The sequence below is a fragment of the Marmota monax genome, unplaced genomic scaffold (assembly GCF_021218885.2).
Source record: "Marmota monax isolate L192 unplaced genomic scaffold, Marmota_monax_Labrador192_F-V1.1 WCK01_AAM20220418_F8-fsc00001, whole genome shotgun sequence".
In the NCBI taxonomy this organism is placed as follows: Eukaryota; Metazoa; Chordata; class Mammalia; order Rodentia; family Sciuridae; genus Marmota; species Marmota monax.
In genome coordinates, this window is record NW_026693777.1 from 3,701,948 (window position 1) to 3,774,036 (window position 72,089).

General features: G+C 37.1%; 1 pseudogene; it reads left to right on the forward strand.

Annotated features, from left to right (window-relative positions):
* The first annotated feature begins 24,502 nt into the window (after positions 1–24,502).
* On the forward strand, positions 24,503–34,853 carry LOC124104477 (general transcription factor IIH subunit 3-like; annotated as a pseudogene).
* The last annotated feature ends 37,236 nt before the right edge of the window (positions 34,854–72,089 follow it).

The following is a 72,089-nucleotide window of genomic DNA, read 5'->3' on the forward strand; positions in this document are numbered from 1 at the left end:
ATGTTTTCTGAGTATGTATGATGAGGCTAATGTTTCACAAGAATAATTCAACCAATATTTGGAAACTTTATGACATTCTATGTGAACATTTATGAGAGTCTATTTGGGACCACTCTGCACAGAGTATGCAAAGAGGTCAAAAACAGAAGTAATGCTTGTGAAGTAGCTACTCCACATCATACACTTCTTACATGTGGACTCATCTGATTCTCACAACAGTCTCCATTCCTTTGTGATCAAACTAAGTATAAGTGACATGTACAATCTATTGATTATGATCCCAGGCAAAAGAAAATCTATCCATCTGCCACATCATCACACTGCTTCTAACAACTAATGGCTGTGTGGTCATAATCATTACCACAGTCAGCTTGTGTAGTACAGAGAGAAGCAGCCATTCCCTCCTGTGCTATCACTATTAGGAATATGGTTTGTTGAATCAGAAAACTATCCAGACCTTAAATGCTTGTCCTCTTTAGAGAATTGATGGGATATACTCTCATTTCTTGCTAACATCACTGTGATGTTAGGAAATACTTTTTATGATCATATTGGGAAGCTGTGGCAGATGCTGTTCATTGGTTGGTGCCCCAATCATGATTTCTAATCCATTATTCCTAACCATCTTTTTTGAGTGGGAAGAGAAAACCCTTGCAGCCAAGATACATGCCAAAATTGGCTAACAGATCTCTGGGAAAACTATTTTCCTGATACAAATGCTGTACATTTCCTTCCTCCTTTTTCTTACCTTAAATATGGATGTAATGGCTAAAGTCAAATTAACTATCTTTAAACCCTGAGGGAAAGGCAAAGAAAACTGCACTCATGGGTCCTGATGCTATTGAGAAACTGAACCTATGATAGGAATAATAAACACTTCTTTCTTTAATCCATCATAGTTTGCCATTTGTTATTGAAATCTGAATGCATTATTAACTGGTACAGGAAAATATTTTACAGCAAAAAGTTTGCTTTCTTTATATAAGATGGTATTTTAGCAATAGCTATCTATCTGAAATCATTCCAGATCACTACTGTTTAACAGGCTTTCTGTGATGATGGAAACACTCTAAACTGCACTGTCCAATATGGTAGCCACACATTGAGCACTGAGCCCTGAAATATGATGAGTCTGACTGAGAAGCAGGACTGCTATGTTATTATTCAACTTTAAATTTAAATAGCCACATGAAACTAATGACTACCATATTGGATAGCACAATGTTTCTCAGTCATGACACACATTATCAACTGTTTGAGAAACTGAAAATGCACAAACCTACTTAAGTCAACTGAACTTATCTTTTATTCAGCCTTAACTTAGAAAAAAAATATGTACAGAATTAATTTAATAATTCCAGTAACTGCAAATATTTTGATAGCTTTTAGACTCTCTAGGTCAGAGAAATATCTTTAGCTAAAAGGATGCTTGTGGTTTGGAATAAAATATGATTGAAATATATGTCTTTTGGATAAGGGGGAAAAGTGAATTCTAGGGAATACCATCTCCTTTTACTGTAAGGACCCCTGAAAAGCATTGACAAGACATAGTAACTATTCTTGAGGTATATCAATGTTAAGTTCATCTCTTTTCATCTAAGCCATTGTCTCTATAAACACAGCTGTGGGCAAATCTTACTTTAATGTCAGTACAAGTGAATCTTTGGAGTGTCCCCACTCCATTTCACAAGCAATTCACCATTCTGTATTTCATACCCTTCCCGGATTATATATATCATGCACTTTGGTGGTCTATTTCCACACTCCCTAGAGAGCATTTTAAGAGAGATTTTTCTACAATAGTATATTATGGACTGAATTGTATGCCCTGAAATTCTTATGTACTTTAGAATGTGTTGGTATTTGGAGATAGGATCACTTAAATGGTAATTAGGGAAAGTGAGATCTCACAAGCAACCTCTAATCCATATGAATGGTGTCCTTGTAAGAAGGCACAGGACACGGCTGAGGAGTGACTGTGTGATGACACAGCCATCTGCTTGCCAAAGGAGGATGCCTCAGAAGGAACTAAACCTGCCAACACTTTGATCTTGCTCTTCTGTCTTCCAGAACTGTTGTTTAAGACATGTGGGAGGAAAGCAGCCTAGCAAACATACATAGTATCTGCCAACTTGTGCTTGAATCCTAAAAAGAAGGTCTGTTTGGAGAAAACTCAGATGGGGTTAGATAAGAAAGGAGGGTTGTAGCAACATCACAGAGGAGATGTGCTTGGTAACTGAAGTTCTCAGGCCTATACAATTCACCTATATGAAACTACCTCCTCAGTTGGTGAGTCCTGTATGGGAACAGAAGAAATAAGTATGGAAGGGATTTTGGAGGGAATTAATCACTTAGAAAAACTTAGAATTTAGGTAGTTGAGCTGCAATTTTTTCATACAATGTTAAGTCTGAAAGAGATGACTAAGTTCAACACTCTCTTTGTAAAGATGATCAAGCCAAGGTCCTGACAGAACAATAGCTTGTCCTGTCAATCAATGGCAGAACTAGATTGATTCTGCCATCCTGGTCTCTGGCTCAGTGTTCTTTCTTTGATTCCATCCTATTTTGAGGGAAGAGCATATTCAGGTTTTTTTTTCCTTTTTTTTAATTAGAAATACATTGAAAATGCTTTTAAATCATAAATTGTATTCAGAAAAGTTAGCCCTGTGTCATTTTAAAGCCATTGATTTGTGAACTGTTGGAGACTTGCTCTCTCCATCTGTAGACGGATGACAATAATGGCTGCCCTTTCTATGGAGAAGGACTGTTTAACAATCAAAAAATTCATGAAAATGTGCCTTGAATATCACAGTGCTTTATCATTTTAAGGTAACTGTATTACAGTTTATTGTAGCTGAAGGTGAAAGTACATTTTTTTATTGCCTGTGATGGCTTTATTCATGAACCAAGTCCATTCTATCGAGATAGATGTAACAAATAACTTATTTTAAATCCAAGCTGAGCACCAGAACTAGTCATCTCAAGGGAAAATATCCGTGAACTTTTGAAGAGGTTTAGATGGAATAGTTTCTTGCATCTGTGTTTATGTTGCTAGTGTAAAGTTACTGCCTCTGGCAAAGAAATCAGAAAATCTGTAGCTCATTTCTCCCTTGATTACAAAATGAGAGATAAATGTTCATATACATCTGTTTTTGGGGGATTCAAATAAACATATATTGTAAATTCAAGCCAAACCTTGAGAAGCCACTTATAAACAAAGTCTGAGAAGTCACTTCCTGGACCCAGTGAAACCTCAGCAAACTTCATCTTTCTCCCTGGGGAATCAGTCATAGGGATAAAATGATCTTATGTTTCCCCTCAGCTTCTTTATGAAGGCTTTATGAGCACTGAGCTCTTTTTTTTCTAGTTCTGTCTTTGGTTCTTCACTAGAGAATGTGTTCAAGAATTTAAGCAGAATGTGTACTGGGCGATTGCCAGAGAAGGTGCCTAGCTGGATCATGCTCTGCAGAGCAACCATCTGCAGTATTCTTGATATTCTACTACTAAATTCACTCATATGTATTCGTTTATACCACCTTCTTATTAAAATCAATGATAATGAAACCTTTTTGCCAACAGTTGAAATCAAGATAGAAGTTATAGCATTTTATCAGCTTCTGCTTCCATTTTATTTTTGCATTTTATTTAGCGATACAAATTGAACATCCCTAATCTGAACATCTGAAATTCAAAATGCTCCAAAATCTAAAACTTTTTGAATGTTAATGTTAAAGAGGAGAATTAATAATGTTAAAGTGGAGAATTACACACCATGAAACTGTTTCATGCACAAAATTATTTAAAATATTGCATAAAATGACATTAGGATTATATATATGTGGCATGAAACATAAATTTTATGTTTATATTTGGGTCCTATCCCCAAGATATCTCATTATGTATATGCAAATATTCCAAAATCAGAAAAAAATAAATCTGAAATCTGAAATATTTTTGGTTCCAAGAATTTTGGATAAGGGTACTACATCTGTAAAATATCTTCCAAAATCACAATTCACACATATAAATGATATAGCTTATATGAAATAAAGTTGCAATGTTGTGATACACATTAACTAAAATGCTTAGACAGTAAAGTGTATTTCTTGTGAGTGTAGGGCATTTTTCTGTCTTGTGGGATGCTAAGTTCAGAGTGCAGGGCTTAACCAAAAAACAAAACAAACAAAAAAAAAAAAAATCATAGTTTTTTTTTAACTTAAGTAAATATTTATTTACTTATTCCACTAATCCTTTGATTAAAAGAATATTAATTGGAAATTATCTTTCAAAATTGCTTTCTATTAATATCTAAAAACATTTTTTGTTTATTCTTATGATTGAATTAGGAAGCACCAACAATTAACTCTGTCAGTTAAGTTCTTTTTTCTCAATTTAAAACCCACCCTTCTATAATCTGCTTTCCAGTGCTGAGCTAGGACTTTGCAAACTGCATTTCTGTATTGCAGGTCCAATGCACTGCAGGTGCTCCTAATACAGGGTACTAGTCAGAGAATGCAAGGAAGAAACTTGCATATAATTTCTGTGAGCATTATCCTACCCATACTTCTTCACCCCATTAATAGAGTGACTTTCTATAGCAGCAACTGAATCAGTTTGAAGTTTTGCCAACACTTGTAGGACCAGCTTCATATGTCTTCCTCTCTCAGAGACAGATAGTAGCACTATCCAGAAAAACCCCATCTTTGGAATTCCAGACCCCAAACCCAAGAGAACTTCCTCTGATCTCAGAGACTTCAAAATCACCAACCAACACATTTTCCACAGAGGTCTGAATTTCAGCTCTGCAAGATCTCCCCCTCTACGTTTCTAGGCTTTAATAATTATAAACTTTTTCCTTGCTCATTTAATCCTAAAGGTGTTCCTGCTTCTCAAACTTTATCATGCCTCAGAATGGTCTGATGGCTGTGGATCACAGATCCTTGGGATCCACTCCCAGGGACTCTGATTCAATATGTCTATGAGGGGTTGATTTTTGCACTCTACAAGTTCCCAAACAGTGCAGAGGCAATGGTCTTGGATTTGACTTGGACCTTATCTTCTGACTTTAAAGTAGTTGTAAGTGCCTATCCAAAGGAAAGAGAATACAAAAAGTGTAGGTGACATATAGTACCATTGCAGTTAATGGAAGTTTTATTGTGATGAGGTTCCTTGTTGGCCCAAAAGGCTATTGAAAATCACCATTATGACAATAGAGATTCTTTGAAGGACACTGGTGAGGGATGAGTTCTTCTGAATTCACCAACTGACTTGTGTAAAGAAAGAGGAAGAGAACCTTGGGAGTTTATGCTCTTTCCAACTTATATCAGAAAACTAAAAAGCTTCCATTTCAGTCTAAAAGAATCTCATTTCTCGGAGCCATGAGACCAATACTGCTATAAAGCAAACATTAAGTATAATTTTGTGATTAGAAGAATTCACAGTAACTCAAAGACTCTTTTGAGAGTTATGATTCAGGAACCTGAAGGAGGCATAGAGACATCTGGTTAGACTGAGCTGAAACTCAGAATTTTGAATACCCAAGTCACTCTGAAACTCCTCTGCCAGTGAAAGAAGCTCTCTGGGGAGAGTGGCCTTCCCTTAAGTGGGTATGACCTCATCTAGATTAGTTGTTCAGGCAGGATGCCCATCATCCTCAAGCCTATCCCCTCCAGGAGAATACCCACTATCCCAACTACCCCTTATTGCCACTAGACCCATAAATAGAATCAGCCCTCTGCATACAATCGGGAGGAATCATTTTCACTTAGTCTGTTTATCTAAGAAAGAAGATGATTGAATTTTGAAGAATTAGCATGGATTGTCCTAAGTTTTATCAGGTAGTAACTCCAGTGTAGTTGCTGTTCCAAAACTGGTATTTATACTGAAGCAAATACAGACCAGTGGTACCTGGTATGCAGCTGTTGACCTAATGAATGCTTTTGTCACTTACCAATTTGTAAGGATCACGGGGAGGAAACGTTTATTTTTACTTTTAAGAGTCATGGTTAACTTCTCAGAACTACATCAACTCTCAGTCTACTGATACAATGTGATTTATAGGGATCTGATCATCTCAAAAGAGATAATGGGACTCCAGCTGCCTCCTCTTCCTCTCTTTTACCTCCCAGCCATGAGGTGAGTGGTTTTGCTGTACCATGGGTTGGTGCCATAGACCTAAAGTAACAGGACCAACCAATCATGAACTAACAACGCTAGAAATATGAGCCAAAATAACCATTTTCTAAGTTGATACTCTTAGGCATATGTTTTAGTAATGGAAAGCTAAATAACACAAAATAATAGTCCATTGTATTAGTTATGCTGATTGGATTTAGTGAGCTAAAAATAACAAGAACATTCCATTCCTTAATGAAACTTATGAATCAGAGACTGAGAGATAAGTACTATGAATGTTTAGGCCCCATCACCTCAGTAAACTTTCATAGGATACTAAATCCTACCTAGTAGTAGCTAGTAATTGTGGTACTTGCTATTGTATATTGTTGCTATAGAATGAAGTATTCTTTCATTCTCTTTTGAAGTGATTTGTTTTCTAGAGTCTCCTAAATAAGAAAATACCTTCTTTCTGATTTAAATATGAGCTGGTACTTTATTGTCAACAGAATTGTAATTTTATTTTCTAGATTATCAGATGATAATGAAGATTCAGCTATGTAAATTTTGAGCTCAGGAACTGTCACTCAAAACAGCAATTGTTAGACCAGGACACAAGAAAAGACCACTGACTCCAATTAAAATCAAATTAAAGCAAGCTTATTATTTCGACTGGCCGGACTGCCTCTCCCACCCAAAACCGAGGGAACAAGACAGCAGCCGCATCTTTCCTGCAGCCCAGCTTTATAGCCCAGAAAGTTACACAAAGGAGGGTTACAGATAACAGAACTCTGACGAGCATAACACTAATGCTAGTTTACATTTTTGCTGGCCCCGACATCAGAATTTATGAAGGTCATTAGAGCCTCAGAGAGGGTCGTTATCTGGCCAGGGAAGGCCAAGATTTGTGAGGCGTCACTAAAGTTTCAGAGAGGGCTGCTATCTGGTCAGAGAGCCAGGCATGGGTGAGTTCAAGGCACGGGCAGGCATTCCAAGCAGGTTCAGAATTTGCAGTAATTTATAGTAAAGCCGAAATTATCTTTTCATGGCTTTGTGGAGAGATGGCTCCCAATTTTAAGAAAAGATCAGGTTGAGTCTATCACAATTAATTGAGTTTTTATAATGCCAGATTTTATTCTTAAAAAGGTAAAATAAGATTGCATACATACTTTATAACTAATAAAAGAGATTAGCTAAAAAATAAAAAAATAGGTTGCATTTTTAAAAACAAATGTCTTCATGTAAGCCTGTATTTGCTGAGCTTTTATAAAAACATTTTTATAAAAAAAGAAAGCATAACATAGTGGTAATATAGTCTCAAAGTCGATAAACTATTATGTCAAAACTATTTAAGTCTGTAGGCCTGATATAAACACGAACTATGTATGATTCCTTCCTTCCTTCTTTCCATGTGTGTGTGTGTGTGTGTGTGTGTGTGTTTCTGGTGCTAGGGAATCAACCCAGTGCTAGGCAAGCTCTCTACCATTGAGCTACATCCCCAGTCCATGTATGATTTCTAAGCTTGTTTGGCTTTAAGATTCTAAGGCAATATAAAACCAAAATCATAATTATTTATTAGGCATATGATATGTACTAAGCACTCTGAGAAGCATTCTGTGAAACACAAAGTTGGAGAAGTTATGGTTTTCATACTCTGAGAGCTTTTAAAACAGATCGCAAAATAAGTTATCAAAAAATTAAAAGTTACATAACTATAAATAACCACATTAGAAAGAACGTTACCATGTAGTGAAATGACTTGCCAAAGGAATTGGGTAGTAATATGAAAGAAGCTGAGTAAATCAGCAAACTTTAGAGGAAATGGACTTTGAGCTGGATCGCCAGAAAGGAAAGGGTAAGGAAAAGAGGCAGAGGATATTCTACAGAGGAGGAATGAAAAGGATAATGTTTAATCCTGTTTTACAGAGAGGAGTTTGCAGCTCAGAATAATGAACTTTGTATGATTCTAGGTCTATATGCTTGAAATGTCAAGACACGTTCCAAACAACTTCCAAGATTCAAGTGTTCTCACGTCTACAATAAGCGGTCCAGAGATGTCCAGAGCATTCTACATTCTACATTCATATCTTAGCACATGAATTGATTGCAATGTACATGGAAGAACTGGAATTTTCTAAATAATTTCTTTTGGCAAGGGCATCCACTTTTTAAGTTCCCTAAGCTCAAGTTTCAGCCACTGTGTTTTATGTTTTGTAAGGAAAGAAAGTACGATGTCATGGGACTGATCCAAATTCAGGACTGGAAGTCCAGATCCACCTGGATCATATGACTTCCAACCTCCTCAGCACTAAAATCCTAAAATCCTATGGCAATGTAAAAATCTTTTCTAGGCCACAAAAGAACAGTTAAGCAGAACCCTATCCTTCCAACTCTAATCCTAACGCTGCATTTAGGTTAACTTCTCTCCGAAAACTAATTAAAATCACTGACTCTTTTAGGGCAACTTGATCTGCATGTCTGACTCATTTTCTTGTAGTGGTGGAAATGGGAAGAAACACAAAGGAACATAGTTCTGAGTCCATCTGGCCCCATCTGTATGCAAATCACCAAATGGAATGCAGAACACTTAACACCAATAATGGCAGAGTTATTAAAGAAGTAATTTCCTTTTCCTGACACCATTTTCATGAACCTTGTCAAAACAGTCTCTTGCAAGTTATTTAAGGCCTAAGAGGCTTCTCCAGGGAAATAGGCTCCCATATTAACACAAAGCCCTTCAAGTTCTGATCAGAGAAGCGCTAAGGGAGAATCTCCTGTGGAAAGGATGATTGTACAAGTTATCTTTACTCACCTCTGAAATGCCACCACCTCTTTAGGATTTCCTCACTGTGGTTTCATCCATTACCATGGCTATGCCAAGACACCCCATTCCCCTTCTTAAATTCTGGACCAGATTTCAAACAGTTTCTTTTCTTTGTCTTCTTTGGAGCACATTACACTGCTATCTAGAAAACAGTTCTGTGTCACAAGCAAACGGAACAAAAATCAAAAGGGATAATACAAAGCACAGCCCACTATGCAATGTGTGTGTTTCCTCTCCTGAAATAGTATTTCATTCATGTAGTCATCACCATGCCTACCCCACTCCACGCCTGTTTGAAGCACAAAAATCCCTCTTTCCCCCAGGCTCACTCTTCTATTTTCTTCTTTTCCACCTTCCCAAAGTGGAAGTGTGGGCAGGCAGTGTTAGTCAGACTTTTAGAGGAAATGAGTCTAGTAAGAGCGCATCACCAGCAAAGAAGACAGGTGCCTCAGTTTCCACCCCTGCCCGCTCCCCAACAGTTGGAGCTCTTTCCTCATAGGTTTGTCTTTGCATTCACACACAACATAAAAATCTTCAGAAAATAATTCCACAAATATGCAAAGTAACTTGTAAATTCTTAAGGATTTTAAAAACTGGGGAACACGCTCCCCTCCCTTACCTATTACACCAGAAGGCAAGTAAAGAGCCCCCAGGCCCCCTTCAGCTCCCTCCTGCTTTATGAGTCATCACTGTAACACGGCACAGATGTAGCCAAAGGTGCAAGTTTCCCTTAAATTTGAGACTAAAACATTCATCATAGTTACAAATCCTCGCTCCAATCTGATGCTGGCTATGACATGCGACATTAATCTCGTCTTCCCTCTGGGTTTGCCTAAGATCAAAAAAAATACTTTTGGCTGTAGATGGCTCTCACTGTTGATGCATCCTGAAACTGTCTGTTTGCATCAGGAAAGAAGGAAACATCACTTGCTTCCAAGAAAAAAAAAAAAAAAGAGCATGTTTTTCATGCTCCCGGGCCTTACTCCTGAGAATCAAGTTGGAAAACACCACTTCAAAAGGCACATTCAAAAGGAACAATCTGTGAAGAAAAAATAGCTGCTAGAAACAAGTAAACAATTTTATACTTTGGAGCTGAGAAAACAAGACAAAGTACTTTTCAAAGGAACAAAATATAAGGAACTCAGGAAAATTGGAGGCAGTTATGTACCTGATTTGTTGATAGGCTTCTCCTAAAAGGAGAATAAGGCATTTATTCATTTATTTATTTACTTATTTATTTTCATGTTGCCTTGTCCATTATATCAGAAGCAGGGTTTGGGATTCTTCCTTTATCACATACCTGTAGGATCTATATTGCAAACAAGTTCCCACTGCCTATAGAATAACGATCAAACACTGGCATAGCTTGTAAGGTTTTCTGTGATCTGGCTGCAGCCCGCCTTTCTGGCCATATCTCCCACATCATCCCATGGGTACCCCCTTATTCCAGCAATACCAATATTAGCAATTTCTCACATTTACCACATTCTCCCAGGTCTCTACTAACATATCCTTTGCTGTTTTTAGAATGCTCCCTCTCCCACCCCGCTGTCTAGCTAATTTCTATTTCTCCTCCAAAACTCAATGTGTGTCATCTATTGAAGTCTTCTCTGATTCACAAAGGATAAAGCAGGCCCTTCTCTCTTCTTACTGATTTCTGTATTATGTTAATGCACACACTTGGTAATTTAGGTCAGAAAGTCTCCTAGTGGCACAGTAATCGTACTCCATTATCCTCAAATGGATTATCCCTGAATGGACTAAATGGACAGAATTTATAGAAGGATTTTTAAAAACTCAATCCACAATAGGTGTTTGGTAGATACGAATATCCAACACTCGCTTTATAAAAATACATAATAGCAAAGCATTAAAAAATTATTTTTTGTACATTTTAGATTGTACTAAGGTTTATATATATTCTTCCATATGCTTTTGAAGCAATTCATCTTATTTATTTATAATCACTGATTTATAATTACATAGAGACTTCACACCCTTAGAAACAATATTTCCTAGCTTAAATTTTTATAGCTTATGGAAAATAAAAGCCAACATTTAAATGAATCTAGTAGTGAATCAAATTTATAGAAGCAATCATAATCATGTATATATTATATTGTGCTCTTTTAAATAGCCACATCTTGTACTATAAATTACAACTGGATAGATATAATCACAATAGCTGCTTGGAATGACTGGAGTGGCATTAAAATGCACAGCCTTCCTGTCTTGAGTGTGCTTTCAGCAGGGGTCTAGAGGATGAGGCCACATGCTCTTTTATGCAGGTGAGTAATAAATACTGCAGAACAGTGTGTTTGCAATCACCTGCAGGAAAACACAAGTGACTTGTGTGTAGCAGTGAATTCTGCTTTGCTAAAGTAAGAAATACAAAGAGTTTTGTTTATTTCTCTATATAACTTCTATTTTATACTGAACCATAGGTAATATATTTCTACTATAAAGTAGAAATTGTAAAGCACTAGGTAGTAGGAGAGGAATACAAATTGGGAGTCTGGATAATACTATGTGGGCTTGGGGTTCAGGGGTGAGGAGGAGGCAAAGATCCTGGATAACAAATGAAGAAATATTTGGAATCAAAGTGAAGCTGCATTTGATTGAATTGAGCAATTGGGAGGGAATCACTATGGCATCTAAGAAGGAAATGGATATGATCAAACCAAAGATAATTGTTCTAATTACAAGAAGGATGAGACAGGTTTGCAAGAGATTATTTTGTCATAAAACCACATTTGGGGAGGAGGGAAGAAGAAAAAGATCCAAGAACCATTGTCATAAGAAAGGAAAAACTCAAAAATAATTCCAGGGTAACATTCAAGAGACTCAGGAGTCTAGGTGCCAGCAATGATGAATAGGGAAGTTTCTTTTCTGGTTTTTATTACATGAAAATCATAAGAAGAAAAGAAGTGTGATATCTGTTATAAGAATTGGTAGAAATAATCACACAAAAAATATACTAGAAAGAACCCATAGTAAATGTAAAAATCCAGGGTATAATTAAGTGGTATTTCAAATCAATATAGAGAAAAATTAATTATTCAGAAAGTGATGCTGGAATAATGGTTAACATTTAAAAAAATCTTTCCCTCTATCTGCCACAGTGAACTCCATATGTATTAAAAAGTCAAATGTAAAACACACACACACACACACACACACATAAAGAGAGAGAGAAAGAGAGAGGAGGGAATAGGAAAATGTAGGTGAAATTATTTCTGTCTTAAAAGAGAAAAAAACAAAACTGACAAACTTTGAGCTAGATTGACCAAAAGGAGAGAACACTCAAATTACTAAAATATGATATAAAAGAGGCTGCATCACTGTCAACCTTACAGAATAAAAAGAATGACAAATGAATAAAGAAAATATGGTGTATATATACACAATGGAATGTTACTCAGACATAAAAATAAAATGACTTTATGACTTTTTTCCAGTAAATGAATAGATCTGGGAACTATCATGCTAAGTGAAATAAGCCAATCCCCCCCAAAAAAAACCAAAGGTCAAACGTTCTCTCTGTTATATGGATGCTAGCACACAACAAATGGTGAAGGGTGGGGAAGAACAGAAGTTTAGCGGATTAGACAAAAGGATATGAAGGGAAGGGAAGAGAAAATAAAGGAGAATTTTCCATATTTGAATAATATAGGTATTATAGTAATAATACTAAAAATTAGTTTTTCAAAGTAAAAGGATAGTGTTGATAAATAAAAATTATTTAATTAAAGTTTATACAACTGTCAAAATGGACTCAAGAAAAAATAGACAATCTGAATGGTCCTATAGCTAATGAAGTGGTTAAATTAGTAATCAAAACTCACAAAAATATCCAAACCCAGGTGACTTCATTGCTAAATTCTTTTTAATCCAACTGGATTTTGCTTTGCCAGATGTGAGGTAGAAATATCACTTATTATTTTAAAAGAGTTAACAATTACTCCAGAACCACTTGTAAAGCAACATGAATAATAATTCTTCACAAATGCTTAGAATTCACAAGCCCTTCTAAAACGTGGAAGAGGGAACACTTCCATCCTATATGATCACTGTTACCCTGATGCCAAGACCAAGTAAACACATTACAAGTCAAGAAAACCACAGACCAATATCTTCTATGCTTTTAGCAAACATCCTTAAAAAAAATACTAACAAACTGAATCTAGTAACATATAAAAAGAATTATACACCATGACCAAGTAGAATTTATCCTAGGCATACAAGATTAGTTTAACACCCCCAAATCAATTAATACTCCTCCTCAACAGAATAAAAATTTCAAAACACTCAGCTACCTTAGTAGAAGTAAAAAAGCATTTGATAAAAGCCAACACCCTTCTATGACATAAACACTCAACTGTAAATAGAAGAAAACATCCACAATCTGAAAGAGGGTAGACAATAAAACCCCACAGCTAACATCATACTAATGGTGAAAGATGATTGCTTTCCCTGTAGGATTAAAAGCAAGTTAAGGATATTTGCTCTTACCACTTCTGTTCAACACCATATTAGAGTTTCCAGACAGAGAAATTATGCAAGAAAAAGAAATTAAAATGATCCAGATTGAAAAGGAAGAAATAAAACTATTTATATTCACAGATGACATGATATATAGAAAATCCTAAGGAATCCACTGGAAAGAAAAGAAAAAAAACCCTATTTATTAGAACTAATGAATGAGTACAGCAATGTTGCAAGATACAAGATAAATATATAAAAGTCACTTACTTTTCTATACACATATGATGAATAATCTAAAATGAAATTAAGCATAATCCTATTTACAATAACACTAATAATAAAAAATAAAATTCAACATAAATTTAACAAAAAGACATGCCAAAACTTAGAGTACAAAAAGAAAAATATTATCAAAAGAACTTAAAGATGATAAAAGAATGAAAAATCATTCCATGTTAGTGAATTAAAAGCTTAATATTGCTAATATGGCAAAGCTTCCCAAAGAGATCTAGAGGTTCGATGTAATCTTTATTAGAATTTTGGATGATAACTTCATAGAAATTGACAAACTGATTCTAAAATGTATACAGATTTTCAAGGGACACCATCATGAAGAACAAAATAGGAAGACTCATATTTCCCAATTCCAAAACTTGGTATAAAGCTACAGTAATCAATAGTACACTACTGGCAAAAAAAAAAGGCATAAAAATAGACATGTACATCAATGGAACAGAATTCAGCGTCCAGAAATAAATTCATGTGTCTATGGTCTATGGTCAACTGATCTTCAGTAAAGGTGCCAAGATCATTTGATGGGAGAATAACCTTTTAAACTAATGGTGCTAGAACAATTGAATAGCCACATGCAAGAGAATGAAATTGAACCCTTACCTCATTCCTCTTAACTCACCTCCAAAATTAACTTTAAGCAGATCCAAAAAAAAAAACTGAAAAGTTAAAACTATAAAACTATGTGCAATAAAACCTAGTAAATCATCTTGGTCTTGGGTTTGGCAGTGGTTTCTTAGATGTAACACCAAATTCACATGCAACAAAAGAAAAACAGATAAATTGGATTTTATTAAAATTAAAAACTTATGCCCATCTATCTGTATCTATAAAGTGAAAAAAGAGTGGAAGAAACATTTGCAAGAAATAGATCTCATAAGGGTTTAGTATCTACAACATATGAAGAGCTCTTACAACTCAGCCACAAAGGAAACCAGACTTAAAAAGTGGACTCTTCAAGAAAATCTGGAAAAATATTTGTGAGTTTGAACAATGTGGGCAAAGTCAGTGTTTTTCACATGCTCAAAGATGACAGATTTACCCAACATATTCTAGCACTACATCTGACATCAGAAGAGCTGCTAATAGTGAAATGATATTTACAACTTTTGATCTTGTGGTCATAAGCATGTATGTCGGACTTGGAAAAAATTATCTTCCAGCAATTCATGGGATTGTCTTTCTGATGGACTGTGCATATCATTTCCACCCAATGGAATCTAAAGTTGAGATTAATGTTTTAATGAATGACAAAACAATATACAATATTATAATATGTATCTTCAGTAACAATATCAGCAGAAAAGAAGCAATCTGTAAAAAAGAAAAAAAAAACCTTATGAGCTATTTGGGCTTTATGAACAGAACAAGGGAAAAGGGAAGATAACAAACATAACTTTGAAAAATTGAATGTCCACCCCAATTGCAGAGTGCTCCTGAAGCAAGGCTCCAGCAGGGGTTTTTGCAGGCTTTTCCAGCAAATATTTGGACAGTGGACTTAAAGAGTTTTCTTTTCTGAAAATAAAACAAAGAATTGCCATACAACCCAGGGCTTCCACTTGTACATATATAACCAAAATTGAAAACAGGTAATCAAACTGGGACATATACACAAATGTTCATAACAGAACTATTCACATTTGCCAAAAAGTGGAGACAATTCAAATTTACAGCAACAGATGAGTAGATGAACAAAATTTGGTGTATCAAATTTTTAAAATATTTTACCACTTTTATTGTATTTTATCTTTGCATCCATAATATTATTTGGCCATAAAAAGGAATCAGATCATTTTAAATGATTCAATGTAGATCATTTAACCCTAAAAATATTATGCTAGGTGAAAGAAGCTAATCACACACACAAAAAAAATAAACACGATTCCACTCACATGAAGTGAATAAGCCAATCTATATAGATAGAAAGTGGGGTGGTGATTGCTTTGGGCTAAAATGAAATCTTTGCAATGGTTATGCTGTTCAATGTTTACATAGTATGTGTGTTCAAGATAGAATCTAGGTTTATTCCTAGCTTTGGCCAGTTGAATTAAAAATCATCCAATACCGGTGATATAAAAATTCGTCAGAATTTCAAATAGTTTTAAAAAGAAAAGTCTATTGAAACAGTTCTTCACTATGGAAATGAACAGGATTTTCTTTGGAATGCTAATGTGGCTTTTATTCATTGTAGGAACGTGGAAGACATACTTGGAGCTCCATGTTTAAGTGATAAGACGGCTTAACATTTCCTGTTATAATCAGTAAATACTATAGATCTGCACACTGCATTGGACTTTCACCCTTCATCTCCATCTCGTTTTGCATTTTGTCTCCCCTTTAACCAAACAATAAAACAAACAAATGAACAAAAGTGAAATAGCATATAATCAGCTCTCCCTGTTTCCTCGGTGCTCTGGTGACATATATTCCAGCACAGCAACAGAAAAACTAATTTGAAAAACTGAAAGGCTTAGTATTTAAAAGCCAGTCTGTGGTCAGGCATGGTGCCACACACCTGTAATCCCAGTGACTCTGGAGGGTGAAGGGGAAGGATCACAAGTTCAAGGCCAGTTCGGCAATTTAGTGAGACCCTGACTCAAGACAACAACAACAACAAAGCTGGGGATATAGCTCAGTGGTAAAGCACCCCTGGGTTCAATCCCCAGTACTGGGGGAAAAAACAAAAACAAAAAAAGTCAATCTATGACTTACCAAAAACACAACGGTTTGAAAAGGAGAAATGCTTTTTAAAAAATCTATAAATAGACATATTTACAACTTCTGTGTACATCAGGATTCCTTCATAAGGTATTCAGAAACATTTCCCAAATGTGCTTTGCTAAACAAACCTAAAGTAACAATAAGCCTTTCACTCCTCCCTTAGACACAAATTTCCAAACATTAAAAGAGAATCAAGTACAATAATGTTAGGCTGTTCAAGGTTGGCCTGGCAGAGTGCATCTGCACTAGTTAGTATTTACAGCACGTGTGCATTCTCCCACCTAGTAAACACCTCGACCTCAGTCCCTGCCAACACTGGACTCCATGTAGTCTAATATAGTTTTTTAAGTGCTATCTTGACTCAGTTTTCAGGCCCTAGCTAGATTCAGTCAGCTCCCCTTCCTGAAATGCTGATGAAGTCCACAGCCCCATCCACATCTCCACATGCTGGGCCCCTGTCCACCAACCCTAATCACCCCAGGGCCAGGTACCAGACAACCATGGCCAGCCCCTGGGGTCCCACAGTCCACTGAAATTATTCAGTCTAACCAATCCTAAATTGCCTTGCCGTCTCTCATGCTTTCAGTCCTATAAAAACCACAATAAAGAGGCTTGCCTACAGTTGTCCCCTCGCCCTCTGTCCCACAACTAATGTGGTACTTCTCCGAAATGGCCCTGTGTGCCATGCAATGTTCTCCCCAGGAATTGGTAGGAATAAAAGTGTAAAACTCTACTCAGTTTCTCCTTCTTAATACACTCTGGCCTCAACACCTCACCCAATACAATATGGTTAAAATAGGAAGGAAGAAATAAAGGAAAGAATGGAGAGAGGAAACTATTTTAATTGACTCTCACAAAAGCATGTTTCTTTTTACTAAAATTCAACTCAAGTCAAAAATATTTGTGTAGAGCGTAAGCTCTTTACTCCTTAAGAGAGAGGAATAAAATGTAGCTGCAGTGTACAAACATGATAAGTTATAACTGCTAAACTTGAGCTCTGAGCAAGTCAGGCCAAGTGCTTATATCCTGGTATATTGTTTCATTATATTTCTCTAAAAGTTCAGTGAGGTATAACTACTATTATGTCTATATTAAAGATAGGACTCTGAGGGACAGAGAAACTTTAAAAATTTTCTCTTAAATCACAGAACTGGCAAATGGTAGAACTGGGATTTGAACCAGATTTATCGAACAGAACCTAAGCTGAAAACCAATAAGCTCCTCCCCATACACTTTTTTTTTAACCCAGGAAACTTCACCACTAAGCTACATCCCCAGCCCTTTTTATTTTTTTTTATTTTGAGACAGTTTTTTGTTAGGTTGTCAATACTGGCCTTGAACTTGAGATCCCGTCTCAGCCTCCTGATTCAATGGGATTACAGGTGTGCACTTCTGCACCTGGCAGCCAGTAAACTTTTAAGCAATACAACCTCCAAATAGTTGCTCATCCAGAAAATATTTATTAAGCACCTATTTCATGGCAGGCATCTTATTATGCAATAGAGAGCAAGGCAGCACATGGTTGTTTGTCCACAAGGCTCACTTTCTCATGAGGAAGTAGCTATTTATCTGTAAATACCAGATAGCTTGATAGGTATTAGATGGAACCTTATCCAGAGCAACACACAGTACAACTGTACTTTATTAGACCTCAATTCATAGGATATAAACAAACAAAAGAATTTTCTACCACTACTACCTTTAGCACCCTCCCTCCATCCCCACATGTACACTCCACTAAGCTCACTTGGCGCTTGTTCATCCTCTGCCCAAAGACAGAATCTCAAGAAGATCCCATAACTTTTTTTCTAGCTACTCTCAAATCTAAAAAGTTCTTGGGTCACTTAGCAAAAAAAAAAAAAGTTGCTTTTTCAGTAATTGAATGGCATGGTACAGTGTAATAATCAAACTTTACACACCCTTCAAATTTAAAACTTCCCCTTGTTCAAGTAGTTTCTCGGCCTTGCCCCTCTAGCTCCTCTTTCTGACCACTTGGGGGAATAGGCAATAAGGGCTTGGTGGATATTTACACTCATAAGAGAATCAAAATCCTGCATGGAAAAACCTCTCAATGCATGACCCACATCAGAGATGATACCCTTTAACCCTGCCAGCCTCTTTCAAACCCAACCTCAACCCCAACACACTGGGGACCCACCCCACAAACTATGTTCCTGGGATTCTGCTGATATCACCCGCCAACCCTTCTGGGCTTACTGTAAGTCTGTTTCCCTCTTGGCCTGGCCCTCAGAGGAAATACCATCACCCTGCCATTGGAAGAAATGAGGAGATTTCCCCAACATAGCCCAATGGCTTTTACCACTAAGAGCTCTCACATGTGAGGAAAACACCAGTCCCCTGGGTCTCTGAATTCTCTGTGTCAAGTTCTGCCCGCCACAGGCTCGAGGTCAGTAAGCTGCAGGCACTTACTCCTCCATGGTGGGGAAGTTCAGTGGAACATCTCAGAACCTCAGCAACTTGTCTTCTTCCATCTCTGTATCTCATACCCTGGGTTGATGATGACGTTTTTGGCATGTCTAACACCTCACTTTGGAATAGGGGGCATGCCTGGAAAAATGTTTTGTTCTCAGCCTTTGAGGCCTTAGCCAAAACCAAGACAGAGTTGCATTTCACATTCTGTTTCAGAAACATTTTAAAAGGTGCTCAGGAGAATGAATAACATATCACCCAACAATTGCCTCTATACATTTGCTAATATTTTCCATTAGGGAAAATGGATTTGTCTTGTAATTTTGACTCTGCCTCTAGAAATGTTTTGTGAACCTGATTAAATCATTAGCCTTCAGAGTCTTGTTCCAAAATTATAATTGTTTAAAGATGTTGAATAGAGTCTCCAAGAAAGTATGATTATGTTACTTGAGGCTCACATCATCAGTCTTTTTAACATATAATGTGAGCAGAAGAGTAAAAATTAAAGGACCCTGGTCCTTATTAACAGACTTGAATGAAGTTAACACCTCCCGATTTATGAATACCCTGTTTCACTGTCTTCTGCATGCAGGAACATCCATCTCAGGACAACCTCGCTATTGGCTGCTCCCTCGCTCTAGGACAGTACAGAGATTCACTGCCACACCTGCATAGGGCCCATCTCACTTCAAGATCCTGCAGCACCCAAAGCATAGACATAATGCCAAATGGTGCTAACTGGACTGTGTTCCAAAACATATTGTATACAGTATTTCTTCATTTACCCTACTAAATTTTGAAGAAAAATTTCCCATGTGTTATATAGCATAATGTTATTGCCATATTTTTTAGTTTAAATTATATAATTTTTCCTCTCTTCCCTTAGATTACAGTTTCTACAACCATAAAGTATGCAGTTAGTTGATGTGATTTTTAAGAAATTTGCTAGGAAGATTAATTAAAAAAACAATCAAGTGTTTGACTCCAGGCAGATATTCTGTGTCCCCAATACTTCTCAAAAGGTTTTGATAACACCCAAAGTTATGTGAAAATATTTTTGAAATGGTGCCTCAAATTTTAATTTTTTTTTCTTTTCATGTACCAACCAAGAATAGAAAAGTCTTCATGAAAAACTGATAATAAATCTGGAAAGCAAATCTTTAGTACCTGGTCTTTTATTCTATGTTGATACCTCATTATCTCATTTGAAGCACTGCTATTTATGAGTTCACACAGCTGAGGACTCTGTAGGTGCTGGATCAGTATTATCCCTGAAGCTGTGAACTGGAGGTGTCTTCCATCCCACCCCACGCCACCCCACATGAAGTCATATGTTGAAGGCCTAACTCTTAGTGTAGCTGTTTTGGAGTAAGAAAGCAATTAAGGTCAAATAAGAGTAGGTGCCTGATCTGATAGGATTAGTGTCTTTATAAAAGTGACACCCTAGAGCTTCCTCTCTTTCTCCATACGCACACACTAGGGAAAGGCCATATGAGGACAGAGCAATAAGGAAGCCACCTGTGAGACAAGAAGGCAGCTCTCACCATAAACTGAATTGGCAGGAAATTTGATGTTGGATTTCTGGCCTCCAGAACTGTGAGAAAATAAATTTGTTGTTTAAATCATCTAGTCTGTTGTACTTTGTTATGGCACCTACAGCCAACCCCATAATTGATCTATAGAGGGTAAAAATGAAAAGGCATTTTCCTCCTCTTTCTCCAACTAAGACCTCAGAAATTCCCAAATGCTCATAACAGTGTTAATCTCACTTTTGCATCCTGTTTATACATATAGTTCTATTTATTCTTCATAATCTCATAATCTTTTAGTCAGAGCTAACATTAATAATACCATTTTGCAGCTGAGATAGAAGGTAGCTAAGCCAAAATTTGACTATAGCTTTTGACCTCTCACCTGATGTTTTTTCACTCTACTTCATGTCAGCAGACACAAAGTAGCTCTTAACACTCCTAGGCTAACTCACTATTAGCACATCTTTGGGAAGCTCCACACCACTTCAAGGACAAGACACCAGACTCACAAAGTAACTTCCACACAAACAAACACAATTACCTGCTATTGCCCAACGGTCATCAATAAATTAAGTTGAAGGGAAAAAAAAATTCGAACTAAAGCTGGTATAGTGCTCATTTTCAATAATTTAATTATTAATTTAGAGCAATAATAATTTAAATATGTAGGAACTTTCACCTTGTTAAAAAAAAAAAAAAACTTCTTTATATAACACATTTAAGCTTTGACTAGCTGTGACACAAAGGGATAAGTCTTGGCCACTCCTTGTCCTGGGCCACACTATAGAGCTCCTCCTGGGAGACAGAGCTGAGCCACAAACTGCAGTTTAGTTCATCCACCCTTTTGATTGATGTGGAGCACTGGAGCGTTACAGCAGGTGCTACCTGGACTACAGAAGTTCTGCCACCCCCATTGAGAAGCCCTTCCTACATCTTGTGTTATGTTCTAAATAGCTGGGATCTAAATGTCACACCATTAATAAAAAATTCAGTGGCTTAGTAATTAGCACCAACATGATTGTAGCATGTAGGCTCATCTTTTGGTTGTATAAATCAATGATGAAAAATTTAAAAATTGAATAAGTGTTAGATTGCTTATCATAATTGATTTGAGACTCATATTGAAAAAAACTCATTTCATCCATCCATGATGTCTTACATATGTCTCTTTCATAAGAAGTAACCAACTGGGCTGGGGATGTGGCTCAAGCGGTAGCACACTCGCCTGGCATGCATGCGGCCCGGGTTCGATCCTCAGCACCACATACAAACAAAGATGTTGTGTCCACCGAGAACTAAAATAAAATACATATTAAAAAATTCTCTCTCTCTCTCTCTCTCTCTCTCTCTCTTTAAGAAAAAAAAAAGAAGTAACCAACTAACCTATGGTTTTAAGTCTCCCTGATAGACAGTGTTTCTCTTTGATTTCATTTCAACCACTCTTGAGGATGACTGCCCACCCATAAATGCTGGAGAAAACTTTGGATGCCTTCAGGAAATAATTCTCTCAATAGCTCAATATACTATTCTCTCAATATACTATTCTGTCTTTTGGGCTAAGTTTCCATTAAACTAGAAATGAAGGCCTAATTCTTGAGTATCCCTTTCTCTAGAGATTGGCTATCAAAAGCTCTTTCTGTTGAATCTTCTTCATATTTGGCCTTCAGAAGAATCAGTCTCTCCTGATGGGTCTTCAAGTGGTCATCAAAATAAGAAAGAGTGGAGTCTTTGTCTAAGACAGATCATAAATTCATTTGAGTTACATTAACATCTTTTTTTGTAAGCAGTTTATGTGTGTATGTATATGTGTGCACATTCAGGGAAAACAGACATTTTAAAATGAGAAACATCAAAAATAAAACAATATTTTTGTTTTGAGGAATCATAAATAAACTAAATAACTAATAATAAGGAATTGGAAAAGACAGATAAATGATGAATAGATAGATAAATAGACAGACAGGAGGAATAGGACAGATTTATACAGAAATTTATATGTTTTCATTCAGTAAGGTGTTTTGCATCTAATATAAACAATACTCTGATATTGAAGCTTCTGGTTCCACAAAGCACATTATGCACATAGGTTTTTATATCACCTTCCTCCAAATTTTCTATAAAAATGATAGTAAGAAAATATAGAAAACAGTTACCTCATAACAGCACTAAGAATGGGAGACAGAGTGCCAGCAGACCACAGATTTCTTTAAATATCTAGGAGATGACAAGTAGATGAGCTCACATTGTCAGATAAAATAATAATAAAGAGGAAAGTACCCCAGCAGTGAGGATACATGGCTTCAAATTGAAATTAGAATGAGTGACAAAGACCAATACCTAGAAATATCTGTGACATTTTGCACCACACAGAGCTAAAGAGAAGACCCTAGAAGTTTCCTGGAAATAAGTTACATAAGGTCCCTTATGTCTAATTCATTATCTGAGTTTTTATAGTCATAAATCTACTCTGAAGCAGAAGTGCCTCAAAAATATTCAGTAATGGACTGAGCACTTGTAAAACTAGTTCTGACTCAGATACTCATCCAATATATTATACATTTATGACAAATGTTAGCACCCATTTATTTCAAAGTAAAACTGCAAATCTTGAAAAGATGTTAGATTTCAGAGTTGATAAATTATTTATGGCTTCTTGAATTACCAATAAATCAATTTTAAAAAGAGAATTAGCAAAGTTAGGTCAATTAAAATAGATGAGGAAAAAAAAAAACAAGAAAATCCCCCTTAAAAAATGCTCAAAGGACAATCATTTAAAAAACAAAAATGACATGAGGTAGATCCTAAGGGAAAGTCTTTAAATATTTTTACAATTTTTTGCCATCTTTATAATTATGCTGGAAGGAGAACATGAACCTGGAAGATGCTGTTTCATTCTATTGTTTATTTGTATCAGAAAACAGTAACCCAAGGCAATTTTAAATGGATTTATATTAGATAGACTTACCAAGTGCAATTTTCCTAGGACACAAAGGCTTCTTATTTATACAAAAGAACCAAAACCATATGATGTTAGTTTCTCATTAGCAACAATAAATGTTAAAGATAGTGAAACACATATAGTGCTTTCTGAATTCTGAGACAACTGACCTTAAATCAAGAATTTCAGATATAATGAGAATACCAATCAAGTATGAAGATAAAATAACAACATGAAAGAATCAGGCAGTTTGTCTTCCATGTATTCTGCAAAAAGGTATTGCAGTAATATTTTTGGGAGGTGGGGGAGAAAGAAAAGAAAGAGCAGGAGGGGAGAAGAATCAGAAAAATGAAATTGAAGGCATGTGATGATTACTCTTAGAGGCAATGGAAGACTAATTTAAACCAAATCAAACTACCCTCTCTGAAAAAAAAAAAGAGCTTGATAAATTGTTTAAAAATCTCCTTTAAAAAAACAAAAATTTCGAGTTCAAAGCCAGCCTGAGCAAAAGCAAAATGTTAAGCTACTCAGTGAGACTCTGTCTAAATAAAAATAAAATAGGAAATAAAATAGGGCTGGAGATGTGGCTCAGTAGTTGAGTGCCCCTGAGTTCAATCTCTGGTACCAAAAAAAAAAATGCATCAAAATAATGGGCGTTACAGCCATAAATCCCAGATGTGGGGAAAGGTACTCCACTGGAGAAGTTGTTGTTCTGGAAGAAGAAGTACTAGATGTTTCGAAAGCTTCTAAGAGCTGAAGGGAAAAAGTCAAGCCTCACTCAACGCAGGGAATTGGTCCCCAAAAGACTATACCTTGAGAGTAGTGTGAACAAAAAATAAACTAACTTTTATCTAATCTGCAGCTTCACTTTTTAAATTTAATCCCAATATCCCATAGAATCTCAGACTATGAATTTGGAGTAAGGATAAGACACCACACATAAGAACCAGGAGTATTAAAAACAACCAAAATAGACAGTCACTGACAGACACAGCAAAACCATGCTTATCACTTCCAAGGAGAAGAAAAGTAAAAGCTATACATTTTAGTAGGGAACTCACAACCCTAAAGTAACCACAGATTTGAAAAAGAAATTAATTGGAATCCTAGAACTGGGAAGTCCATATCAAAATTAAGAATAACAATGGGCACAGTGGAGGGGTCCAGATGGTGGAACAGAGGTTATTTTCCGAACTGATCAATGGCATGAGTCCAGGAAAACGAACAAACAACTTCCCTTTGAGGTCAGTGAATATAAGAAATCCCACTGGGATTTAATACTAGACTCTCACAATAGCCTAAAAACTCAGAAGGTTGGATAAAATAAAAATTTTTTAAAACTAAAGGAAAAAACCCACCTCTGGCACCGGCAGCCAAGGAAGATCCACTGCTTGCAGGTCAGAGGGGGAGACTAAAGGAGCCACATTTTAGGTGGCACCAAGGGCCTGTCTTGAAGTAGAGAGAACAGTGATCCCAGACACTGTTGAGCTGATCCAGTGGGTGAGCTGTGCTTTGTTTTTGTGTAAGAAAAACTCTGCTTGTCTCCTAGTGGCCCACAGACAGCAGGGAGTGCTGCCATTACCCACCCACCCAGCAGACAGGTGTGAGTCCAAACCCAGCGCCCAGACCTGTGTAAGTTCTCTGGGTCTGAACACCTGACCCTACAGAGGCCCACCAAGTGAGCTGGAGTGTGACTAGGAAACAAGTGAAATTAAGGTTTGGGAAGTGTTGCACCCAGATGAATTGAGACATTCTAGCCAAGAGATCCTGGGTGCCTTTCACTCTTTGAGTCTTGCTTGGGACTGGGCCCAGGTAGCCAAGATGAAGGAGGTGGAGGTGGATGAAGGACTGGGGAGATTCCAGCAATACAGATGCCCATCACAAACCAAAAACAGCCAGGCTCTGGAGGTGTGCTGATTTAAAAGCTTCACCAAACATCATTCCACAAAGCACCAGGGCTCTAGCTAGACCCAAACTCCGCCTCTGGGGGCTTCACCTCTGAGAACTCCTTTCACAGAACTCTGCAGCTACCCCTCACTGTGAGTGGAGTAGACAACACCCTTCAGCCCCCACCTTTCATACTACACAGAAAAGGGAAGCTGAGAACAGATAACCTAACTAAGCTGAGAACAGGCAACCTAACTAGCTCCACAAAAAGGAAGAATTGACAGCCCCCATTACTATTCTTGTGAACAACACATACGTCAAGAAAAAAATAGAAAGAAAGACAATTGGCAACTGACAAACAACATACAATATTATAGGCCAGTTTTCAACCATCACAATGGAAACAATAAACTTAATCTTCCACTAAGAACCCCCTTTTTAAAAATTTTTCTGTGCTGAATGATCCATGAACATTTTGTACATATATATCTTTGTCTCACTCTTCTCATTTCTAGCATTTCTTGAAGGTAGTTATTTTCTAGACTCTATGTTTTGAGAACGAGTGTTTTTGATTAGTATAACTGGGTTTTATTTTATATATTTTTGTTGCTGTTTTATAATGTTTTTCTATTTACCCTGATTCTCTTTCTTTTTTCTTTTTTCTTTTTTTTTGCAAACAGCCAAAATCTATTGTTGTCTCTTCCTTTAACTCTTGACAACTACTATGTCTCATCCTCCCTCACAATTATTACATCCTACATCTTCTCTGCATTTTCCTTCTTCACCCTTTTGAAGCAGCAAATCCTTTTGTAAACATAATATCTCTACTGTTGGCAATTGCCTACAAGACTGATACTACCAGTGATGAAAATCAATCAGAGCTGAGTTCTGTTTCCCCAGATGTGAAGATTGAATATTTGAGAAACGTTGAGGCAAGTATAGAAAGCAAGTTTTATTTAAGGATAGAAAAAAGACAGACTTCTCCAGAGAAGGGGTCCTAGAGCTGGGTATCCAAAGAAGTAGGAGTGTCCTGCCCCTTTTATACATTTTAGAATTTTTTTGTTCTCATGGCTTCTCCTCCCCCACATCCTACATATGTGACTCATGACTCAAGTGACTTGTGACCAAAAGGTGGGCCAAGGGTGGGAATGAAGCTGCTATGGGGTCCAGGCAGGAGAGGAGCAGCCCAGGAGACATTCATTAACAGCTCCTTCTTAGGAGGGACAATCCCCCCAACCCATGAAGGTGACTTTTTGGCCACTAGTGAGGGAAGGGGGATGTGCCCTAAAGGTATTACCATTTCAATAACCCAGAGGCAAATGACCTCGGCCATAGGTGAAGGAGATGTGTCCATTCCCTTTGAGTCAGCTTCCATCTTTCCAACAGACTCAGTTGCCATCTTCCTGACCACACCTGATCATCTATCTATACTAACTGCCTGACCTTGGTTCTTGCTTCAAGGCCATTTCTATTTATAGTACCAATTAACATTATAGATGCCAAAATAAACAATTAATTTAAAACTGAATATTGATTGCATTTGTTGTTGTGGTTATTTGTCCCACCCTAAAATATGAGGTACCAGAAATATTTAGGAACACTATAAATTCATAGGGTAAAAGCTCTGCCACCTCAGATTCTTACTGATAAATGGGTAGACATAAAAACAGCATGAAAAAGCAAGGGAACAAACCATCCCAAACAAATAAAAATTCCCCATTAGCAGAACCCAATGATATCACAGTGGAGGAAATGTCAGAGAAGGAATTTAGAAAGTTCATAGTTAAACTGATCTGAGAGGTAAAAGGTGATATAAGGAGTAAAATCAGAAATAAAATCCAAGAAGTGAAAGATAACTTCAATAAGGAGATAGAAATCCTAAAGAAGAATCAATGAGAAATTATAGAAATAAAGGAATCAATAAACCAAATAAAAACTCAATGGAAAGCATCACCAGACTAGACTACTTGAAAGATAGACTTTCAGGCAATAAAAACAAAATATATAATCTGGAAAATAAAGTTCACCATGGAGAAAATATGTTAAGAGAACACAAACAGAATTTTCAAGAAATATGGGATAACATGAAAAGACCAAAATTAAGATTTACCAAGATAGAGGAAGGCTTAAAGACACAAACTAAAGGAATGCACAATATTTTCAATGGAATAAAATCAGAAAATTTCCCAACCATTAAGAATGAAATAGAAAATAAAATACAAGAGGCTTACAGGACTCCAAATATACAAAATTGCAACAGACCTACACCAAGGCACCTCATTATGAAAATGCCCAACATATAAGAATATGGATACAATTTTAAAGGTTGTTAGAGAAAAATGACAGGTAACATTTAAAGGGCAAACAAAATGAATTTCAGGTGACTTCTCAGCCCAGACACTAAAAGCTAGGAGGTCTTGGAATAATATATACCAAGCTTTGATTTTAATCTTTCTGGGAAGTGAAGATGGAAAATATGCGCTAGTAACAACAGCAAATTTAGGCTATTCTTGAAGAAATTAAAAATTTAGTAACAAAGAATGACATAAAAAAGGCAACATAAAATCTGCTGGTTGGATCCCTCTTCAAAGTGCTTTGCAACATCCAGAGAAAAAACAAGGAACTTAGAGGTAACCAGCAAATGAAATTAAAGATACTGGTCATCAAGGTTGCAGAAGATTGTGCACCAGAATCTATTAACTTCATGGGTTTGATCTTTGCAGAAACAGAATGCTTTGGTTGTTGCTCGTATCTCAGCCTCGGATTTTGGCATCTTTCAACAGACTTGTGATATTATAGAGGATTGAACTAAAAATGCCTCGGATGCTTCTGTTCTGTAATATTTATTCTAGGGTTTTCTTCAAGATCAGGATCAAAGATCTCCATTAATCTTTCATCATTTCAATTTACGTTGACTCTAGTGCTACTTGCTTCTGTCATCAAAATCTCAAAATTTGTTGTCTGTTTTTGTGTATGTCAATATTCTGCAATTTCAGCTATATTTGCACTATATGTGAGATGGCCTTTAAAATTTCTCTGCCTCTCATTCTGGAAGCAAAATGAAAGAAACTAAAAGTGACTTTAAAAATTATAAAATACTTGTTCTCCTCATCTTCTAGATTATCAGTTGAAATTGCCATGGAGGAGTTGTATATGAAAATTTTTGACAATAAACAATATAAAAATAAACATAATTATTTTTAAAATAACTGGTTTCTTAGAAGAACTATTTGCAAAACAACACTCTCATTGTTAGGTTTAGTTGTAGTTTTACCTCATGTTAATCAAATCAAAATCCCTTTCATGAAATGACAGTAGTGTGAAATTTAATGTATTTTTGGAAAACAATGAATATGTTACCAATTATTAACTTTGATAAGCTATATAAATAAAACCCTAACTCACTAATTTGAAACTATTCAGATATGAACAGGTATTTGCTCTTTTTCCTGGTATCTATGTGTGTTTAGAAAATGTGATCCAGATAAAAAAATGGTTCATCACCAAGAAACCACAAAATTTCACTTTAATTAAGTATAGTAGTCAATCAGTATAAATTTTTCTTCAGAAAGGGGGTCTTAAAAGCTTATTTTTATAAGCTATAGCCTGATTCTTGTTGGGAATTTCCCAGAAAATATTAACTTTCTTTTTACAGTTAATACTGATCCCTAAGGTATTAATGTTTACATTGCAATGGGAAAAAAAAAAGCACCAGTATACCAGTGTTAGAGATTCTTCTCTAGAAACTTTGGAATTGAACTTCTGTAAATTTTAAAAAGTTTTTTTAACCTAAAAAAAGTATTTTTCTTTTAGCCCTTAAAGTTCTTAAATGTATTTTTAAATACTCACATTCAAAAGAATCTGAGATAGATGCTGAGAAACCATTTGACACAATTCAATATGCCTTCATGAAGAAAGGGGAAAAAACTCTCAACAAATTAGGTATAGAAGGGAGAGACTCCATCATAATATCTGTTCTATATGACAAACTCAAAGCAAACTTCATACTCAATAGTAAAAAGTCAAAACATTTTCTCTAGAACCAGAAACGAGGCAAGTTTCTAGCAAGAGCAACTAGGCAATACAAAGAAACAAAAGACATCCAAATTGGAAAGGAAAAAGTCAAATTGTTCCTGTTTGTAAGGACATGATCCCACATATAGAAAACCCTGGACTCCACAAAATAATTGTTAGGAGAAATTTTTAAATTATGTAAAGTTGTAAAATCAACATACAAAAATCAGTAGTATTTTTATACACTAACAAAGAACTATACAAAAAATAAATTAAGAAAACTATCCCATTTTCAATCACATTGAAAAATAAAATACTTAGGAATAAACAACCAAAGAGACAGAAGATCTGTGTATTGAAAACTATAAAATGTTGATGAAAGAAAATGAAGAATATACAAATAAATGTAACATTGTCCTCTGTTCATAGATTGGCATTTTTATTTAAATGTCCATACTTTCTAAACCATTCTACAGATCTAATGCAATCCCTATCCAAATTTCACTGACATTTTTTTTCACAGAAATAGAAACAAATCCTAATCATTTGATCACAAGACTTTCAATAGCCATAGTAATCTTCAATAAAAGAGCAAAGCTGAGGAGTCACACAAACTATATCAAAAAGCTACAGTAATTGAAGCAGCATAATACTAGCATAGAAACACACAGACCAATAGAACAGGTTAGACAGCCCAGCAAGAAACCAACACATGTATGCTCAAACCAACACAAAGATGCCAAGAAATACACAAAGGGGAAAAAACATTCTTCAAAACATGGTGCTTTAAAAAAAAAACTAGATTTACACATTAGAAGAATGAAATGATATCATGCCTCATATCATGAAGAAAATTCAACTCAAAATGAATTACAGACTTAAACATAAGACCTGAACTATGAAACTACTAGGAAAAAACATAGGGGAAATCTTCACAATAATGTGGTGATTATATGACCCCAAAAGGGCAGACAACAAAAGACAAAAAGACAAAACAATATTGTGTTAAACTGAAAAGCCTCTGCACAGCAAAGGAAACAATCAACATAGTGAAGAGACAACTCATAGATTAGGAGAAAATACTTGCAAACCATACATCTGATAAGGGGCTAGTATCCAAAATATATACAGAATTTTGTCAACTCTATAGCAAGAAAATGAATAATCCAATTAGAAAATTGGCAGAGCATCTGAATAGACATTTTTTCCAAAGAACATATATGCATGGTCAACAGGTATGTTAAAAAAAAAGGTATTCTGTTGCTGATCAAGGAACAAATCAAAACTAAAATGAGAACTGTGGTTGTAGCTTAGTGGTCAAGCACTAGCTTAGTGAACACAAGGTCTTCAGTTCAATCCCCAGCAACACACACACACACACACACACACACACACACACTGAGATATCATTTCACACCTATTAGAAAGACTTCTATTAAAAAGATAAAAGATTAATGTTTGTATAAGATGGAGAAAGGGCAATTCTTGTCAGTAGTTGAAGGGAATATAAATTAGTACAGCCATTATGGAAAACAGCATGGAGCCTCTTCAAAAAATTAAAAAGATTTATGTGATCTAGCAATCCCACTTCTGGATGGCGATATATATGTATACACAGTATATACACACTGTGTGTGTGTGTGTGTATATATATATATATATATATATATATATATATATATATATATATATATATACATATACATGTAAGTATAAATTAAAAAAATGTGACATATATATACAATGGACTATTACTCAGCAATAAAAGAGAATAAAATTATAGCATTTGCAGGTAAATGGATGGAGTTAGAGAAGATAATGCTAAGTGAAGTTAGCCAATCCCCAAAATTCCAAATGTTTTATTTGATATAAGGAGGCTGATTCATAGTGGGATAGGGAGAGGGAGCATGGGAGGAATAGACAAACTCTAGATATGGCAGAGGGGTTGGAGGGGAAGAGAGGGGGTATGGGGTTATTAATGATGGTGGAATGTGATGATCATTAATCCAAAGTACAAGCATGAAGACACAAATTGGTGTGAATATACTTTGTATACAACCGGAGATATGAAAAAAATGTGCTCTATATGTGTAATAAGAATTGTAATGCATTCTGCTGTCATATATAAATAAAAAAAAAGAAAGAAATCCAAAACACTCAAACTCATAGAATTTGGAAGTAAAATAGTAGTTACAAGAAGCTAGAGAGGAAGGGAAGATAGGGAGACATTGGTCAAAGAATTTAAGTTTCAGCTGGACAAGAAGAATCAGTTTGTGAAATCAACTGTACAAAGTAATGACTATAGTTAATGTACTACATACTTCAAAATTGCTAAAAGAGTAAATTTTAAATGTTTTTACCACTAAAATTGGTAAGTATATGAGATGATGGCTATGTTACTAGTTTAATTCAATCATCACAGAATATATACATATATCAAAACACCACATTGTGCCAAAATACACATATGCAATTATTATTTGTCAATTAAAAATTAAATTTAAAAATCTGAGGAATTACAACTTATTTGTTTGCAAAAGTAAATTGAAAAACTCATTTGTGCATGAAAATTTCTATATTCTTAGCATTCTATTTAATATTTTTATGCCATCTTAGAAGTCACATTTCATTTAAGAAACTAGTGTTTGGTCAATTTTTTCAGATTTCATTTTCTATGTTTTTAGACTTGTTAAATATTTGTAAATTCCTAAGTCTTAAAATATTTTAGTATTTGTGCCAGGCGTGGTGCACATGCCTATAATCTCAGCAGCTCAGGAGGCTGAGACAGGAGGATTGCTAGTTCAAAGCCAGCCTCAGCAAAGCCGAGGCACTAAGCAACTCAGTGAGACCCTGTCTCTAATTAAAGTACAAAATAGGACTGGGAATGTGGCTCAGGGGTTGAGTGCTTGTGAGTTCAATCTCTAGTACCCCTTGCAAAAAAAAAAAAAAAAGAATCTGCTAGCATTTGTGATTCTTATATAGGTAATATTTATTATTTAATAGCCTACTTTAATACTTTAATAGCCTACTTCAGTGAAAACTAATATTTTAGTTTTCATTGAAAACTACTTTAGTGAAAACTAATATTTTAATCATAAGGAAAAACTCTATGACAATTCAAGCAAATTATATCTAAAAATAAGTCATTTCATGTAAGATGGAAAAGATTTGTTTTCTTTTAAAAAACTAATATGTTTTTGACATTATTTAAACATTTTAATTTATGTACTATGCATTTTTTATTTTACATAAAATTTTATAATAAAATAATTGGCATTTACGATAAAAATCAAAACAGGGAAATGAAGTAATATATAACAAGTAGAACAAGTAAAAAGCACACGTGAGCCTAGATTTAAAATCAATGAGAATTAAACAACAGCAGATGAGGTAGAGAGGGAAGATGAGAGGGGAGGGGAGGGGGGATAGTAGGGGATAGGAAAGGCAGCAGAATACAACAGTCACTAATATGGCATTATGTAAAAATTGTGAATGTGTAACTGATGTGATTCTGCAATTTGTATTTGGGGCAAAAATGGGAGTTCATAACTCACTTGAATCAAATGTATGAAAGATGATATGTCATGAGCCTTGTAATGTTTTGAACAACCAATAAAAAAAAACAATACATCAGTAATTATAATTAGTACAAATGGATTAATGCTTCAACTAAAAGGTTAAAAGTACTATACCAGAGATACATACATAAAATATGTAGAAAATAATTATTTAAAACATACACAGAAAGGTCAAAAGTCACAGCATAGAAAAACAAAATATGCTATAAAAATAAGTCATATTAATATCAGAAAGCACTAAGGTTAAAATAAATATTACTAGTGATAAAGATGGTCACTTGAACCCCAAAGCCTTCAAGCAGAAGGGTTCAGAAAGTATCAAAGAAAAAGTAGAACCTTGAGGGTTTCCTTTCACTATGATTCCAACTTTCCTTTTAAACATCTCATGAGAATAATTCAAATTGTGTTTAAGAAATAAGTAAAGCTGTGGAGGAAAAGCTGTGGGTAACACCGCAAGCCTTGATACCCCTGTGTGTCTTTAGAAAGAGTGCTCTGAACACATCCACAGGCCCATCCAGTCACTTGGGGACTGCTCTTGGTCTGATGGGCTGTCAGTTCTTCATATTCTCTGCCAAAGATCTCACCAAAGTTAATTGAGGGGAATGGTGACTCAAATTTATCACACAGCTATCCTAGCAATCAGCAGTCAGCACACATGGCCTAACCCCATGCAGTTTGCCGTTAAAATTGCCTACCCCAGCATCCTCTCCTCTTCCTTTCCAGCATGCTGGTAGAACCACAAGGATAATGACACATTCAAGCTAAGCTCAAATCACTCATAAAGGAAAACAAAAAAGTTATGTGTGTTGGGACGTGGGGTTGTAAAAAGGGAAGCGGGAAATACAGTGTTCTCATGAGAATTCTTCTGATTTAAATTCTGACTGGATTTTTATGGATTTCAAGTGAAATTATAAAAAGGACTAGAAAGAGAAGGCAGAAAGACAACCTTGGATGCTGCCTGGCAAATTGGAAAAGATATCTGTAACATGGAATCCCTAAAGACAATTAGCTTAATTATTTCCATAGGCATCTACTATATTCAGTGCACATTGATCAATTTTACTGCTAATTAGACTAAATGACCTTGAATGTTTCTATATAATTAGTTGCAGTTTATAGAGCACTTATTTTCAGTTGTATTTTGACAAAAATTCAGCTTTTATCTCAATTATTAGAAGAGAATCTTTTGATATTTAAGATAAGAAGGAGAGATACAATACTTAACATCTGCAGGGAAAGAGATAAATGAAGAAAATCAAATAAAATTATTATTTAATTATCTCCCATTCTGAAATTCTATAATCCTACATTCTGCCTCTATAAATTTATTAATATCTATATAGAGACTTCAAGGTCAGCTTAGATAAATATGCTTAAGTTTGTGCTTTTCCAAAAAAAATTAATATTTAAATAATGAAGTTATAAGGAAACTGATGATTAATTAACTAATAAAAAAGAGCCTAATATATGAAGAATATTTCAAGTAGGTAGACCTGGGTTCCTGACATGGGCTAAAATGAAATTAGCTAAAATGAACAAGGAAGTTGGGGAGATGGGTTCTACAGTGTAGAGGAGAAGGGGCTGGGTCATTCCACAGGTGCCCTCCAAACATGAGATACACATCAGGTACTTCCATCTCTAGTCAAGGTAATGTAGAAATGAAGAATGGAGCCCAAATTGTGAGGTGATATAGACTTTGGGCAAGGAAGAATCCTCTGTCTGACTTCCATGGTGTGGAGCACTTTGGTGGTAGAATATGCTCTTATGATTGGATGAATCCACAGAGCCTGAATCACAGGTCCTTGTCTATTACTTTCAAGTTGGCCATTAAATGTAAAATCCTTCATGCCTCATCCTTCTTTCTGCTGAAGAACTTTCCCACAGACTCCATAGATAGAGGACTTATACACATCAGCGTCAAAAAGTGGATCTCACAGAAGTGGAGAGTAGAATGGTGGATACCAGAGCCTGCGAAGAATGTTGGGGAGAAGGAAATGGAACAAGAACTGGCACAGCTGGATAGGAGGAGTCACTCCTAATATTTTATAATACAGTAACACAACTAGAGTTTACAATAATTGGAAGTTTCAAATCAACTAGTAGAGAAAATTTTTAATCCTTTGTGTTCTTTTGAGTGCAAAGAAATGACAGGCATTTGAGGTGATAGATGCCCCAGTTACCCAGATCTGGCCATTACACATTGCACACAAGTATTGTAATGTCACACTGTACCCGTAAATATGTGCATGTCTTCACCAAAAATAAAAAATATATTTTTTTTAAACAAAGCATCTCTTCTAAACAGTGTCCATACACAACCTGAATGGTTCTATCACTGCTGCTTATGGTCACTGCTTTAAACTTCAAATACTATTGTCCTCTACAAATTACTTCCAAAGGTTAATTCAGAGAGTGGAGACGCCAGGAGAGATGCAGCCAGGACAAATGCATATCTCAATATGTGGCACCATAAGAAAACATTCCTGGGAAAAAAAACACTCTAAAACCACACAGGGTTATTCTACATAGTACACAAGGACTTCATATTCAAGAAGAGTCACACCTAGACAACTTTACTCTTTTGAACTATTATTGGGTTTTTATTATAACTTTACTGACTCAGTGTAGAGCCTATTTTGACAATTTTCTAACAGCAACATTGTATCTCATTTTAAAAATCGAAAGTACATTGAAACCACTCCCTAACAAAGGATGAATGATTTTGCTAATCCAAGGTCTTGTTGGTCAAACATCTCAAATACTTGTATTTTTACACAAGGAATTCTATTTCTGACTAGTGTCCTGATACATAAGTATATGAAAATGGGAGGAAAATAGTCCTCTATTGCTACAAGTGCACAGGTTAAATTTGATGCTGTCTAGTGCAGTTCATATCATCTGCTGTTTGCTTATTATATCAGAATATTATTGCTGAGTTCTTAATTTAAATCCACAAATACTTTCATGATGATGTAAATCACTATGTAACCACAAATATTCATTTCCCAATAATAATGAACAAAGTAAGTATTACTTACACATAAATTAAAGATTACTATATAATCCTCTACTTAATATGGCAATTGATTGTTTTTATTACAGAAATTATGGCAGTACAAACTTAAACTGCTGTTAAAATATTGCAGCCTCCTGCTACATAGACATTATTTAATGTTATATGTAAAATGTGTACAAACCAAAATTCAATCAATAGATCCCCATGAACGAATCAAATGGAATAAGAAATTCTTTGAAGAAACATGAAACGAGTCTGTTTATTAAAATCATAATATTGGTGCTAAACCAATTGCAGTTTCTTGACTCTGATGTAACTTCTCCAATATTGAATTACCGTAAACATGGTAAGAAGGTTTAATTCACCTAAAAATCTCATTATCAGTCCAGCTATGATCCAAAATGAAATTCTGATATCAATTTTTTCTCAGGTTGAACATAACATTTGGAATAAAAGGCTTATTTATAATAATCAAATATCTCCTGGGTCTTTTCAGTAGTCTACATACTTGCTACTCAAAGTTTAGTCCATGACAGGCAACAAATCAAAAGTAAACAAGTGGGACTATGCCAAATTAAGAAGTTTCTGCATGGAAAAAAAAAACAACAGCATAGGGGTTCCTCCTTGACCTAAAATTTTATAAACAAAACTGTCAAATCTAGCAATCATTTCTACATAAAGGAAAGATTGGAGAAAGAATTCAGTATTAATATGTAATTTAATTTCTATAAAAGCAAGATGTTTATTTTGAAACAAATTTATATATTTCAGTGCTCATTTTTCCAAAGTTTGATTTAAAAAATCAAAATAGCTTATAATGGCTAACTTTATGTGTCAACTTTATTAGATCACCCAGATATTTGATAAAACATTATTCTGGGTGTTCCTATGAGAGTCTTTTCAGGCAACAATAATATTTGTTAAAATACTGAGTAAAGCAGACCACCCTCCTTAATCTAGGTGGAACTTATCACATCAGTAGTATAAGTTTTGACTCTCTTTCAAGTGAGAGAGAATTTCTTTTGCCCAGCTACTTTCAAAGGGAACACTGATTTCATACTGAAATTGAAACTCTGTCCTTCCTGGTCTCCAGCCTGCAGGCTTTCAGACTAACTACAGCAGCTCTGTAGTTATATATGTTCAGCCTACCCACTCACCCTGCAAATCTGGAACTTGTCAGCTCTTATAACATATGAGCAAATTCCTTATTACACATGCACACACATGCAAGTGCGCATGTGCACACACACATGCACGCACACACATACACATCCTATTGGATGGATGCCTGCATGGATAGATGGAAAGACAAATGATAAACAGAAATAGAGATACACAATAGGGTCTGTTTCTGTGGCTAACTCTTACTCATGCACTTGTTGTTTTATGTTTAACAATTCAGTGTGGGTAATTCGAGCAGAATGGTTTTATTTTTGTAATATTTGTTATTCTTGAATATTCTTTTTAACTGAGGAAGATGCACCTCTTCTAATGTGCACAAAGGCACCAAAGGGGCCTTGAGGCTAATATAGTATACAGGAGACTATACCATGTGTGTAAGGGTGAAGACCCAGCCTTGAGCTTAAACTTAGTGACTGACTCCACACCTCCTGACTGAGTGATGCTGGTTCACACCTTCCTCTCTGGGCTTTAACTTTCTCATTTACCATGTGAGAAAGGTAATTATACCACATCAAGCACTTGAAACAGAGCTTGACACAAAGTGAATTTTCAATAACTATTAGCTATTTCGATTATTATTATTAGTGTAAAATACATATCATAGTTCTTAAACTTAAGCATGAAACATGATATATTTTACTGTTATTAGAATCATTATTCCAGGAAATTTAAGGGAAATGAGAGGAAAAAAACAATTTACTAAAACTTGGATACAAATATGGCATTTCTCTGGTCCCAGCTTTGAAAGGATGAATTTTTTTCCTGTGCCTTAAAGTCAGGATTACATTTTGTGTATTCTTTTTTTTTTAATTTTTTATTGTGGGTTGTTCAAAACATTACAAATTTCTTGACATATCATATTCCACACTTTGATTCAAGTGGGTTATGAACTCCCACCTTCACCCCATACACAGATTGCAGATTCACATCAGTTACACATCCATTGATTTACAAATTGCCATACTAGTGTCTGTTGTGCTCCGCTGCCTTTCCCATCATCCACCCTCCCCCCTCCCCACCTCTCCCCTCCCCTCCCCTCCTCTCTCTCTACCCCCTCCACTGTATAACCCTGAGGGTCTCCTTCCATTACCGTGCAATTTCCCTTCTCTCTCCCTTTCCCTCCCACCTCTCATCCCTGTTAAATGTTAATCTTCTTCTCCTGTTCTTCGTCCCTACTCTGTTCTTAGTTACTTTCCTTATATGAAAGAAGACATTTGGCATTTGTTTTTTAGGGATTGGCTAGCTTCACTTAGCATAATCTGCTCTAATGCCATCCATTTCCCTGTAAATTCTATGATTTTGTCATTTTTTAATGCAGAGTAATACTCCATTGTGTATAAATGCCACATTTTTTTTATCCATTCGTCTATTGAAGGGCATCTAGGTTGGTTCCACAGTCTTGCAATTGTGAAATGTGCTGCTATGAACATCGATGTAGCAGTGTCCCTGTAGCATGCTCTTTTTAGGTCTTTAGGGAATAGACCAAGAAGGGGAATAGCTGGGTCAAATGGTGGCTCCATTCCCAGCTTTCCAAGAAATCTCCATACTGCTTTCCAAATTGGCTGCACCAATCTGCAGTCCCACCAGCAATGTACAAGTGTACCCTTTTCCCCACATCCTCGCCAGCACTTGTTGTTGTTTGACTTCCTAATGGCTGCCAATCTTACTGGAGTGAGATGGTATCTTAGGGTGGTTTTGATTTGCATTTCTCTGACAGCTAGAGATGTTGAGCATTTTTTCATGTACTTGTTGATTGACTGTATGTCCTCCTCTGAGAAGTGTCTGTTCAGGTCCTTGGCCCATTTGTTGATTGGGTTGTTTGTTCTCTTATTGTCTAATTTTTTGAGTTCCTTGTATACTCTGGATATTAGGGCTCTATCTGAAGTGTGAGGAGTAAAGATTTGTTCCCAGGATGTAGGCTCCCTATTTACCTCTCTTATTGTTTCTTTTGCTGAGAAAAAACTTTTTAGTTTGAGTAAGTCCCATTTGTTGATTCTAGTTATTAACTTTTGTGCTATGGGTGTCCTATTGAGGAATTTGGAGCCCGACCCCACCGAATGTAGATCGTAGCCAACTTTTTCTTCTATCAGACGGCGCGTCTCTGATTTGATATCAAGCTCCTTGATCCATTTTGAATTCACTTTTGTGCATGGCGAGAGAAAGGGATTCAGTTTCATTTTGTTGCATATGGATTTCCAGTTTTCCCAGCACCATTTGTTGAAGATGCTATCCTTCCTCCATTGCATGCTTTTAGCCCCTTTATCAAATATAAGATAGTTGTAGTTTTGTGGATTGGTTTCTGTGTCCTCTATTCTGTACCATTGGTCCACCCGCCTGTTTTGGTACCAGTACCATGCTGTTTTTGTTACTATTGCTCTGTGGTATAGTTTGAAGTCTGGTATTCCTATACCGCCTGATTCACACTTCTTGCTTAGCATTGTTTTTGCTATTCTGGGTCTTTTATTTTTCCATATGAATTTCATGATTGCTTTCTCTATTTCTACAAGAAATGCCGCTGGGATTTTGATTGGCATTGCATTAAACCTATAGAGAACTTTTGGTAATATCGCCATTTTGATGATGTTAGTTCTGCCTATCCATGAACAGGGCATATTTTTCCATCTTCTAAGATCTTCTTCTATTTCTCTCTTTAGGGTTCTGTAGTTTTCATTGTATAAGTCTTTCACCTCTTTTGTTAGGTTGATTCCCAAGTATTTTATTTTTTTTGAAGATATTGTGAATGGAGTGGTTGTCCTCATTTCCATTTCAGAGGATTTGTCGCTGATATACAGGAATGCCTTTGATTTATGCGTGTTGATTTTATATCCTGCCACTTTGCTGAATTCATTTATTAGCTCTAATAGTTTCTTTGTAGAGCCTTTTGGGTCTGCTAGGTATAGAATCATATCATCTGCAAATAGTGATAATTTAAGTTCTTCTTTTCCTATTTTGATGCCTTTAATTTCTTTCGTCTGTCTAATTGCTCTGGCCAGTGTTTCGAGAACTATGTTGAAGAGAAGTGGAGAGAGAGGGCATCCCTGTCTTGTTCCAGATTTTAGAGGGAATGCCTTCAGTTTTTCTCCATTCAGAATGATGCTAGCCTGAGGCTTAGCATTGATTGCTTTTACAATATTGAGGTATGTTCCTGTTATCCCTAGTTTTTCTAGAGTTTTGAACATAAAGGGATGCTGTACTTTGTCGAATGCTTTTTCCGCATCTATCGAGATGATCATATGGTTCTTATTTTTAAGTCTATTGATGTGGTGAATAACATTTATTGATTTCCGTATATTGAACCAGCCTTGCATCCCAGGGATGAATCTTACTTGATCATGGTGTACAATTTTTTTGATATGTTTTTGTATCCGATTCGCCAGAATTTTATTGAGGATTTTTGCATCTAGGTTCATTAGAGATATTGGTCTGTAGTTTTCTTTCTTTGAAGTGTCTTTGTCTGGTTTAGGTATCAGGGTGATGTTGGCCTCATAGAATGAATTTGGAAGTTCTCCCTCCTTTTCTATTTCCTGAAGTAGCTTGAAAAGTATTGGTATTAGTTCTTCTTTAAAGGTTTTGTAAAATTCTGCTGTATACCCATCCGGACCTGGGCTTTTCTTAGTTGGTAGTCTTTTTATGGTTTCTTCTATCTCCTCAATTGATATTGGTCTGTTTAGGTTTTCTATATCCTCCTGACTCAATCTGGGCAGATCATATGACTTAAGAAATTTATCTATGCCTTCACTATCTTCTAATTTATTGGAGTATAAGGATTCAAAATAGTTTTTGATTATCTTCTGTATTTCTGAAGTGTCTGTTGTGATATTGCCTTTTTCATCCCATATGCTAGTAATTTGAGTTCTCTCTCTTCTTCTCTTCGCTAGCATCGCTAAGGGTCTGTCGATTTTGTTTATTTTTTCAAAGAACCAACTTTTAGTTTTGTCAATTTTTTCAATTGTTTCTTTTGTTTCGATTTCATTAATTTCAGCTCTGATTTTAATTATTTCTTGCCTTCTACTTCTTTTGCTGTTGTTTTGCTCTTCTTTTTCAAGGATTTTGAGATGAAGTATGAGATCATTTATTTGTTGGTTTTTTCTTTTTTTAAGGAATGAACTCCAAGCAATGAATTTTCCTCTTAGAACTGCTTTCAATGTGTCCCATAGATTCCGATATGTTGTGTCTGTGTTTCCATTTATCTCTAAGAATTTTTTAATTTCCTCCTTGATGTCTTCTATAACCCATTGATCATTCAGTAACCTATTGTTCATTCTCCAATTGATGTATGCTTTTTCCTTCCTTCTTTTATCGTTGATTTTCAGTTTCATTCCATTATGATCAGATAAGATGCATGGTATTATCTCTACTCCTTTATATTGTCTAAGAGTTGCCCTGTGACATAATATATGATCTATTTTTGAGAAGGATCCATGTGCTGCTGAGAAAAAAGTGTAACTGCTTGATGTTGGGTGGTATACTCTATATATGTCAATTAGGTCTAGGTTATTAATAGTGTTATTGAGTTCTATAGTTTCCTTATTCAACTTTTGTTTGGAAGATCTGTCCAGTGGCGAGAGAGGTGTGTTGAAGTCTCCCATGATTATGGTGTGGTGGTCTATTAGACTCTTGAACTTGAGAAGAGTTTGTTTGACGAACATAGCTGCACCATTGTTTGGGGCATAAATATTTATGATTGTTATGTCTTGTTGGTGTATGGTTCCCTTAAGCAGTATGTAGTGTCCCTCTTTATCTCTTTTGATTAACTTTGGCTTGAAATCTATTTTATTTGATATGAGTATGGACACGCCTGCTTGTTTCCGAAGTCCATATGAGTGATATGATTTTTCCCAACCTTTCACCTTCAGCCTATGTATGTCTTTTCCTATCAAATGCGTCTCCTGTAGGCAGCATATTGTTGGGTCTTGTTTTGTGATCCATTCTACTAGCCTGTGTCTCTTAATTGGTGAGTTTAAGCCATTAACAATTAGGGTTATTATTGAGATATGGGTTGTTCTTCCAGCCATATTTGTTTATTTCTGTTACTAAACATGGTTTGTTTTCCTCTTTGATTATTTCCCCCCCCCTTTACTGTCCTACCTCCCACTGTTGGTTTTCATTGTTATTTTCCATTTCCTCTTCCTGTAATGCTTTGGCGAGGATGTTTTGAAGAGATGGTTTTCTAGCTGCGAATTCTTTAAACTTTTGTTTATCGTGGAAGGTTTTAATTTCATTCTCCATCCTGAAGCTTAATTTCGCTGGATACACAATTCTTGGTTGGAACCCATTTTCTTTCAGTGTTTGAAATATGTTATTCCAGGATCTTCTAGCTTTCAGAGTCTGTGTTGAAAGATCAGCTGTTATCCTGATTGGCTTACCCCTAAATGTAATCTGCTTCCTTTCTCTTGTAGCTTTTAAAATTCTCTCCTTATTCTGTATGTTGGGCATCTTCATTATAATGTGTCTAGGTGTGGATCTCTTATGATTTTGCACATTCGGCGTCCTGTAGGCTTCTAGGATTTGGGATTCTGTCTCATTCTTCAAGTCTGGGAAGTTTTCTTGTATTATTTCATTGAATAGACTGCTCATTCCTTTGGTTTGGAGCTCTGTACCTTCCTGTATCCCAATGACTCTTAAGTTTGGTCTCTTAATGTTATCCCATATTTCTTGGATGTTCTGCTCATGGTTTCTTAACAGTCTTGCTGAGCTGTCTATGTTCTTTTCCAGTTGAAATACTTTGTCTTCATTGTCTGATGTTCTATCTTCTAAGTGTTCTACTCTGCTGGTCGTATTCTCCATTGAGTTTTTAAGTTGGTTTATTGCTTCCTGCATTTCTAGGATTTCTGATTGCTTGTTTTTTATAACCTCTATCTCCCTGTATAGTTGATCCTTTGCTTCCTGGATTTGTTTGCGTAATTCGTTGTCGAAGTGATCTTTCATTGTCTGATTTTGCTGTTTAATGTCTTCCTTGAGACTCCAGATCATCTGAAGCATGTATATCCTGAATTCTTTATCTGACATTCCATCTGCTGCAGCTGTTACCTCTTCTAAAGTTGCGTTGACCTGCATTGCTTGTGGTCCTTTCTTTCCTTGTCTTTTCATACTGCTTGCGTATCTTTCCTGCAGGTGCGGGCGGCGGCTCTGCTCTCTCCTTATTCCAATCGGGGTGTCGTGGCTACCACGCCGGCAGGTCACTGGGCCTGTTCTGGGAGCTGGTGGCGGCTCTGTTCTGCCCCTACTCCAATTGGGGTGACGAGTGTACCACGCCAGCAGGCCACCGGGCCTGATCCGCCGGTCGGTTGCAGGTTTGCCTACCCTGCAGGCGCGGGCGGCAGCTCTACTCTGCCCCTACTCCAAATGGGGTGACGTGTCTGTCGTACCAGCAGGCCACTGGGCCTGTCCCGCTGATCGGTCGCAGATCTGCCCACCTTTCGGGCACGGGTGGAGGCTCTGCTCTGCCCCTACTCCAATTGGGGTGTCGTGACTACCTCGCCTGCAGGACGCTGGGCCTGTTCCTGGCAAGGGAGGCGACTCTGCTCTGTCACTACTCCAATTAGGGTGGTGTTTGTACCACGCCGGCAGGCTCCTGGGCCTGATCCGCCGGTCTGTTGTAGGTCTGCCTACCTTGAAGGCGCGGGCGGCGGATCTGCCCTGCCCCTCCTACCACGCCTGCGGACCCCTGGGCCTGATCTGCAGGTTGATCACTGGTCTGCTCACCCTGAGGGCATGGGTGGCGGTTCCGCTCCGCCCCCACTCCAATTGGGGTCACGTGACCACCACACCGGCAGGGCCTGATCCGGGCGTGGGAGAAGGATCTGCTCTGCCCCTACTCCAGTTGGGATGATGTGTGTACCACACTGGCAGGCCACTGGGCCTGACCCGCCAGGCTGTCACAGGTCTGTTTACCTTGCAAGCGCGAAGGGCGGCTCTGCCCTGCCCCTCCTACCACGCCCATGTACTACTGGGTCGTGGGTCTGCCCACCTGGCGGGTGTGGGTGGCGGCTCCGCTCCGCCCCCTCTCCAATTGGGGTCACGCGGTCACCACGCTGGCGAGCCGCTGGGCCTGTTCCGGGGGTTGGCGGCGGCCCGGCTCCTTCCCTCTGGCTCGAGGACAAATTGAGGAGACTCGGGTGACTGAGCCTCACCCCCCTTACCAGGAGACCAACTGCTTATGTCACCGCTGGTATTGATGAAGATCTCTCCTCCACCGCTTTCTGCTGACATCAGATCTCTGCCATGTTGGTATCCTATGCGAATGGCAGCATTTCGTTCCCCTTGCCGGGCAACCCAAGCAACGGGTGAGTCCTGACCGGCCCTCAGCAGGACCCGGACCGAGACGCAGTTTCCGCGGGCTCCTAGCCCTGGTCCAGGGAAGTTCCGGGAGCCGGAACTCGGCCGCTCCGTGCTCGGTGTAAGCTCCTATAAGTGTAAGCTCCAAGAAGCAGTCCCCGCGGGCTCAGTTCCAGGAGCCGGAATTCGGCTGCTTAGTGCTTGGTGTTTGCTCTGATAGTAGCAGGGTCCAAGAAGCAGCCTCCGCGGGCTCCGCAGCCCTGAGCCAGGGCGGTTCCGGGACCACATTTTGTGTATTCTGACTTTTACTCTTAATATCAATCTTGCCTCTGCTTTCAGAAAAATCTATTTCACTCATAATTGTTCCATTCATTAAAATGCTCACTGTTTAAAATACACTGGTGAATATATGTGATTCCTGACCTTAAAAATCTTCCATTAACAGAGGTAATTATTAGTGTGGATAATAACACAGTAGTTAAATCATTAGTGGGTTTTTCTAACCACTGCAGACTTTTAAATTCCAGAAACAAATGATCAAATAGAAAAAAAGACTCTTAGAACTAGAAGATTCCTCAAGAAATACTCTCAAGAGTAGAACCAACTAACTTAATTACTTGATCCTTATCCTATGGTTGGCCTTTATCTGGTGCCATAACTTGCACAGGTGACATTTTTGAGAAAGAAAACTCAAAAGCTGATTGACAAAATACATTAGAAAATGCTATTCTGACATCATATTAAATCTAGAAGGACTATCTATCAAGGGTGACAAGGACATATCAAGGGGTTTTATCTAGTGGAAAAGTCACTACACTAACTTTATTATCATTTTAAAGTAGCATATACTATTTTCCCACTGAATAAGCCTGTACATCCCTGAAGCCACACTCTAGAATCACAATGTCCATATCATCACTACAGAGCCAGTATAAAAATCTTAGCTAATGAGCTGTCTTCCCACCCCAGGCAGAATGACCTGAGGAGTCTCAGGAGAAAGCTTCTCGTGCTTTGTCTGTCTGGGTTATTTAAATGAAGCAGCTGCAGGGGTTTTGTGGCCACCATAATTAGTGTATAACCACACAGAGACACAGCCATGGGCTCTTTCAGTGGCAGACACCACCTGGAAACAGGAGCACATACCTCCCAGCAGCCAGACCCCACACAACTGTTATCAGAAAAGTATGCCACATATCCATGACCATCCATCTGTGGGACTGGCATTTGCCCCAGCTGCATCAACTGGGCTGCTCCAGAAATCCCTTGGCAAGCACCCAAATCCACTTCAGTACACTGATTGACATTCTTTGTCTGCCTAAGCGTCATATCATTTTGGATTTTACTTTAAAAAAATATTTTTTGGTAGTTAAAATAATGAAATCATGAATACTTCATGGGTTATACCACCAAGAGTGGTCTAATTTTTATACTTTTATTTCATACTCTTCTCTCAACAATGAGTTTCTTTTTTTTCACTGGGCTCACCTTTTGAATTAGCAGGAATGTCAGAGGCAAAAGAAGCTGACTCGGAAAAGTTGGTTAGTGGCTGTTGATAAGCAGTGACGAACAAAAATTCACATGTTGAAGCCTTAACCCCCAATGTGATGCTATTTGGGGATAAAGCTTTTAGGGAGTGATCAGGGTTAAATAAGATCATGAGGGTGGGACCTCATTATGAGATTAGTGCCCTTATAAGAGACACCATAGAGCCTCCACTCTATACACACACACACACACATCCCAAGGAAAAGTCATGTTACCCACATAAGAAGACCACCATCTACCGGATAGGAAGAGAGCCCTCACTAGGAACCAAATATGCTGATCCTTATCTTGGACTTCCCAGCCTCTAGAACTGTGAGAAGCAAATTTCTGTTGTTTTAGCCACCCAGTCTACGCTGTTTCATTATGGCACCTATAATTGACTAAGGCAACGTGAAATAGAACTAATGCTATCAATCTGAATTATAAATCTTGGATATTCTGGGCACTCCATTAAGCACTGAAGCATGACAGGAATCATTTTTATTTGCTCATTTATTTATATAAAAAAAACTTCAAAATTATGAAATCTAAACTATACTCAGAAATGCCTGTAGTTAACACTTTACTAAAGGACTACATTATATCAAAACAGAATTCTCCAAGAAATATTAAACTACTATAATTATAAATTCAGTAAGCATGTTTCAAGATGTACTAGGACCAAAAGTTCAAATGTAAAATCAATTTAACTGAAGCAGATTATTTTCAGTCATTGAACAAAATTAATGAAATTCCTTCTAGATGGTATTGTGCAAGGTGTTGGGGTGGGGGAGAATAAGAAATCAAGAAATGAGTCATACATGGATCCCACCCTTAAAGGGCTTATCCCTAGCATTCAAAACCCATAATACCCACTAGAATAAGCTTCTGCAATAATTAATTTGCTTGTGTCTACAAGGTTCTATTTGTTATTGAGTCCATTTTTCAAATTCACACTCATATGCTAGTTATTGTGGCTTCAAATCCATACTGTGAAATATATGTCCTTTTTTTTTAAGTGAGCATTTTTCCAAGTATAGAGATAGGAATCAATTTGATTTTCAGAGTTAAAAGAGCCTAGTAACACACAGAGCAAAGAAGAGGAAGGAAAAAAATATTGAGCTCAAAAGTTATTCACTTACATACAAAAACAGACTATTCAAAAGCTTACAGGCTGCATTCAAGGATCTCTGTTGGAGATAATGAGACACCATCTGCTTGTCACTCATTTACAGAGTTTTATGTAGCCAGAGAAGAATGATCCAATATCCATCCAAAGCCAGTTGCATCATCTCTTTTTCTATAGTACATTATACAAAGTCTTATACTTCTTTAGAAATTAAGTGGATTTTTTTATTAAAAGAAATACTTTTCTGCATTCATTTAATCTCTTAATAACATCCTCTGGCAGGGAAAATGTATTTTTTCTTCTTCAAAAAATATTTGAGTTGAGAGCTTATTCATACCTATCTCACATTTGTTTAAATAAAACTTTAGTATCCCCTTCACCCATGTCTGAAGGAGAGTAAAAGAAACAATCAACAGTAGAAGTAAAACGGGTTAGGATTGAAAGAATGCTCCACGTACCAGGAAAGGAGTGAAGAACTAGTTTTTATGGGATTAAAGTATATTTTGTAGACATAACATCAGCCACAGCTAATCTCCCATTGTGAAATAAGCTCTTGCTCAGATTTTTCCTGCCTGAAAGTATACAGCACAATATTACATCCAAATAGCAATGCTTAAGACTGTTCAAGGTAGCAAGTGATTTCAAAACAACTCAAAACCAAGCGTGTGCCATCAACTTTTATTTATCTATAAAAGAAAGGAAGATAAGTCGTAAATGGCTTTACTCCTCCAGAACTATTTCCTCATGTGTGAAATGGTGTCTGAGGACTGCAGCTGCTCTTGGATGTTATTCTGCTTCTCACACAGAATAAGATCCAAAAAAAGTGAGTAATGGGCAGATGTAAAGGTCACACAGCACTAATAAAAGGGAAAAAAACTGAGAATCACAGCTAAGAGGTTTATAAATCAACCAAATAAAGAATATTACCTTAAGATTATCTATAATAAATAGTATTTTAAAACTATCTGATTTTTTAAAGGCAGAAACTTGCATTCAAAAGAGCAGAAGCCATCAGTCAGTCCTTGGAAAATTGAGGCAAGTGAACTAGAGATCCAGCATGAGAAGATGGTAGACAAGAGAGGTCCTTCAACAGTCTGAACAGGCTGCAACCTTTCTCTTCCACACTGGTATAACTTTTAGTTGGTCTCCACCAATAGACGTAAGTCACCTCCATCTTGAAATCTGCCCTGATGTCCCCAGTCAGATTCACCTACCTTCCCCATGTTATCTCAATCATGAGGATTTCAAGGGAGCTTTTCCTCTTTGGCAAAATTTCTGATTCTCCGTGGCTATATTTTTAAATCAACAAATGACTGTCTCAAAGGTTTCCTTTGATATTTCCTCCTCATTTCCACCAGATGATTTCAGGGACTAAAGACAGGAAAGGAGAGAGAAAAGAGGGAAAATGTACCCAGAGATAATATGGACTGAGAATTCCTTGAGCAGGGACTCAGATGTCCCTACAGCTTCCTATTCACCACAGAGCATGTACGATGCCCGTGTTCAGCAACACCAGGCAGGTGTCTGTGAATTTGAGTTATATTAACTCTGTTTGGATAAAGGACATGTTTAAGCATGGTTTATTATGGTTCTGAAAACAGAATGTTATGCTTGGAAATTTGTCCTAATTCTATACACTCAGGCCCTGCCTTTGGTTGTTTCTTTCTCTTTAGTATTCTTTTCAGTTTACTTACTATATTAGCCCTCTGATCATTACATCTTATGCACAATCTTATGTGCCATGGTGCTTATTTTTGTGCCAGTGGCTAGCTGGCCAAAGGTAGTTGTTCAGTAGGAGTTTGTTTGTGAAATCCCACCAGGATCTGCAGTCCATGAATCTTCCAGGCTGCTTTCACATCCTTACTTCACACCCGTCTACCTTAGATTCCAAGGTTCAGCTCTATGATCACTCTGGCACTACACCTTCAGCTCTTCTGATCTTCTGTAATGTAATTGTATCTTCTGGGAAACGCCAACTCTGCTAAGATCTGACTTTCCATCTGTTTATGGCTCGCCTGCACCTAAGTAGCAAGTACAGAAGAACGTTCTTCTGAACATGGCTCACTTCTTCACCTCCTGCAGGTCTTTACTCACATATATTTTTATGTGTGTGTGTGTCTAAAAAATATACATATGTATATATATAAAGATATATAGATAGATAGAGATATAGATAAAGATATATATCTTTATATATATATATATCTTTACATACATATATATACATATATATATCTTTACATACATATATATATACATATATATATATATCTTTACATACATATATATACATATATATATATATATATATATATATATATATATATATTTAAGGGAATTGTGAATATGCATGTGTGTGTACATATAAATATGCATGTGTGTCTACATACACACACATGCCACCATCATCTACCTGCACTACTATAATAGCTTCAATTAGTTTCCAAGCCAAAGTGCCACTTTTAAAACATAAATTCAAGTCATATCACTACTACTGTTAAAGTCCTCCTATGGCTTTTCATCTCAGAGTTAAAAACAAGGTCTTTATAATGGCTTACAGAGCTTTAGACCATCTGACTCCTATTTCTTCTCTGACCTCATATGCCATTGTTCTCCTCTTGCTCACTCCACTCTGACCATACTACCTCCTTGCTATTCTTTGAAAGAGTACGGGACTTTCTGACTCAGTATCCTTTGCATGTGCTATTCCCTTTGAAATGCTTTTCCCTAGATAGCCACATAACTCCATACTTAGAAGTATGGTCTTTTCGAAGTGATTAAGTCATGTGAGCTCTCCTCTTGGGAATGAGATTAGCGCCCTTATAACACAGGTGGAAGGAAGATGTCATACCCCTTTGGTATGTGAGGATGCAGCAAGAGACAAACCATCTATAGAACAGAAAGCAAGTCTTCACTAGACACTGAATCTGCTGGCATCCTGATCTTGAGCTTCACGGCCTCCAGAACCATGGTAAATAAATTTCTACTGTTTATAAATTACCCAGTCTAAGGTATTTTGTTATAGTGGCAAAAACAGACTAAGACACCAGCCTCACTCACCTTATTTTAAATGGCAAAGCCTTCTCCCACCTTCCCAGTACTCTTTATCCTTCTTCCCTGATTCATGTTTCTGTGTAGCAGCAGCAGCATCTACCACTTATTGGATTCCCCAGGAATGGAGTTGTCAGATAAAACATAGGCCAGTTAATTTGAATTTCAGTTCATTCTAGGCCCCTCCCTTGTAATGTGAGCTGGCCTTTGCTTCCCAGTTTGATATAAAAATGAACAAGTTTATCCCTGATGGGCTCTTTGGGATTTCAATTCTATGCATCCCTAGCATATGAGAAAGAAAACTCCAAATGCTATGATTTCTTATTTAATCTGGTTCTAAATCCCTTGTGTGGCTTGGTATTAAACCATTTTTCTTGTTTTAAACAACTTTACTTTTTTAAAAAAACAGTTTTAATATAAATCATTTGCAGAGCTTTATCAGAGAAAGTTTTTTTAGAATTCCTATTCTGTTACCTAAAAATGTTAATTCTGTCCTGCGGATGTCCCTGACTGATTATGTTTTAAATATCCCTAGTTCCTGACACAGTATGTGGCACATAGAGGTAGTCAATAAATGTTTATTAAAATGATACATGATGTCTTACACTAATTTTTGTTACATTTTAGTGGTTATTTTAATCAATCTGGCCTTTCAAATGGGAATCTCCATAGGAAACAATATTCACAAGTAGAAAGCTTCATGGGTATTGCTGGTTCCTTCCTGATATACCTTGGATTGATATGATGTCCTGCTTTTCTGAAGGGTTTTAAGTACTTTTCAACATATCACTTTATTCATCATGATTTTTAAATGTCTTAAATGATCAATTATGTGTACAATGCCATGCATTTTAAAAAATATATTAAACATTATATACAAAGTTCTGAATTGATCTTGTTTCTATTTAAATTACATTTTTCCAAATTATTTAAAGAAATTGAATGTCAAACAATAGAAAAAAGACAAAATATCAAGTACAAATCAATAGTTTTAAAAGACATACAATAATGTGTTATTGTTTACTGCTATAATGAGTTTGAGATTTCAAACTTCACTGAAGAATTTAATATAACAATGGCTATTCTACAGCATCTGAATTTTCATTCAAAAGTCAACATGCTTAGACTTATTTGTAATGCACTTTATACATTTTCCTCCTGCTTGTAATATACATTAATTATAGACCCTTTCTTAAATGAAAGTGCAATGAGGCCATACATATTTTTGAAAAATCAGATTGATATCATCATTTATGACATGTATATATTTTTAAAACTCTAATTTAAACAAATAAAATTTTTTAATTAAAAAAAAGACGTACAAGGGACATTGTTCTGCTGCATATTGGAAGTGGAAGCAATGCACACTTGAGGATATGTGGGTGTTTATATGGAGAGATCAGGGTAGGGCAAACAGAGGAGAAGAAGGACAATACATTGTACTTCTAGGAGGCTATAAGGTGCTAGAAACTCACTGAGCAACTGAAGGAGACAGAACTCCTTTCTCTACCACCATACGGAGATTTTTGAAAGGATGAGCTAGATGCTTTCAAGTGGAAGGGACGCCTGTGGAATAAATACGTGTGGGCAGGGAAGCCAGTGGGATGGATTTAAGATCACAATCAATTTAAAGCTGGATTTTATTGAAATGTCATCACAAGAAAATAATGCTGTTGAAAACACGATAGGAAGGGATGGGAACAAAAACAAAACAAAAGATAGGATGTTTAAAGGCACTTGAAGTCAGTTTTATCAATTATAAAACATGAAACATCAGATAATCTGTTCTAGATAGTCCTATGCAAAAAATCTACCCCAAAATAAAGGGGGGGGAAAAACAAGAAACCCTACTACTACAAATTTATATAATTTTTGTCCCAGTCCCTCTAAATTTATCAATCTTGATGTTTGCTACCCAAGAATCTTGTATTTTATAGGTCCTTTAGAAAGAGGCAAATGGTATAGTCAGAGGAAAAGTCCCCACATTGCTCTAACACACGGGACAATTATATGTACAAGGCAAATCTCACTCTCCCAGGTGTGCTCCTGGAGAGGGGGCGAGCCTCATGTTCTTCCTTTCTTTCCAAGTCAGAATGTTAAGCTGTGGGCTGAGTGTAGCTCAGTTTGCCTAGCATGCAGGAAGCACAGGGTTTGATCCCCAGCCAGGGAAGGAAGGGAGGAAGGGAGGGAGGAATGAAGGGAGGAGAAGGAGAAGAAGGAGAGAGAAATGGGAAGAGAAGGAGAAAAGAAAGAGTATGTTAAACATGTTGAGAGATAAATGTTCCTCATAAAAAACTTCAGACACTCTTGAACTACATGAAATTTCACTTGGAAATGGAGCAAATAGTAGCCATATCTAAACTTTCAGCCACTGCTTGAGTAGATAGCTCAGCAGCCCAGCTGTCCCCTGGCCAGGTGTCATTTTGGAGAGCCAAACAAGGGAACTTCCACTATTGAGCAGGCCCACAGCCCAGGCCCTGAACGTCTGTGACAGGCTTTCTCCTGCTTGTCTGGCACTTACAACTATTTAAAACTCAAGCCCCAAATTCAAGGATATATAAAGAGAAATTAGACACTAACTTACATTAGCCTTATAATCAGAGAACATCACTGGATTTTGTGAAAGGCAATAAGATTTTAATAGAGGCACAAACTCTTTTTTGAATATAAAGGCATCTGTTTAACATTCTGAGAATTTTGACAAGTAACTCTTACTTAAAATATTCCTTAAATAGCCACGTGTATTTGTGAGTGAACTAATTCTTGTACATTGGAAATTCCAGTATTTTGACACCAGCAAAACTATTTTGATTGAAAGAAAATGAAATAAGCAAAGCAGGTATAATTATGATGCATGAACCAATGGGCTCAAATGTTGTCTTATTGGCTTTGCTTTAAAATGAATTTTTTTGATTGACATGCTTAAACTTTGGTTAATCACTAGCAATTGCTTGGTCAATATAGTGTCATTCCTTATTTTCAAATCACCAAGTCCAAACAGAAAATTGCATTAATATTTTCTTCCCTATAAAAACTTACTAACCTAACCACAAATATTTCTTTAGTATCTATTATGTCCACATCATAGAATTGAACACTGTATAAAACACAAAGAAAATCCACCTCTCTAAGACTTTTTAATCAAGATGGGCAGATGAATCACACACAAAAATAACAGATATAAATATGTAGAATTCAGCCCATGGGTTGATTCAGATAAGGAATTTAGGAGACTCAAAAACAAGAGGAGGAATTAATACATTTTTAGAAGTCTGAAAAAAAAAGCCTAGAGTTGAATCAACAGGGACCATCGAGATGCAAAATACACCAAGTGATTTCTGGGATGCAAAGGTGATGCTAGAGAAGAGACACTGGCAACCACCTCTCCTACAAAGGTTAGTTTCAAATGGTTCACAGTTGTATGTAACACAAGGATATACTGGCTTTGATTAATCAGATTTCAATTCAATTATACACATAAAGACCTTCCATTCTTATCTCAAGTTCTTAGATACTCTACAAAGCCTCATTCTTTGCTGATATGCCCATTTCTATAATTCTGATGACAATGACTAGAGATACAGCTCAGTTGGTAGAGTACTTGCCTCACATGCACAAGGCCCTGGGTTCAATCCCCAGCATCCCTGCAAAAAAAAAATCTGATGACAAGAACTAATCATTTTCAAGAGTTCTCTAACTATGCAGGTTCTAATAAACTTACACTCTTGGTACAGAGTTTTCTGGCTGATATTTTGGTCCCAGTCTATTTGATCTTATATAGCTTATTTCACTATTAGATCCATAGTGAGCAAGTCCCACTGTATCTTTATTAAATATACACTAGAAATGACAGAAAACTACAATTATTACCAAAATATTCAAAGGGAGATGGTTTGCAGAATTTTTTTTCAAACACTGTGATGTTACAGATGAAGATCATCTTGGATATTGTTATGATTCATATGTGGTGTCCCCCAAAATTTCACCTGTGAGACAATGCAAGATGGTTTAGAGGAGAAATGATTGGGTTATAGTCTTAACTTAATTAATGAATTAATCCCTGAGGAGATTGATGGAGTAGTGACTACAGGCAGATGGGGTGTGGCTAGAGGAAGTGGTTCATTAGGGTCGTGGCTATGGGGTCTATATTTTGTATCTGGAGAATGGAGTCTCTCTACTTCCTGATCATCATGTGAGCTGTTTCCCTCTGCCATGCTCTTCTGCCATGATGTTCTGCCTCACCTAAGGTCCCTATGAAGGCAGCCAGCTGTCTATGGATCAAGACCTCTGAAACTATGAATGCTTAAGTAAACTTTTCCTCCTCTACAGCTGTTCTGGTTGGGTCCTTTAGTCATGGAAGTAAAAAAGCTGACTAAAACAGATATAAAAATCCTACATTCTTACGCTGTTTCCACGGGTTCCAAAAATGATCCTGCATCCAAAATTTCACAGTTGAAAAATACATTCTATTCTTTGAAACCTTTTTTCTCGGAAGAACTGAAATGCAGGACACAAGTCATTTGGTTTTTGTTTTGTTTTGTTTTGTTTTGTTTTTTTATTGGTTGTTCTAAACATTACAAAGCTCTTGACATATCATATTTCATACATTAGATTCAAGTGGATTATGAACTCCCATTTTTACCCCAAATACAGACTGCAGAATCACATCGGTTACACATCCACATTTTTACATAATGCCATATTGGTGTCTGTTGTATTCTGCTACCTTTCCTGTCCTCTACTATCCCCCTCCCCTCCCCTCCCATCTTCTCTCTCTACCCCATCTGCTGTAATTCATTTCTCTCCTTGTTTTTTTTCCCATTCCCCTCACAACCTCTTATATGTAATTTTGTATAACAATGAGGGTCTCCTTCCATTTCCATGCAATTTCCCTTTTCTCTCCCTTTCCCTCCCACCTCATGTCTCTGTTTAATGTTAATCTTTTCCTCCTGCTCTTCCTCCCTGCTCTGTTCTTAGTTGCTCTCATTATATCAAAGAAGACATTTGGCATTTGTTTTTTAGGGATTGGCTAGCTTCACTTAGCATAATCTGCTCGAATGCCAGCCATTTCCCTGCAAATTCCATGATTTTGTCATTTTTTAGTGTAGCATAATACTCCATTGTGTATAGATGCCACATTTTTTTTATCCATTCATCTATTGAAGGGCATCTGGGTTAGTTCCACAGTCTAGCTATTGTGAATTGTGCTGCTATGAACATCGATGTGGCAGTATCCCTGTAGTACGCTCGTTTAAGGTCTTCAGGGAATAGTCCGAGAAGGGCAACAGCTGGGTCAAATGGTGATTCCATTCCCAGCTTTCCCAGGAATCTCCATACTGCTTTCCAAATTGGCTGCACCAATTTGCAGTACCACCAGCAATGTAGAAGAGTACCCTTTTCCCCACATCCTCGCCAGCACTTGTTGTTGTTTGACTTCATAATGGCTGCCAATCTTACTGGAGTGAGATGGTATCTTAGGGTGGTTTTGATTTGCATTTCTCTGACTGCTAGAGATGGTGAGCATTTTTTCATGTACTTGTTGATTGATTGTATGTCCTCCTCTGAGAAGTGTCTGTTTAGGTCCTTGGCCCATTTGTTGATTGGGTTATTTGTTTTCTTATTGTTTAATTTTTTGAGTTCTTTGTATACTCTGGATATTAGGGCTCTATCTGAAGTGTGAGGAGTAAAAATTTGTTCCCATGATGTAGGCTCCCTATTTACCTCTCTTATTGTTTCTTTTGCTGAGAAAAAACTTTTTAGTTTGAGTAAGTCCCATTTGTTGATTCTTGTTATTAACTTTTGTGCTATGGGTGTCCTATTGAGGAATTTGGAGCCCGACCCCACAATATGTAGATCGGAGCCAACTTTTTCTTCAATCAGACGCAGAGTCTCTGATTTGATATCAAGCTCCTTGATCCATTTTGAATTCACTTTTGTGCATGGCGAGAGAAGAGGATTCAGTTTCATTTTGTTGCATATGGATTTCCAGTTTTCCCAGCACCATTTGTTGAAGATGCTATCCTTCCTCCATTGCATGCTTTTAGCCCCTTTATCAAATATAAGATAGCTGTAACTTTGTGGATTAGTCTCTGTGTCCTCTATTCTGTACCATTGGTCCACCCGCCTGTTTTGGTACCAGTACCATGCTGTTTTTGTTACTATTGCTCTGTAGTATAGTTTGAAGTCTGGTATCGCTATGCCGCCTGATTCACACTTCCTGCTTAGAATTGCTTTTGCTATTCTGGGTCTTTTATTTTTCCATATGAATTTCATGATTGCTTTCTCTATTTCTACAAGAAATGCCATTGATATTTTGATTGGCATTGCATTAAACCTATAGAGAACTTTTGGTAATACGCCATTTTGAAGTTGTTAGTTCTGCCTATCCATGAACAGGGTATATTTTTCCATCTTCTAAGATCTTCTTCTATTTCTCTCTTTAGGGTTCTGTAGTTTTCATTGTATAAATCTTTCACCTCTGTTCTTAGGTTGATTCCCAAGTATTTTATTTTTTTGAGGATATTGTGAATGGGTGTTTTTCCTCATTTCCATTTCAGAAGTTTTGTCGCTGATATACAGAAATGCCTTTGATTTATGCGTGTTGATCTTATATCCTGCCATTTTGCTGAATTCATTTATTAGTTCTAGTAGTTTTTTTGCAGACCCTTTTGGGTCTTCTAGGATAGAATCATGTCATCTGCAAATAGTGATAATTTAAGTTCTTCTTTTCCTATTTTTATGCCTTTAAATTCTTTTCGTCTAATTGCTCTGGCCAGTGTTTCGAGAACTATATTGAATAGAAGTGAGTGGTGATAGAGGGCATCCCTGTCTTGTTCCAGATTTTAGAGGGAATGCCTTCAATTTTTCTCCATTCAGAATGATGCTAGCCTGAGGCTTAGCATAGATAGCTTTTACAATGTTGAGGTAAGTTCCTGTTATCCCTAGTTTTTCTAATGTTTTGAACATAAATGGATGCTGTACTTTGTCAAATGCTTTCTCTGCATCTATCGAGATGATCATATGGTTCTTATTTTTAAGTCTATTGATGTGGTGCATAATATTTATTGATTTCTGTATATTGAACCATCCTTGCATCCCAGGGATGAATCCTACTTGATCATGGTGCACAATTTTTTTGATGTGTTTTTGTATCCAATTCGCCAGAATTTTATTGAGGATTTTTGCATCTAGGTTCATTAGAGATATTGGTCTGTAGTTTTCTTTCTCTGAGGTGTCTTTGTCTGGTTTCGGAATCAGGGTGATGTTGGCCTCATAGAATGAATTTGGAAGAGCTCCCTCTTTTTCTATTTCCTGAAATAACTTGAAAAGTATTGGTATTAATTCTTCTTTAAAGGTTTTGTAAAACTCCGCTGTATACCCATCTGGTCCTGGGCTTTTCTTGGTTGGTAGTCTTTTGATTGCTTCTTCTATTTCATCCATTGATATTGGTCTGTTCAAATTGTGTGTATCCTCCTGACTCAGTCTGGGCAAATCATATGACTTAATAAATTTATCGATGTCTAGAGATTATACAAAAAAATCAAACAATAATTCTAGAAATGAAGGAAACTATAAACCAAATTAAAAACTCAAATGAGAGTATCACTAACAGAGTGGAGCAAGTAGAAGCCAGAATGTCAGATAATGAAGACAAAATATATCATCTTGAAAAGAGAATAGCCAACTCAGAAATGCTTGTAAAAAATCATGAGAAAAGCATCCAAGAGATATGGGGTAACATTAAAAAAAAAAAACTTAAGCGTCATTGGGATAGAGGAAGGTATAGAGGTTCAAACCAAGGGAATGAGCAACCTGCTGAATGAAATAATTATAGAAAACTTTCCAGAAATAAAAAAGGAAATGGATATACAAATTGTCGATGCATACAGGACACCGAGCATACAAAATCACAGTAGACCAACGCCAAGACACATTGTTATGAAGATATCCAATATACAGAACAAAGAGAAAATATTAAAAGCTACAAGAGAAAGGAGGCAGATTACATTCAGTGGTAAACCAATAAGGTTAACAACGGATTTTTCATCACAGACGCTGAAAGTGAGAAGATCCTGGAACAACGTATTTCAAACACTGAAAGACAATGGATGCCAACCAAGAATTTTGTATCCAGCAAAATTAAGCTTCAGGTACAACAACAAAATAAAAATCTTTCATGATAAACAAAAGTTAAAAGAATTTGCAGCCAGAAAACCAGCACTGCAAAGCATCTTGAGCAAAACACTACATGAGGAAGAAATGAAAAACAATAACCAAAACCAACAGTGGGAAGTACCTCAGTAAAGACAGAGGGTGGGGGGAAAGCTAATCATGGAGAAACAAACTAAATTTAAAAAAAAAAGATAAATAATCAAACATGGCTGGAAGTACAAACCATATATCAATAGTAACTCTAAACGTTAATGGCTTAAACTCTCCAATAAAGCGACATAGGCTGGTAACGTGGATTAAAAAAACAAATCCAATAATATGCTGCCTCCAGGAGACACATCTGATTGGAAAAGACATACACAGGCTGAAGGTGAAAGGTTGGGAAAAAATATACCATGCACATGGTCCTCGTAAGCAAGCAGGGGTGGCCATCCTCATATCGAATAAAATCGACTTCAAGACTAAGTTAATCAAAAGGGATAAGGAAGGACATTATATACTGTTAAAAGGAACCATTCATCAACAAGACATAACAATTATCAATATTTATGCACCAAATAATGGTGCTTCGACGTTCATAAAACAAACTCTCCTCAAGTTCAAGAATCAAATAGACCACAACACAATAATTATGGGTGACTTCAACACACCTCTCTCACAATTGGACAGATCCTCCAAACAAAAGTTGAATAAAGAAACTATAGAACTCAATATCACAATCAATAACCTAGACTTAACTGACATATATAGAATATATCAACCACCATCAAGTGGATATACTTTTTTCTCAGTAGCACAAGGATCCTGCTCAAAAATAGACCATATATTATGCCATAGGGCAACCCTCAGTAAATATAAAGGGGTGGAGATAATACCATGCATTTTATCTGATCATAATGGAATGAAACTGGAAATCAATGATAAAAGAAGGAAGGAAAAATCCTGCATCACCTGGAAAATGAACAATATGTTACTGAATGATCAATGGGTTACAGAAGACATAAAGGAGGAAATCAAAAAATTCTTAGAGATAAATGAAAATACAGACAACATATCGGAATCTATGGGACACAATGACACAAGTCATTTGTGACTTCTGTTCTCCTCACTCTCCCTACTCACTCCACTTTCCCTTTACCCTTTAAAGACCAGTTTTCTCTCTATTCATCTAATATGGTCTCTTCCTCCCACTCCCATTCCCATTGTGTGTGTGTGTGACCTGTCATACAGAAAAGAGATTCTATTATTATTTCATAATAAGATCTTAGGGATTAAATGTGTTGCCCAGGGCCATAGCAAGAGAGCTATGCTTTGCCCAGGAGAATGAGTAGCCATAGATTGAATTAAAGTTGGGTAAAAGAGCAAAGATTATTTTTTTAAGTGAGGGAGATGTTTGAGGAGTTTTGATGATCAGAAAGTAGGAAACATCTTTGTAACACTTCACCCATTTTACATTTAAGCAGTTAGTTGACATCTCCCCTAATGAATGGGTGGTAATAAAAATAAAGATGATAACAGCCAATGTTGGGATGTTTATTGATATTAATAGCCAACGTTATACACTGATCCAAGTATTTTATATGCATTCTCGTTTAATCACCATTAGTATTCCTAACCTAAAGATGAAGATGTTGAAGGAAAAATATTGTACCCAAAGAGCTGGAACTCAAACCAACAAGTATAAATGACTAGATAATTACAGCTAAGAATTAGTGGCCACAGGCCCACAGTGCAGAGGACCAGTCAGGTGTACATGGAGTGCCCAGTGCTAGGTCTTCTCCTAATCATGACCTGGCCAAAGCCATCCATGGTGCCCTGCTCCTCTCTCCAACTGCCCCACACTGTGTCTGGAGTCTGCCTTTACCCTTCTCAGTTTCTGTAGTTGCTCAACACTCAACACTTAGATACTCAATACTACCACATTTTGCCCTGTCTTCCTCCAACCCTCCTTTCTTCCTCTCCTGCATCAGCTCTGCTCCTCAAAAAGGAAACAAACCAAGGAACCCACATTCCTCTCTGTGAGATTCCAGAAGGGAGCTGGCTAATCTGATTACCTATTCATTGCGTTTACTGCAGGCAACTGCACCTAAACTGTCATACTAAATACAACTGTTTTCCATTTCATGAATGTTCACAATGTAATCATCTATGAAAAAGTAAACAGTGCTTTCAGAAAGCAATTGGCTTTGGAACCCAGGTTCACAGCATTTTAAAGCTAGGAAAGACCTCAGACAGACTCCTCACCACAGAGTGATAAAACCAAGGTCCTGGGAGTTCCTGTTACTTGGTCAAGGTCACACAATTAGTTTTGTTCCAGGAGGAAAACCCAGATTTCCTGACTTCCTGTCCAACTTATTCAGCAAAAAATTGAACAGGCATTTCTTTAAATGTCAGATACTAAAGATCAAGTGCTTTTTCTATTCCAGTGTTTTTGATTAGAGTCAAGTTGTAAACATTTTTATGCTGAGAGCATGTTCACCTGCTAAAGGAAATATGACATCTACACATGTGCAGCAAGAAAACCCATAAGAAGAGTGACATTTCTTCTTCCTTCAACACAAAACAGGGTTAGGTTGTAAGGTGAATAGTTACAGACAGCAAAGACTTTATGAAATATGTATTTACATATTCATAATATAATCCAAACCTCCTTATTTTACCAGTAAAATAAGTAGGAAAGAGTAGGCTAGTTGGGTTTTTTCTTTCTTCATTCATTTGTTTTTGTACTGGCGATTGAACTCAGGGGCACTTGAACACTGAGCCACATCTCCAGCCCTATTTTGTGTTTTATTTAGAGACAGGGTCTCACTTAGTTGCTTAGAGCCTCGCTTTTGCTGGAGCTGGCTTTCAACTAACAATCTTCTTGCCACTGGGATTACATCCTGAGCCACATGCCCATCCCTAGGCTAGCTGGTTTTATGCTCTTTGCAACAAACTTGCACCTTCTACCTTCTTCTGGTTGGAAATGGGAAAAACATACATATAATATATAATGGGAAAAATAAATATATATATATATTAAGAGTACAATTCTAATATATATATATATATATATATATATATATATATATATATATATTTTCCAATCACTGAGTCTTTTTTGCCACTTCTAGGGAAAAAAGATGAACAAGAAGAGAGAGAAGCATGAGACCCTTCGTATCTTCCTTTGGCAACAATATTTTTAATGTTGGCTGAGAAAGGAAGGAAATAAAAAGATAGAACCACTGGCTGAGCAAATAGCAGGCATGACACTCTCTAGATGGATTTTGCAGGCAATTTTAAGAAAATACATGATCTTTTGACCCAAAACTAGATGTTGTCTCTGAGTTGTGGAAAATCTAAGACACCTGTGATTCTAAGATAAAGATTCAAGATGGAAACTAACTTTTTCAGTATCCCTGGCCAATGCAGCACCCACAGGTATAATGTCACAACTGTTTTCTTAGAGAACAATGGCATGCAGTGTGTCCAGTTCTTTCTGTCTACCTTTCGAGAACATGCAACTAGTTGCAGATTTTGACACTGTTTTCCATATAACATTATCACTCCTTGATTATTCCTCAAAAGCTATTCTTCATGGTTAGATGGTATTTGGGAAAATTTTCAATTGATGTGAAATGTGCCGCAGTCTGGCTGGGCACAATCAGGAGCCACTTGTCAAAAGAAACTAACTTTATTTTTAGAACCACACACGCCAAACAAAACAGCCTCTCAGGAAAAACCCTCAGAGCCTCAACTGCCACCACCGGCTTTCCACAAGCCTCTCTCTCCCACACAAGCTTCTCTCCACCTCCCACAATCCTCCTGCTCTTGAGGCCAATTGTCTGGGTCACGTGGGCGGAGCCAAAAAAGTCCCCCAATGAGCAGCTCCGTGGTCTGAAAGGGCAGGGAAACAGCCCAATGAGCATCACCGCAGAGGAGCCAATCAGCTAGATGTTGCTGGGGCCGAGGAGCCAATCAGCTAGATGTTGCTGGGGCCGCTGTGAGCCAATCATCAGCCGGCTGCTGGAAGTTTGCTGGCAGCTGGAAGTTTGCTGGGGCCCCTTTGGCTGTGGCTCTCAACATCTCCCCCTCTCTGTTTAAACAACAAGCATGTGGCTTAGGGACCGTGCCTGCCTTAGGTTGTCCAATAGTACATATGGTCCTTAGGTTGGTACCATTGCAATTGGATCTTACCGGTCACTGACTACCGGTCCAGTATACAGCCACACCTGTGGAGAGGTCTTTGTACCAGCGGGGGGGTGAGGTTCTTTGCCTCACCTCTGTTGGCCCCCAAATTTTAGCTGGACGATCATGACAAGCAGAAGGGAGGAAGATACACCAAGCCAATTGACGGCTCCTTTTGGAAAAATTGTACCACCAATGACATCATCAGCAAAAATACCCCAACACTACCACAAGTTGCTGCACCAACAGATAGTTCACAATGCATACAGGTGAGCTCACAATGTGTCCAGGCAAGTTCTGCAAGCAGTTCAGTGATGGCTATTGTAGAAGCTGTAGATTGGTTTTATCTTTGACTTCACCAGCACTGGGATGAAGATAGGAATTCTGGCAATAATGGCTAAAGAAAAAATTATGTAACATTACAGAAGGCACTAAAAGAAAACAATTTTCTTAACAATTTACATTGTCTTCACCGGCACTGGGATGAAGATAGGAATTCTGGCAATAATGGCTAAAGAAAAAATTATGTAACATTACAGAAGGCACTAAAAGAAAGCAATTTTCTTAACAATTTACACTGTCTTCACTGGCACTGGGATGAAGATAGGAATTATGGCAATAATGGCTAAAGAAAAAATTATGTAACATTACAGAAGGCACTAAAAGAAAACAATTTTCTTAACAATTTACATTATCTTTAAGAGAATTATTAAATATAATGAAAAGGAAAGGTGAAAGTAAACAAACAGATCTGTTAACCTTCTTTTTTGTTTACATATTAAAACAATCCTCAACAGTTGTTTACCCAATTTAAATTAAACCATATAAATCACGTGAAAAAAAATATTTGGATCCATTTTATCATGAGCGCTCATCATATATGATATATGGACATACGTACATTCAAACATATAACACAAAACACAAGTGTGCACACATAATATAATACATACAACACATAACATTATAGTAAAGGCCTTATAACTTTTTACAGGTGAAATCTCCATTGCAATGTTTAAAAACTCTATAGTCAAAAAATAGAACTGATCAGCAAAACATTAACCTAGGTCTGTATGAGCTCAAAAAACAAAATAGAACTTCATGATATGGCAAAAGGCAATAATAAAATAGATATTGAAAAAAGCATCCTGGTTCTGCTGCAGATGTAAGAATAGCCAAACTGGAGTTTTGGATATCAGTTGTTATGGATTTGAGCCAAATCATCTTCTTTTTGGTCTGTAGAAATCGCTTTAGTTAATCTTTCTGGAATCCAAATCGGCTGCTGTTCTCCCTGTGGAAACACATAAACAGACCCCCGACTCCAGACAATCACTGGGTCAGGACCTTGGTTAATCTCTCTGGAATCCAAATCGGCTGCTGTTCTCCCTGTGGAAACACACAAACAGACCCCCGACTCCAGACAATTACTGGGTCAGGACCTTTCCATTGTCCTGTTAGAATATCCTTCCAAAGTACCTTGGGCTTATGTACATTTTTTGGACACATATGCCTTTCCGCAGCACTAAGTCCTGATGAATCCAAATTTAAAAAGTTTAGAGTAAAAAGGGTTATTTTAAGTTTATCTTTGGGGAATATATACCCCTTCCCAATTCCTTCTTTTTGCTTTAATAAGTACATTTTAATAGTTTGATGAGCTCTTTCAACTATGCCTTGTCCCTGTGGATTGTATGGGATTCCTGTTATATGAGTAATGCCAAATGTTGAGCAAAATTGTTTAAAAGAGGTAGAAGTATAACCAGGGGCATTATCTGTTTTTAACTGTTTTGGAACACCCACAGTGGCAAAATTTTGTAAGCAATGAGCTATAACATCTTTAGTTTTTTCTCCGGCATGAAGGGAGCCCATCAAAAATCCAGAAGAAGTATCAACTGTAACATGCAAATATTTTAATTTTCCAAATTCTGGCAAGTGTGTGACATCCATCTGCCAAATATGGTTAGGTATCAATCCTCTAGGATTGACTCCAAGATTAACTTGTGGTAAAAATGTCACACAATTTTGACATTGTTTTATTATGTGTCTAGCTTGTTCCTTAGTTATTTTAAAACGCTTTTGTAAAGTATTAGCATTGACATGGAACTTTTTATGAAAATTTATAGCTTCTTCTAGTGTAGAGAAAATATGTATGTCATGTGTAGTTTTATCTGCTAAATCATTGCCCAAACTAAGGGCTCCAGGCAATCCTGTATGTGCCCTGATATGTCCTATAAAGAATGGATCTTTTCTGTCCCAGATTAGACTTTGTATAGTGGAAAGCAAAGAGAAAACAGTAGAAGAAGGGGAAATCCTACCAGCATCTTCAAGAGATACTATAGCATTAACTACATACTGACTATCAGAAAATAAATTAAATACAGAATCTTTAAACATCACAAAAGCTTGTAAAACTGCATTAAGCTCTACCTTTTGAGCTGATTGTTTGGGTACTAAAAATGTAAAAGTTTGATCAGGGGTAACTACTGCTGCTGTACCATTATTTGACCAATCAGTGAATATATTTGGAGCATTCATGATAGGTGTTTTTCTTGTCATTTTTGGAAAAATTACAGGATGCAATGACCAAAAAGACAATAAAGGATTAGATGGTAAGTGGTTATCAAATGAAACATTAGATTTGCACATGATTATTGCCCAAGTATTTAACTCATTAGCTAACTCATCAATTTGATTCATAGTATATGGAGTAATAATTTTATTGGGAGAAATTCCAAACACTCCCTTTGCTGCTTTTATTCCTTTGAGTATTAATTGTCCTACAGCCTCAGGATACCTAGTAAGAATAGTGTTAGGAGAATAAGATAAATGTATCCATAATAATGGACCTTCTTGCCAAAATACTCCTGTAGGAATATTTTTTGTTGGTAGTACAATAAATAATAAAGGCAAACTTATATCAATTCTATCCAAATGCATATTTTCCATATATGTTTCAATGATTTTTAATGCCTTTCTTGCTTCAGGCGTTAACATTCGGGGTGAATTTGGATCTGATGGACCTTTTAGGATATCAAATAAAGGTCCCAACTCTCCTGTTGGTATACCTAAATAAGGTCTTATCCAATTTATGTCTCCTAATAACTTTTGAAAGTCGTTAAGTGATTTGAGTTGATCTACTCGTATTTGAATTTTTGGTGGACGGACCATGGTTGAGGATAATAGAACTCCTAAATAATTAATTGGAAAATTTAATTGTACTTTATCTATTGCTATCTCTAGATTATAATTTTTTAATAAGTTTGTAAGTGTGGCATAACATTCTAGCAATGTGTTTTTATCTTTGTGTGCTAATAATACATCATCCATATAGTGAAATATTTGTAGTTCAGGATTTTGATTTCTAAGTGGCTGGATTACTTTGTTAACATAAATTTGACACATAGTTGGGCTATTAGCCATCCCTTGAGGGAGTACTTTCCATTCATATCTCTGATCAGGACCTTCATGATTCAGTTCAGGGATAGTAAATGCAAAACATGGACTATCCTCAGGATGAATTGGAATTGAAAAAAAAACAATCTTTAATATCTATAACTAAAACATACCAGGTTTTTGGCAAAGCAGACAACTGAGGAATCCCTGATTGAGCAGGTCCCATAATAACCATCTCATTATTAATGGCTCTTAAATCTTGCAATAATCTCCATTTACCAGATTTCTTTTTGATGACAAAAATGGGAGTATTATGGGGAGATACAGAAGGTTGTATATGTCCTTCCGCTAATTGTTGTTTGACCAGGTCATGGGCTGCTTGTATCTTTTCTTTAGTCAGGGGCCACTGAGGAACCCATACTGGTCTTTCTGATTTCCAAGTAATTTTTATTGTCTCAGTGGCCCTTTCTGAAAATCCAACCCATGTCTTTCTGTTCCTTGATCTATTTGTATTGGTGCTGCTATACCTTGTTCTTGTTTTTCTAATCTTTTTCCTTTCCTAAAACCTTGTCTAGTCATAATAGTGGGTGCATTTTGGTTGATGTTATTTGTTAATGTCAAACCTAATTGATCTAGGACATCTCGTCCCCATAAATTTACGGGAAGATGATCCAATACATATGGCTGTATAGTTCCTTCACATCCTTCAGGATCCTTCCAATCTAATACCATTGCACTTCTATGGGGATTAGTCACCACTCCTAGGCCTCGAAGCGTTTGAGTGGCTTGTTGTAATGGCCAATGTTTTGGCCATTCTTGACGAGAGATGATGCTAAGGTCTGCACCTGTATTCAGTAGCCCATTAAATTCATGTCCTTGACTATTTAGTTTTAGCATGGGGCGAGAATCTAAATTTAAAGAAAGCATAGCCCAATCTACACCTGTGGAGCCTAATCCCTTGGAACCTCTTTCTACAGTACGACTGGAAAATTTATCATGTAGGCTGGGTATTATTAGTAACTGTGCTATTCTATCTCCTGGTGAAATTACTGATATACCCTTTGGAGAACTGGCTATAATTTTTATTTCACCTTCATAATCGGGATCAATTACCCCAGGACTTATCATAAGTCCTTTTAGAGTAGAAGAGCTGCGTCCCAATAATAAGCCTACTGTTCCTTTGGGAAGAGGTCCTTTCACCCCTGTGGGAATGATTTGAACTCCCATCTCTGGAGTTAGTACTGCTCTGGCGGAGGCGCAAATGTCCAACCCTGCGCTCCCTCTGGTTTGTCTGATGAGGGATCTGATGGACAATGTGTCCTGGGCACTACCCTGATGGGGTTGCTGGGTTCCTCCAGTGCTCCGTATATTTGTGGTTTTGGGCCCCGGAGCATTGGGCCCCCCTGTCCATTTTTTGGCAATGGAGCCCGATGCCTTTCTACACGATATCGTGGATAAACACCTGGTCCTTGTTCGTTTTTTGATAATGGAGTACCCTCTATGGTGGTTTGAGAACGGCATTCATTAGCCCAATGTCTCCCTCTACGGCATCATGGGCAAATACCTGGTATTCTACTCCTTTGATACCTAGTTTTGTTAAACCCTCCTCCAATGGGGCAATTCCTTTTAAAATGTCCTGTTTGTTCACAATTGTAGCATGTTCTTGGCCTGGCATCTAAAGCCTGTTTTACTTCAGCTGCCACAATTTGCCCTTGTTCATTAATGTCTCTGGCATCTAAAGCCTGTTTTACTGCAGCTGCCACGACTTGCTCTTGTTCATTAATGTCTCTACATAATTTAATATATGTGTTTAAATCTTCATGTTTCCATGGTCTAATGATATCTCTGCACCAACGATTCGCTTGCTCATAAGCCAGGTGTTTTAGTAATGGCATTGCTTGTTCTGTATTCCCAAAAACTCTGGTAGCTGTTTGAATAAGCCTATCTACAAATTCAGCATAAGGTTCATTAGCTCCTTGTATTACCTTAGATAATTGACCTTGTAAACCTCCATGTCCTTGTAAAGTCTTCCATGCCTTAATTGCATCTGCAGCAATTTGTGCGTAGACGCCAGGATCATATGCAATTTGTTGCTGCTGATCCTCATAAGGTCCCTTTCCTAACAACATATCTAGATTTCTCTGAGGATAACCAGCTGCTGCATTTCGCCTAGCCGTCTCCTTGCAAAATTCCTCATTGGCAACCTTCCATAACAGGTATTGTCCTCCATTTAGCACAGCTTTACACATATTAGCCCAATCTGCTGGCGTCATTTTCAAGTTGTTAATGGATTCGACCATGCTTACAGTGAAGGGTGCTTGAGGACCATAGGTTGTTACAGCCTCTTTTAGCTGCTTCACTGTTTTGAAATTTAAAACTTGGTAAAATCGCTGCCCTCCTGCCTCAAATACAGGGCATGTTAATATTTGAGATCTTGTCTCAGGATCCCAACTATCAACTGCGGGGGTTGGGGACCTCCCAGCATATGGAGGTGGCCTTGTTAGTTGGACACTTACGTCCTCTGGTGATAGAAAGGTGTTAGTAGCAGTCTCCTGTAGAGGTGGTGCTGTTGGTTGGACACTTACACCCTCTGGTGATAGAAAGGTGTTAGTATCAGTCTCCTGTTGTAACTTTCCCCCTGATGGCTTTTTCTGTTTTACACTTTCTTTCTCTGTCTGACTAGCTTGAGAGGCCTTCTCTTTTACTTGAATCTTTTCCTCTGTCTGACTAACTTGAGAGACCTTCTCTTTTACTTGAATCATTATGTCTTCTTCTTCCTCTACCATTGTCTGAACTGAAGGCTTTGGACTAAGCAAACAAGATATGAACGTCCACAATGGCAATGTGCCAACTGGCAGAGTCCCTGGGCTTTTCTTTTCTATTCTTTTTAAATCTTCACCATGATGGTTCCATTGTGATATATTTAACAACTCCTCCTTAAAAAGCCATGGGCTACATTTTTGTATTGTATCAACATATGCCCTGATTGTTCTTGATTTTACTGAGATGCCTCCTTCCTCTAACAATTTACTTAACACTCTTTCAGTTTGTTTTTTACTAATTTCTGATCCCGTATTTCTACTATAATACAACCCAACAAGATAACGCCTAACAAAACTGAAACTGAGTGAAACAAAATTGGAACAACACAAAATCATTATAATAGCCTCCTGAAATGTCCATCCGTCCTTTCTCCCTATCTGTTCCTCAGATGTGAGCGGTTTTTCTTCCATCTTACACATCTCCAGGGACAGGCAACTTAAAACAAAAGTGAAACAAAATAACAAAAGAAGAATCTTAAAATGGCTACCCATCCTCTCGCCCTGCCCTCAGGGGCGAGCAGTTCACTTACCCTCAGTCACTCCCCGTGCGAGCCACCAAATGCCGCAGTCTGGCTGGGCACAATCAGGAGCCACTTGTCAAAAGAAACTAACTTTATTTTTAGAACCACACACGCCAAACAAAACAGCCTCTCAGGAAAAACCCTCAGAGCCTCAACTGCCACCATCGGCTTTCCACAAGCCTCTCTCTCCCACACAAGCTTCTCTCCACCTCCCACAATCCTCCTGCTCTTGAGGCCAATTGGCTGGGTCACGTGGGCGGAGCCAAAAAAGTCCCCCAATGAGCAGCTCCATGGTCTGAAAGGGCAGGGAAACAGCCCAATGAGCATCACCGCAGAGGAGCCAATCAGCTAGATGTTGCTGGGGCCGAGGAGCCAATCAGCTAGATGTTGCTGGGGCCGCTGTGAGCCAATCATCAGCCAGCAGCTGGAAGTTTGCTGGCAGCTGGAAGTTTGCTGTGGCCCCTTTGGCTGTGGCTCTCAACAAAATGTACACCACTTTAATAGATTTGACAGTTCCCTGCCTATCAGAGATGCTCCACAGTGGAAACAACAGCTCCTTCAGGGTTAAAGTCATTCCACAGTCATTCCTCAGGATTTGTGATATGCAGGAAAGCCTAAACTAAAACATGAATAATGTTTTTTAATATACCAAAGGCTGACTACACTAAGTTGTTTTTCTCCCTGGTTAAATCAAAGCACAATAGGAGTAAGTGTTATATGCAATTCCAAATCCATTTCAAGTGAAGTACAACAATAAATTATGAATATCTTAAATAATAAAAATAGGCTTGCAAAATGATACATTTTCATGCCCACAAAAGTGGTCAACATAAGGTCAAAAGAAAGATAAAAAACTCAGACTCCTCCTGAACAATGAATATTCTGGAAAATAATTTAGAAATGGGATGGAGAAAGTTATTGGGCTTGGAAATAGCTGTTAGGTTGAGAATATCAGGGAATAGAGTCATATGGATATAGAGAAGATGACTATCTTCTGTGATTATTTTAATAAAAATCACCTACTGAGTGCTCCATGACAGGCATTTTCACAGAAAGAGTCCACACTTAGTATTTACTGAGCACCCACTATGTACTAGGTGTTTGACATATTGACTTCACTAAATCCTCATAACAATTCTGAGAGGCAGATTTTAGCTTGAACCATGTGAAATTTCCATTTTTATGGGCTCAAAGGCTGAATATTAGAAAATTCATAGAGGATGAGCTGAATGTTAATGTTTTCATTTCATAGGTAGCTCAGAGAAATTGAACAATTTGTTCAATTTTATGCAGCAAATATCTGATGGAGTTGGGCTTCAACACACACTTTCACCATCCCATGCCTCACTTCATCTTAAGTGATTGTGATTAAATTGGAAGAGCCCCTAACCCCCCAAACAATATCTACTTCCCTCGCCCCCACCCAAACCAAGAGACCTGGATGATCCTAATGTCTTGTCTTCAAGTCTAAGGACTTGATTCTATCAGAATCCTTCTTTTTCTACAGACTCATTGCCCTTCTCTCATTAGCTTCGTTATAGCCACTGCATTTCTGAATCAAACCTGGGAACATATGATCAGAGAAAACTGCAGGCATTTATAAGGACAAGAATATAAAATAACAATTGAAACTATCCTAGAAAACTTTACAAGAATGAGCATCATAAACATATCTCCTACACACTGTGGTGTAATTGGATTTGGCTGCCATACTCTGCTCCCAGCTCCCTGAGGGGAGGTCCTGTGTTTTGTTGCTATTTGTGGAACATCAGTAATTTTACATGACACCCCAACACTAGAGCACTTCTAGGATGAGCAGAGGCAACCAGAAGCAACAGAGCCAAGGGTGCCAAAGCAGGACGTTCTCCTTTCTCTCAGAAACTCTAAGGACTTGTGAGCATCCATGGGACACTCATTTATCAGGCACTTCTTATACACTAGGTATTTTGTGAGATGCTGTGTAATATATCTGGAAGGCTTTTTAAAAAAAAGGAAAAACTTACTTGGGCCTGGAAAGTAAATAGGCAGAGAGAATAGTACATGTATGGTTCTCTAACTCAGTGTGGATCAAATCACCTAGAGGGTTTGTTAAAAGCCTGATGCCAGGGCCACACTGGAGTTTCCGATCCGGCAGACAGACAGTGGGGCCCAATAATTTGCATTTGTACCAAACTCTCAAGTTATGCTCACGCTGCTTATCCAGCAACCATACTTTGAGTGAGAATGTCTTGTAGGAACCATTGGGATTGGAGAGGCAGAACAAGAAATACTACACAGGGCAGACTCAACCCAAGGAGTCTGGTCTGTCTGGAAAACTAATACAGCTATTAAACTACCAAGACTTGATCCTTTAGAGGTGATTTACCTCTGCATAACCTGGAGCTTCTCTCATCTCTGATAGAGCTGCCACATAGCACAACTTCAGCATTAATGGAACCAGAGACAGCTACCAATCATCCTTTTGAGTCAGAAGACAAGAGAGTAGCTAGAAGAAGACATACCCTTTATCTCCAATTTTCCTATAGTTTGTCTCTGTAGAGTTGCTTATTAAGGCCAACTAAGTCTATAAGCCTCTCTGCAAAAATAAATTTCCTTAAGTGAATTTAATTTTTTAAAGCGTCTTGTTGCTTTATAAGACCTTTCAAGAACATTTGGGGCTGGGGTTGTGGCTCAGTGGTAGAGTGCTTGCCTTGCATGTGTGGGACACGGGGTTTGATCCTTAGCACCACATAAATTATTAAAATAAAGATATTGTGTCCATCTACAACTAAAAATTTTTTTAAAAGAACTCCAACATTTGTAATTTAACTATAAAAATGAGCACAACTTTCTTCCATAATTATTTAAAATCTTGATTACAAAGATCTGTAGGAATCAAATTTTCTAATTCTACAGTCTTTAATATACTATGACACTCCCTGGTTTTCTAGTAATCCTGACTTCAAATGATACCAGACATTTGTCTCACACTCTCTCACCAACAATAGGCCTCCTCAGCATATCTCAGCCTCAGCTTGGGTTGT